This window comes from Carcharodon carcharias, chromosome 14, assembly GCF_017639515.1.
Source record: "Carcharodon carcharias isolate sCarCar2 chromosome 14, sCarCar2.pri, whole genome shotgun sequence".
Taxonomy (NCBI): Eukaryota; Metazoa; Chordata; class Chondrichthyes; order Lamniformes; family Lamnidae; genus Carcharodon; species Carcharodon carcharias.
Window position 1 is genome coordinate 148,236,740 of NC_054480.1, and position 62,955 is coordinate 148,299,694.

The 62,955-nt window shown below is 54.0% G+C and overlaps 1 protein-coding gene across 2 annotated transcripts; it reads right to left on the reverse strand.

Moving 5' to 3' along the window:
- Window positions 1–15,846: 15,846 nt before the first annotated feature.
- mob3a (MOB kinase activator 3A) lies at window positions 15,847–60,625 on the reverse strand. 2 transcript variants are annotated; one of them, XM_041205342.1, is made up of 5 exons: window positions 60,546–60,625; window positions 26,612–26,733; window positions 22,680–23,241; window positions 21,376–21,578; window positions 15,847–16,957 (listed from the first exon to the last, which is right to left on the reverse strand). In XM_041205342.1, the coding sequence occupies exons 3-5, from the start codon at window positions 23,095–23,097 to the stop codon at window positions 16,928–16,930; spliced, it is 651 nt and encodes a 216-aa protein (XP_041061276.1). In that variant the 5' UTR covers window positions 23,098–23,241; window positions 26,612–26,733; window positions 60,546–60,625; the 3' UTR covers window positions 15,847–16,927. The 2 variants fall into 2 exon arrangements, with proteins under 2 accessions (XP_041061276.1, XP_041061277.1); XM_041205343.1 differs by lacking the exon at window positions 26,612–26,733 and having other exon boundaries at window positions 60,546–60,619.
- Window positions 60,626–62,955: the final 2,330 nt, after the last annotated feature.

Below are 62,955 nucleotides of genomic sequence, written 5' to 3' on the forward strand. Positions count from 1 at the left end.
ATTGCAGGCTAGGAGCTTGCATTACTCCTCCAGCATTCCTGCAACTACAGCTCGTACTGGAGAAGTTTGCAGATGTGAGCAACCACATCCCAGGACATTTGAGGGCACCTCTGGCATTGCCTTTCACTCATCTCCAGATAGGAGTGATGCCAACGATAAACCCATGGTCAGGCCAATGCTTGCCACATTGCAGTCATCCAAGTTCATCAGCTCTTGACCTTCTAGAGGCCCCGCTGCTTCTCGCTGCTCAGGCCCTTAGAACTCATGGCCCTGTGCCAACTTCTCTTCATCTGGATGAGAGTCATTACCGAGGCAGGGTTGCCTGCAGCCTGCATTGTCGATGCTTCAGTGGATGTGTGAACAAATCGAAGTAATACATTTAGTGATCATGTCCTCCATCTCAAAGCCAGCAGGCAAGTGCTAAGCCCTTCACCTGACCTCTGTCTAGGCTTGGCATCCCAAATCCATGCCTTCCAGCTAAAGGATATCCTGGTGGACCAGGGGGGAGCGCACCCCCTGTTCATGCATGAATGATTATGGAAACATTGCTCTTTGACCAGGGTGCCGAAAGCCATGAGCAAGAAGCCTCACACAGATACTTTTCCACTTGTCCCCAGTAACCTCGAGACTCAATAGAAAGACCATTGCCTTGGCAGCATAGAAGACTAACCACATAATCCCTTGTCAGCCATGACCATTCACCCAGGAGGATAGCGGTCACGATTTGGCGGCCCTCAACCAGCTGTGCCACTTGGAGCTATCAACCTCCCTCCCTCCCTACATCCACCTCCCTCCCCCCCTTCATCCACCTCCCTCCCCCCCTTCATCCACCTCCCTCCCTCCCTACATCCACCTCCCTCCCCCACTTCATCCACCTCCCTCCCTCCCTACATCCACCTCCCTCCCTCCCTACATCCACCTCCCTCCATCCACCTCCCTCCCTCCCTTCATCCACCTCCCTCCCTCCCTACATCCACCTCCCTCCCTACATCCACCTCCCTCCCTACATCCACCTCCCTCCCTCCCTTCATCCACCTCCCTCCATCCACCTCCCTCCCTCCCTCCATCCACCTCCCTCCCTCCCTTCATCCACCTCCCTTCCTCCCCTCCTACATCCACCTCCCTCCCTACATCCACCTCCCTCCCTCCCTACATCCACCTCCCTCCCTCCCTACATCCACCTCCCTCCCTACATCCACCTCCCTCCCTACATCCACCTCCCTCCCTCCCTTCATCCACCTCCCTCCATCCACCTCCCTCCCTCCCTCCATCCACCTCCCTCCCTCCCTTCATCCACCTCCCTCCCTCCCCTCCTACATCCACCTCCCTCCCTACATCCACCTCCCTCCCTACATCCACCTCCCTCCCTCCCTACATCCACCTCCCTCCCTCCCTTCATCCACCTCCCCCCCTTCATTCCTTTATCCACCTCCCTCCCTCCCTTCATCTACCTCCCTTCATCCACCTCCCTCCCTTTATCCACCTCCCTCCCTCCCTTCATCTACCTCCCTTCATCCACCTCCCTCCCTCCCTTCATCCACCTCCCTCCCTCCCTTTATCCACCTCCCTCCCTCCATCTACCTCCCTTCATCCACCTCCCTCCCTCCCTTTATCCACCTCCCTCCCTTCATCTACCTCCCTTCATCCACCTCCCTCCCTCCCTTCATCCACCTCCCTTCCTCCCTTTATCCACCTCCCTCCCTCCCTTAATCCACCTCCCTCCCTCCCTTCATCTACCTCCCTTCATCCACCTCCCTCCCTCCCTTCATCCCTGCCTCTGACTGCAGCTGATGGCAAATGCCACAGAATGAACGGCAGCTCCACACCACACTGGGATCTCAATGTTATTAGACCCATGAGTCGGGAACAAACCTGCTGCAATGCGGCCTTTACCCTAGAGGAGAACACAAGTGAGCATCTTTGACATCCAGTTATCTCATAATTGTTAGGGTGTCCCTTTAATTGGCCACTTTTGCTGACCTTGAACTCCACCCACCCGAAGAGACCCTCGGCCCACCTTGTGGGATCTCACTGACTAACGGTGTGGGCAAAGACTGTTTGGGAAAATGGCACATGTCACCTTTTAAACTCACCACCACTTTCTACCCTCCCTGTCACCCACCAACATTCCCCCCATCACCATAAACACACCCAATATCACCAATCCTGTCATCCTTAAACCTCCCCGTTACCATGGACCCTACCACAATCCACCTCCACATGCCTTTCCTCCCCTCAGAGCAAGACCCGTTACTTTCCCCATACCCACCCTAATCCTGCCCTCTCCCATCATCCAGGCCACCTGTCATGTACCCTCGAGTGACCCACCCAATGAGACCTTCACCTACTAGACTCTCACTCTGGACCTGTCACCCTACTGCATCCCACTCCCCCCTCTGACTGTGATTGTTCCCTCCTATCACCAGTACCCCGAGTTCTCCCCCAGACCCCCACCATTGACCCCACCAACCCCACCCTCTAAGACATTCCCCCAACCTTCCCTATTCACCCCTCCCTTTGGAAGGAGAGTCATATTGGTCCTGAAATGTTAACTCTGTTTCTCTCTCCACAGATGCTGCCAGACCTGTTGAGTATTTCCAGCATTTCCTATTTTTATTTCAGATTTCCAGTATCTGCAGTATTTTACTTTTATCTTATGCAGTTTACTGATACTGGAGTTCACCATTATTTATGCCTAGATTATACAGCAAGTGCAGGCAAGGATCACCTGCGCAGCTAAATGCGACTATTCAAAAGTTGCTGCCTGCATTGTATCACTCCAAAATTGACAAGAATGGAATTTCACAGGCTACCTCACATTGACACACATTGAATATCCTGAAGTTGCTGAATTTGCACATAGATACTACCTAAACCCACTGCATATTCAGTTCTAGTAATTAAGTTAAACCCACTGCATATTCAGTTCTAGTAATTAAGTTAAACCCTCTACATATTCAGTTCTAGTAATTAAGTTAAACCCACTGCATATTCAGTTCTAGTAATTAAGTTAAACCCACTGCATATTCAGTTCTAGTAATTAAGTTAAACTCTCTGCATATTCAGTTCTAGTAATTAAGTTAAACCCACTGCATATTCAGTTCTAGTAATTAAGTTAAAGCCACTGCATATTCAGTTCTAGTAATTAGTTAAACCCTCTGCATATTCAGTTCTAGTAATTAGTTAAATCCACTGCATATTCAGCTCTAGCAATTAAGTTAAACCCACTGCATATTCAGTTCTAGTAATTAAATTAAACCCACTGCATATTCAGTTCTACTAATTAGTTAAACCCTCTGCATATTCAGTTCTAGTAATTAGTTAAATCCACTGCATATTCAGTTCTAGTAATTAAGTTAAACCCACTGCCTATTCAGTTCTAGTAATTAAGTTAAACCCACTGCATATTCAGTTCTAGTTATGTAAATACATTTTTAAAGATGTATTTAATTGGTAATAACTGTCAAGCAACTTCTCTGGCACTAAAACTTAATTATTACAACGCTGAATTTGAATTCTTCCAGTTTTGAATTTTTTGGGAGTTTTAAAAAAAAAATCAAATGTTATATTTACTTTTCTTACTTCTTCATGATCTTTTTCCCCCTTTCTTAATCCAATTATTTTTCCCTCTCTTTCTGTACCTCATTTGACATTAAAACCCAACCCCCTCCTTAATTTACTTTGTTTCTCAGTCCTTCTGTTGTTCACTTTCCAATCCTTCAATCTCACTGATTAAGGAGATATCCTGTTGGTTGCTCTGTTCATTTTAGTCCCAGATGCCCCATTTGTCTCACTGCACTAATATCAGTTTATGTTTCAAGCAACATTTTAGGCAGAATTATTTGAGCTGAAGGGTAAGGGGCAACTCTATCTAATGGCAGACACCATTAGATGTGCTGCTACAGTAAATTTTCACCAAATATTCCACTGATGCCAAGCTCAAATGGAGACACGGGCAAGAAAGAGGAACTAGACTGCCAACAAATTGAGTGTACCAGGCTGTTGTCCTTGTCGCCCTACCAAATAGATCAGTGTTGTGTGTCTGCTAATGTGTCACATCAAACAAGGCGACCTTTACACTTGGGCTGCCTACAACAAATTGATGGCATCAAAAGGCAAAATAGGATGCCCCCTATCCTTGCAATATTAATAGAACCGAGATCCCATTGTGCAGATCAGGACCCATTACAGAATTTCCAAAATCTGTCTTGTACAAAGCTACAGTCTGGATATAACAGCTGGACAGATTGAAATGTTATAAATTATCAGGAAAGGCCACCTTGAAATTCCTTCCCTACATCTCACCACCTTATTTTCCTCCTTTAAGACACTTCTTAAAACATCTTTGATCAAACTTTTGGCCATGTGACCTAATAGCTTCTAATATAGCTGTGTCATATTTTGTTTTAACATTCCTGTGAAGCACATTGGGGTGTTTTATTAAAAAGTGCTAAATACAGGTTGTTGTTGAAATCTGATATTAACCTGGACATTTGGGAAGACACAGCCACCTATAGGTCACATTTGCTAGGTAGTTTGAATGAATTTGAGGTGACTACCAAATGACTGGCAAACAAAGCAACTCATCCATCTGCCTCACCTGGCTCCCGATTTGATGTATGAGCCATGATTGGACTCTCCTCCCACTAACGTAGCAATCACACAAGATTAATTGTTCAACTTGATAGGAGACACTAGATCTTCGATTTGCATAAATTTGAAATTGGGGATTTCAACGCTAAATGTGCTTTAAAAATTAAGCATTTTGCAATCTTGTAGATATTATAGGGAAAAACAATTAGGTTGGGATTCTGCAATGGGCATTATCTCAAATAACTCCCTCATTTTCCAGCATATTTCATGTGCCACCTGCTGGGAGAATAAGAAACTACAACAGAATGCTGGATTAGTCAGTGCATTCTTTTTAAAGGGAAAGGGAAGAAATTACAAATAGAATCACAAAATGTGGCATCTTTGAACAGAGCCACTTGGCTCACTAAACTGATGTCAGTTTTTTCCTTTGAAAGTCATCTAGTTATCCCATTGGCGGAGAAGAAAAGAGTTGATGTTTCGAGTCCTCATGACCCTTCGACAGAACTTGAGTGAGTCCAAGAAAGAGTTGAAATATAAACTGGTTTAAGGTGTGTGGGGGAGGGGGGGAGAGAGAGAGAGAGAAGTGGAGGGGGTTGGTGTGGTTGTAGGGACAAACAAGCAGTGATAGAAGCAAATCATCAAAAGATGTCACACTTCTCTCTCTCTCTCTCTCCCCCCCCCCCCCCCCCCCCCCCCCCCCCCCCCCCCACCAAACACACCTTAAACCAGCTTATATTTCAACTCTTTCTTGGACTCACTCAAGTTCTGTCGAAGGGTCATGAGGACTCGAAACATCAACTCTTTTCTTCTCCGCCGATGCTGCCAGACCTGCTGAGTTTTTCCAGGTAATTCTGTTTTTGTTTTGGATTTCCAGCATCCGCAGTTTTTTTGTTTTTATTTTAGTTATCCCATTGTCCTGATTGCTTCCATTGTAAGTTGTCCCATTCCATGCCACACAGTAAACACTACATTGATACGTTGCATTTTCTGTTTCTGTTTGTGGATTTGTAGGCCTTTTTCCACTGTCCTGCGTATTAGTTAATCCAACAGTATTGCAAGCAACTAGTGAGACCATGGGTCTAACCTTTATCTTCGGCGCCTGGTGAAAATAGAACAGTAGAGCAATGAAAACTGCAACATAACACTTAACACCTCATTTCTATCCGTCAAGAAGATATAATAATTCTCATGATGCTATTGGAATTTATTGTAAAATAGAGTAATAGTCGGATGTGTCTATGTGTTAAAAACAAAAAACTGCGGATGCTGGAAATCCAAAATAAAAACAGAAATACCTGGAAAAACTCAGCAGGTCTGGCAACATCGGTGGAGAAGAAAAGAGTTGATGTTTCAAGTCCTCATGACCCTTCAACAGAACAGAACAGTTCTGTTGAAGGGTCATGAGGACTCGAAACATCAACTCTTTTCTTCTCCACCGATGTTGCCCGACCTGCTGAGTTTTTCCAGGTAATTCTGTTTTTGTTTTGTGTCTATGTGTGTCAGTGTGTGTGTGTAAGATTTAATTGAATTAGAGGCATTTAGTCTGGCTGCTTTGAATTAAGAAGAGAGGTTAAGTTTGAAATGTTAATTAGGTAAACATGGGGAAGTTTATAAACATGGGCGTCAAACATTTGCATTTTTAAATAAACCAGGCCAGATTGTCTTCGAAGGAGGGGTAAAATGTGTCACCTAGCCTGGTGAAGTTTAGAAACACGTGTTTATTTTTCCCAAAGATTGCTAGTAAAACTTAATGCTCTGAGAGGGTTTTATTATCAAGGAGATAAAGTCCAAAGACATAGTGAAACAATGGGTATTTGCATTCAAAGAGGAAAATATGTATAAAGAAGAAGCAAGGGTTTTCTGTAAGGGAAGGCATTTTTAAGATCTTACAAGTGTGTGAAAAAGCCTTCAGCATCTATGCCTCAAGTTGTTGTCTTCAAAGGACTGAAGTTAAGAAAACACACTTGGAAAGTCACCTGTTTAGGGTATCATGTTTCTTTGCCTGAGTTTTTCAAAATCTGTGTGTCTTACTGTTGCCTTAATGGAAGTGTAGCCGGGAGTTAGATTGATTAGAGGATTTAGAAGTTATCATAGTAGTAATTTGTAGACCTATGTTTGCATTTAAAATCATTCCTCTTATTAATAAATGTTTAATCTAGTTTTATAAAAACCTGGTCTAATTGTTACTGAATTCAAGACACGCACCTCGAAATTTATACAAATTGAAAATGAGTTGTGACAGTTGTTTCAAGTTTCCCTCTGGGATTTGAACGGCTCAACATTTACCATTGGCTGTGTCATAACAGAGTTGGGGGCTCTTTGTAGGATATAATTGAAATTCCTCGATTGGGTTGGACTTGGTGAATCTTAAGGTTATGAGTACGAGAAGAATTTTGAATTCAGGAGTTGGGGTGAGGTTTTTTCTCGTGGTGAAACTGCAACATGACTTTGGCAGCTGCACAGACTTGTTTGAGAGTTGAAGTTATAACTTTGGCTGGTTTACAAAGGTAACTAAAGTTAAGTTACTGGGATTAGTGGATAAATTACAATTGGGGTTACCTGCAGGGGCTAAGAAAGCAGATATAATTGAAGGTATAGCACAGCATTTAAAGTCGGAAGTGATACCTGACACTAGTGAATCGCAGCTGGAGGTGGTGAGACTTCAGTTAGAAATAAAGAATAAGCAAAAGAAAGGAAAAAACATGAGCTAGAGGCAATAGAAAAAGAAAGGGTGTTTCAAAGGGAGCAAGCTGAAAGGCAGGAGAAAGAAAGGAAGCTGGAACTGCAATTTCAGGCAAGAGAAAAGGATAAAGAAAGAGTGGAAAGGGAAAGGGAGAAGGGAAGGGAAAAGGCATACTAGTTTAAAAGGCATGGAAGTTAAAAAAGAGACCTTGGATTCTGAGGAAAGTTCTGATGATGAAAAAACCTTTACATTTGTGCAAGCTCTTGAGGAAAAAGATGTTGAAACATTCTTTACTTAATTTGAAAAAATAGCAAAACAGATGAAATGGCCACATTAAATCTGGACATTGTTGTTCCAATTCCGGTTGGTGGGTAGAGCGCATGAGGTATATGCTTCATTGTCTGAAGAGGTGCCAGTGAACTACGGTGTGGGAAAAAAGGCTATTTTGAGTGCATATGAGTTGGTTCCTGAAGCATACAGGCAGAAATTTAGGAATATGAGAAAGCAGCCTGGGCAAACTTATATTGAGTTTGAAAGAGTAAAACAAAGTAATTTTGACCGGTGGATACGGACATTAAAAATAGAGACAACATTAGCTGGGTTAGTCATAGTGTGACAGGTTTAGAGGGAGCAGACTTCTTAAAATGCATCCAGGAGAGCTTTTTAAGTCAGTACGTAGAAGGTCCTACAAGAGAGGGGGTGGTCCTGCACTTAATTTTAGGGAATGAAGCCAGGCAAGTGGTAGAGGTATCAGTGGTATCAGCAGATAGTGATCATAACTCCATTAGATTCAAGGTTGTTATGGAAAAGGACAAGGATGGGCCACATATCAGAGTTCTAAATTGGGGGAAGGCTGATTTTAATAAGCTCAGATATGATTTGGCCAGAGTGGACTGGGAGCAGCTACTTTTAGGTAAATCTGTGTCAGAGCAGTGGGACTCATTCAAGAAGGAAATAGGGAGAGTACAGGGCCAACATATTCCAGTAAAGACAAAGGGTGGGACCAACAAATCCTGGGAACCCTGGATGTCGAGGGATATACAGGATTGGATAAAGAGAAAAGGGGAGGCTTATGACAAATACCGAGGGCCCAAAACAGCGGAAGCCCTAGAGGAGTATAGAATATGTAAGGGGGAACTTAAAAAGCAAATTAGGAGCACAAAAAGGGGTCATGAAAAAACATTGGCAGGTAAAATAAAGGAAAATCCAACGTTATTTTACAAGTACATTAAGAATAAGAGGATAATTAGGGAAAGAGAAAGGCCCATTAAGGGCCATAGTGGTAATTTGTGTGTGGAGCTGGAAGACTTAGGTAGGGTTCTAAATGAATACTTTGTGTCGGTGTTCACAAGTGAGAGGGGTGATGTGGGTATGGGCAATCAGGCAGAAGGACTGTGATATAATTTTAAAAATTAACATAGAAAGGGAGGAGGTTCTAAGTGGTCTGGCAGGCTTAAAAGCAGATAAATCTACAGGCCCAGATGAAATGTATCGCAGGCTGTTGAGTGAGGCAAGGGAGGGGATAGCAGGGGCGCTGGCAATAATTTTCAATACCTCTCTGGCCACAGGAGAGGTGCCAGAGGACTGGAGGACAGCCAATGTGGTAGTTATTCAAGAAGGGAGGAAGGGATAAACCAGGGAACTACAGGCCAGTCAGTCTAACCTTAGTGGTGGGGGAACTATCGGAAGCAATTCCAAGGGACAGAATTAATCTACACTTCGAGAGGCAGGGATTAATCAAGGACAGTCAGCATGGTTTTGTTAAGGGGGGGGGGGTCATGTCTGACCAATTTGATTGAATTTTTTGAAGAGGTGACCAGGTGTGTAGATGAGGGCAATGCATTTGACATAGTCTACTTGGACTTCAGCAAGGCTTTTAATAAGGTCCTGCATGGGAGACTGATAACGAAGGTAAGAGCTCATGGGATCCAAGGCAATTTGGCAAATTGGATCTAGAATTGGCTGAGTGGCAGGAAGCAGAGGCTTATGGTCGAGAGGTGTTTTTGTGACTGGATGCGTGTCCAATGGGGTTCCACAGGGATCGGGGTTGGGTCCCTTGCTGTTTGTGGTATATATAAATGATTTAGACTTGAATGTAATAGGGTTGATCAGTAAGATCGCGGATGATACGAAAATTGGTGGGGTGGTAAATAGTGAGGATAGCCTTAATACAGGAGGATATAGGTGGGCTGGTCAGATGGGCTGATCAGTGGCAAATGGAATTTAACCTGGATAAGTGTGAGGTGACGCACTTGGGCAGGACAGACAAGGCACAAGAGTACATGATGAATGGTAGGACCCTGGGAAATACCAAGGATCACAGGGACCTTGGTGTGCAAGTCCACTGGTCCCTTAAGGTAGCGGGGCAGGTAGATAAGGTGGTTAAGAAGGCATACGGGGTACTTGCCTTGATTAGCCGAGGCATATAAGAGCAGGGAGGTTATGCTGGAACTGGATAAAATGCTGGTTAGGCCACAGCTAGAGTATTGCGTGCAGTTCTGGAATCAGCATTATAGGAAGGATGTGATTGCACTAGAGAGGGTGCAGAGGAGATTTACCAGGATGTTGCCTGGGCTGGAGAGTTTTAGTTATGAGGAGAGATTGGATAGACTGGGGTTATTTTCCCTGGAGCAGAGGAGATTGAGAGGGGACATGACTGAGGTGTATAAAATTATGAGGGGCATGGATAGGGTAGACAGGAAGGAACTTTTCTCCTTGGTGGAGGGATCAATAACCATGGGGCATAGATTTTAGGTAAGGGGCTGGAGGTTTAGAGGGGATGTGAGGAAGAATTTTTTCACCCAGAGGGTGGTGGGACTCTGGAACTCACTGCCTGAAAGAGTGATAGAGGCAGAAGCCCTCATAACATTTAAGATATATTTGGATGTGCACGTGATGCCATGGCGTACAGGGCTATGGGCCTAGTGCTGGGAAATGGGATTAGAATAGTTAGGAAGTTGTTTGACCAGCGCAGACTCGATGGGCCGAAGGGCCTTTTTCTGTGCCGTAGACCTCTATGACTCTACATGCAGTTCTCAGAGAACTAATTCTTTTGGAAGAATTTAAAGATTCAAATCCTTCAGTGGTGAGAACTCATGTGGAGGAACGGGGGTACAAACAATAAGACGAGCAGTAGAGATAGCCGATGATATGAGTTAGTTAATAGAGATTAACCTTTCTTTCATCGCCCTTTCAAATTGAAAAATGATAGAAAGTGAGAAGGTGAAAGGAAGGTGGGTAATCGGGGAAGAGGAGGAGTAGCTGGAAATTCCCAGGAAGTGTTTTCTCAGAATAAAAAGGAAGGTGTGAGGGTAGAAGTGACATTCAAAAAATGAGATGTTTTCATTGTAATAAATTTGGACACATGAAGTCGGTGTGCTGGAAATTGCAGGGAAAACCTGTTGGAATTACAGGGAGGCAGAAAAGTTCTGGAATTATAAGTACTGTGGGTTCTGAGGTTCAGACACAGGAAAAGCCAGTGGTTTGTGTACAGGTAAAACAGGAAGAATCAGTGATAGGTAAAGAAGTGTGAATTTGTTCACGATTTACCCAAGAGAATTCGGAGGAGCAGGTTGCAGAAATGTTCAGAAATTTTGTGTGTGAAGGGAAAATCTTTCCATGCGTTCAGGGTAGTAAAGATGTTAAAATTTTAAAAGACACAGGGGCTAGTCAATCCTTAATGTTGTGGGATAGTGACATTTGTTGTTCAGAGGGAGTATTGCAGGAACAGGTGAGATTAGTGAGATTCATAGAGATGCTAAACCTATTCCATTATGGAAGGTAAATTTAAAGCGCAAGTGGAAAACTGGTGGTAACTGTTGGGATGGTGGAAAAATTACCCGTTGCAGGGGTTCAATTTATTCTGGGTAATGATATAGCTGGATCACAGATGTGGGTGATGCCTATGGTAGTTGAGCAGCCTGTAGAGGTGTCTTCAACAAAAGTGCTACAGAGAGAGCATCCTGGATTGTTTCCAGATTGTGTGTCAATGAGATCACAGGCTCATAGGTTGAAACAAGAAAAACAGGAAGGGCAGGCAGTTCAAAGTCAGGAAGGAGGTGTTGAAATCCAATTAACTGACTGTGTTTGATAACATTGTTCAGGAAGACAGAGCTGAGTCCAATTCAGCTGAAGTGTTTAACTAAAGAGTTCGTGGAGTTACAGAAAAATGATTTGCAATTTCAACATTTATCTCAGACAGCTTACTCAGAAACAGAGACAAAATGTATTCCAGAATGTTATTACCTTAAGGGTAATATTTTAATGAGAAAATGGAGGCCGTATAATGTTTCAGCAAATGAAGACTGGAGGGAGGTACATCAGATTGTTATCCCATTTGGGTATAGAAATGAGATTCGGAGGATAGCTCCTGAAGTTCCAACAGGGGGACATTTAGGAATTAGAAAGACACAGGCAAAGATACAGAAACATTTTTGCTGGCCTGAATTGCTTAGGGATGTAGTCAAATTCTGTAGAACATGTCACACATGTCTGGAAACTACAAGCAGTGATTAAGCTGGAACCTTTAATTCCAATTCTAACATTTGAAGAGCCTTTTACAAGGGTCATGATTGATTGTGTAGGACCCCTCCCTAAGACTAAAAGTGGAAATCAGTACTGACTGACAATAATGGATGTGTCTAATAGATTTCCTGAAGGAATACCTTTGAGAAACATTACAACAAAGAAGGTTATGGAAGAGTTAACTAAATATTTTACAAGATATGGTTTACCTAAGGAAATACAATCAGATTAGGGTTCAAGTTTTATGCCACAGCTGTTTAAGGAAGTAATGAACAGTTTGGGGTAAAACAATCAACAGCTTATCATCCTGAGTCACAAGGGGCTTTGGAAAGATAGCATCAAATTCTAAAAACTATGATGAGAGTCTACAGCCAGGATTATCCACAGGATTGAATAGAGGAACTCCATTCCTGTTATTTGCTATTAGGGACACTCCTAATGCATTGATTGGTTTTAGTCCTTTCATGCTAGTCTATGGTCATGAGGTAAGGGGACCACTGAAATTAATTTATGAGAAATTGGTGGGTCAACATTCAGAAACTGCTTTCCTGGATTACATCTCAAACTTCAGAGGGAGAATAAACAGGGCATGTGAGTTGGCTAGGGAACATTTAAAGATATCACAGCAAGTGATGAAAATGAAGGTGGGGAGGAAAGCTACAGCTCAGAATTTTTTGGCTGGGGAGAAAGTGCTAGTTCTGTTATTAGTACTGGGTGATTCATTAAAGGCAAGGTTTAGTGGGCCTTGCAGGATTGATAAGAAATTGAGTGAAGTAAATTATTTAATAAATACTTCAGATAGAAGAAAGAAGCAGAGGGTGTGTCATGTAAATATGCTTTTAAGTACTTTGACAGGGAACATGACCAAAAGGAGGTGTTAGTGACAGTAGATAAGGAGAAAAAAGTTGAAATGCAGGATTTGGAAATTGATTTTCCTCTAATAAAATCGGATAATGAGGGAGAATTGGAAATTTAAATGTAATATTGAGTTACCTTCCAGACAAGCGTCAAAGTGATTTGGAAAAGCCATTACAGCCACACAAAGCTATTTGTGGAAATAAGTTGGGAAGGACAGATTTAGCTAAACATGGTGTGTGTCTGTAGAAGTTGCATTTTCAGTAAGGCAAAATCCTTACAGATTAAATCTGGCAAAGTTATCACAAGTACAGAAACAAATTGACTTCATGTTTCAAAATGATATAATTAAGTGTAGTTGGACTGGAGTTCGCCTATTCTCCTGGTACCAAAACCAAATTATTAAATAATTTACTTCACTCAATTTCTTTTCAATCCTGCAGGCTGGGAGCCATGGTGGGCATTGGGAAAAGCATGAAACCTCATCCACGGGCAGGATGAGGTTTCATGTAGGTTTTTTAAAATTTAATATAAGTGTATTTAAAAATGATGGACATGTCCCAACTCATGTGACAGTGTCACGAGGGGACATGTCAGGGAATTATTTTTTTCTGTTTTTAAGATTTTTATTGCGGAGCCGATCTCCCTGAGGCAGCACTTAGCCTCAGGGAGATGAGTGCGCACCTGCCCTCGCATGCGCGAAAGAGCACACTCTCGGCTCAGGGAATACACCCCCCACCCCACCCACACAGGGAGCACATAGCGCTTCCTTGCAGATGTCACGCTGGATGGACCTTAATTGGCCCGCCCATGCAAAATGGCAGCGTGCCCCCGATTGGGGGCGCTGATCAGAGGTGCACCCGCTCCTGAACTTACCCCCCAACGGGGGGGAAATTCTGCCTAAGAGAATAAAAATTTAATAAAATGTCCCCTTGTGTGATTCTGTCACATGAGCTGGGCCATGTTTTTAATTCAAAAATAATTGTTTTATTTAATGTTTGCTTTAGGAAACCTCATCCTGCTTGTGGATGAGGTTTCCGAAGAAATGCAATGGCTGCTTGGTCTTTTCATCAGCCCGAGCGTTAGGTTGGACGGGCAGCGTAACTTTGAATTTAATTAGATTGTTAATGGCCTATACAGGCCTTTTAATTATGGGCAGGCGCGTAGCTGATTCCAGCGCCTGCCCGCTGAAGGAAATATCACAAGACTGCGCGATGATTTTGGGGCACATGCCCCGTGTCATCCTGTCATTTTACACTTGGGCGTGTCAGGCACACACCCATATACCAAGCATAATATTCTGCCCTCTGTGTCTTACTGTTGCCTTAATGAAAGTGTAACTGGGAATTAGTTTGATTAGGAGATTTAGAAGTTATCACAGTAGCAATTTGTAGAGCTATGGCTAGGATTTTCCAGTCGGCAAGCGGAGGGCGAGGCCCGCTCGCCTACACATGATGAACTCCCGATGTCACCCCATCCCATTTCAACTTTCAGGTTGGCGGGGGCTCAGCAGAATCAGCTGTAGTTAGTGGACCTGCTCGTCCGACCATAAGGTTGGTGGGTGGGCCGGGAGTCCTGGCGGGCATTGGGAAAAGCATGAAACCTCATCCACGGGCAGGATGAGATTTCATGTAGGTTTTAAAAATATGTAATAGAAGTGTGTTTGAAAGTGATGGACATGTCCCAACTAATGCGACAGTGTCACATGAGGGGACATGTCAGGGAATTTTGTTTTCCTTATTTTTAAGATTTTTTATTGTGGAGCTGATCTCCCTGAGGCAGCACCTAGCCTCAGGGGGATGGGTGCGCTCTTTCGGTCGCATGCACGGAAGAGCGCACTCTTGGCTCAGGGAATACCCCCTCCTCCTCCGCCCGCACAGGGAGTGCATTAGCACTTCCTGGCAGATGTCACACTGGGCGGTAATTAATTGGCCCGCCCTCGTGAAATAGCGGCGTGCCCCCAATTGGAGGCGCCGATCAGAGGCACGCCTCCACGTGCCCGCTCCTGAACTTCCCCCTGTCAGGGAGGAAAATTCTGCCCTATGTATGCACTTAAAATCATTTCTCTTATTGATAATTGTTTAATCTAGTTTTATAAAAACCTATAACACTTGGTGGTCTTATTGCTACTGAATTCAAGACACGCATCTCGAAATTTATACAAATTGAAAATGAGTTGTGACAGTTGGTTCAAGTTTCCCTCTGGGATTTGAACAGCTCAGCATTTACCATTGGCTGAGTCATAACATACCACAAATCTTGCCATGTCCATTTAGTGGGAGCCTTGAAATGGATGTCCCTTATCAGTCCATGAAAATCAAGTTCCCGCAATGTTGACATAACTATGTTGCAATTTTTTACTACCAGTGGGAGGAGTATATGTCAAGCTAGCTCTGCTGACTGGTATTTGGTATTGAGCAGTCTAGCCAGCGATTCCTAAAGGGATCATTAGAAGCTGTTCAGCATCAAAGTACCATTAGTTGGGCTCTGTAGAAGAGTAATATGGACTCTAAACGTTAACTCTGTCTTTCTCTCCACAGATGCTGTTAGATCTGCTGAGTTTTTCCAGCATTTTTTGGTTTTTTTCAAAGTACCAGTAGTGTTCCTCCACATCCCACAGAAATTGCACTCCCCCTCCAATGTCTGACTTTCTTACAGATTCCCCCTTCCCTCCATCTTTTACTTAGCCTCTGCAGAGGAAGTGCAGATGTTCTATGCTTCTGATTGGTGAGTAATCATTTAGCTCTGGCAGCTCAACCATTGTATTTAAATAATGCCAAACTATGTAAACGGTTCAGGGGTTCCTACTGCTTCGTAAGGAGTAAATCTATCGCAAGACACAGCAATATTGGGACTATAATAAGAATTGTTGTGAAGGGATACCAACACAGAAATGGCTTAAATGATAACAGATGTTGCATCCCTACAAATGTATATAGCAAAAGTTCATGATCTTATAATTCGGTATGGAAGGAACGCAGTTCATTGGGAGTGGTCCCTGGCAATTAACAAAAAGGTAATAGTTAGTGAAAGTCCGGAGATTCTAAAAGGTCTGAATCATCATCTTATGATGTATATTCTATTTCACACTCATTCTCACAAAAGCAGTGCGTATTTTCAAGTTCCCTTAAGAACAATTGCAAAAAACACCCCTTGAGAGAACATGCAACAATAAGAATGAGGAGGAAAAATTTAAGATGTGAATGTTTTAATAACATAACACATTAATCTTATAAGCAAACACCCTCAAAGAATTAAGTGCAAAGAAAATGATACAAATAATCCAGACAGTAAGAAATTAAAGCACATCAAGTAATGTCCAAAACTAAATAGATAAAAAAGATATAAAATATAACAAGTTTAAAGAGAATTTCTTTATACCACAGATTTCCCCAAAAATTATGAAAAATTGTATCATATTATAGCATTCATGAACACTAAAGCTTTAAACAAGAAATACCAGTAAAAAAGTATATCATTCATTTTTAAATAGTTTTTAAAAAATCCACAAGCTTCTCTGTTCAGTTGAATATTCTATGTACCGTATCAGGACTAAATTTACAGATTTTATTGTCTGCGAGCTAGCACTGTTGATTGTACTGTGATATTGTACCGAGATAAGTCATTTCTTTTATAAAGAACTTTTAATATTCCTGATTTGTTCAGGAAACCCAAAACAGCAAAATCTGTGAGGAATATTGCAAATTGATTTTGCAAAACATTTCTGGCACCAGCCAGACACTGTTATCATATCAGCAATATTCACTGTGCGAGTAACGTAAACATATTGAAATATTCATTTCTGAAGGTATGGACAAAAAAAAACTTGCATTATCTTGTCTTATATAGTGCCTTATCATCTCTCAAACATTCAAATGTGCTTTACTCATAATTAACTGCAAAAAATATCAATAAATCTTTATATCAAGCAAAATAATTATTGTACAAAAGCTATAATTCTCTCTTCATTTTGTGCACCATATATAGCTACAGAATCATCTAATTTAGAGTAGTTATGAAATTTAAACAATTAACTGCCCTACAGGTAGGTGCTTCAGTGCCATTTGGAATTTTCTGCAAACATTACAGTTCTGCGCGTCAATAGAAAATTCCATGCTAGGCATTGTTATCTTTCACATTTCAACATCAGTAAATAATTATTTGGAACAGGACAGAGTTTCTCTTTCAAGTGGATGTTTTTGTATAACAGAAACCATTTCATTAACAAAATGGATGACACAGCTTCTTCTATAACTGGTCAGGAGTTCCTTTTCAATGGCACATTTTCATAGTCATCTCCTTCTGTTAAAAGAACAGACAAAATAGTATTTTAGTGGGCGATGATGGTCTGGAAACATTTACGCAGACTTGTTGAAACACAGAACACTTTCCAGAGAGAGGAGTTGAGTCAAAGATTGCATCTTTTGAGGGAATATTATCTAAAACCAAAGGAAGAAACCGGGCTATGGGGAGAGACCAAAACATTCCAATTAGTTTTGGATTGCTCTAGCAAACAGCTGGCACAGGCATAATGGGACGAATGGTCTATCCATGGTTCTTTTGTAAAACAAAAATAAGATTTAGATATCCTAATTTATTTGAGAACAGTACGAAATGCTTTTTCTGAATTGTGCTTTGAAACTACAAATCACAACAAAGACAAACAATATGCAAATGGGAAATTCCAGAGTTATTGTTGACGTTAATGGAAAGTACCAACATAGCTACACCCAATAATTCTAGCATTTCTTTTTTGCCACATGATTTACTATATGAAATAATAGGAACTGCAACAAATGCAGCCAATCTCACTAAACTGAATAGATAACAACTGCCTCAGCGTGCAAAACACCTGTTAAGAGGAAGTAGCAAAAGAGAAGTAAAATCAATCAGAATGTTTTCATGACAAAAATCTTTTCCCAGGATTGCAAGGCTAAAGTGTAATTTATTTTTATAACACTAGTAATTGCCACTTCAAATATATCCTGTGGCCCCAGAATAATAAATCACAATGTAACTGAATGGTTTGCATTAATGTTTCTTCTCTTGCCCTACAAGCCAATCATACATTTAATGAAATAAAAGCAAAAAACTGAGGATCCTGGAAATCCAAAACAAAAATAAAAATACTTGGAAAAACTCAGCGTCTGAGGAGAGGAATACAGTTAATGTTTCGACTCCGTATGACTCTTCAACAGAACTAAGGAAAAATAGAGTAAACTATTTTTCCTTAGTTCTGTTGAAGAGTCATACGGACTCAAAATGTTAACTGTGTTCCTCTCCGCAGATGCTGTCAGACCTGCTGAGTTTTTCCAGGTATTTTTATCTTTGTTTTTGTTATACATTTAATTAAGCCTTCTTGGGGGCTTAACTTGACTTTTGGAATACATGGTGATTAAAATATTTGTTAATTTGCTGAAGCAGAACAGGTCAGCTCAATTGGCTAGAGCATGATGCTTAATAATATTGATGGCACGGGTTCCATCCCCATACTGGCTGAGGTAGTTCTTGAAGCCTGGCTCTTCTCCTAGCCACACTATAATATCATGGCACAGAGATTTGTGGAGAGTCATGATAATCGGCCCTTGGACAACAAGGGTGCCAAGTGAAGAGACAGAAAATATAATGAAAAAAGGTAGCTTTTTTGCAGAATGTAAACACATTTCATAGACCTATCAACTATCAAAGAACCAGCAAAAGTTCTTCAAGGACAGTACGAGAGTTCATCCTTTCCTGAAGCGAAACTTTCAAACTCCAGAAGATGTCTGACCTGGTAGTTTGGCTAGCAAATTGTAATTGCACTTAATAACTGGTTAATTGATTTGAAAGCTCTAGAGTTATAATCACGTTAACAATAATATATTGTCACATAAACACAAAGGTAGGAGTTTTAACAACCAGAAATTGTCTTGGTAATATAATTATTATATGGTAAGATCACCACAAAAATATCCACAGTACTTTCTGGTTGGTAAGGCTGTTGCTAAAATGTCAGTCAAAGAAGGAGGCAGGATCAGAATTACAAAGGTAGAGAAACTCAAAGAAAGTGATACAAAGACGAATGCAGATATAATTAAAAGAAACCAGGTAGCAAAAAAAGAAACACTACCTGGTGCACTTTGTATCTTCTTCAGGCCATCAAGCAGTACACAAGAAAGGGAATTGATGGTGTTAGGTGATAGGACAATAAGGGGCATAACTTAACTAACATACTCAAATAACAGCATTTAACAAAGGTTGGAATTACTTTAATCCACAGATTTAATGCTGAGAGGCCATCTCACTGTTGGAATTTTAATTAACAATTCTCTCATTGGCCAGGATTTTCCCCTTGGCGATTTGGGGACAGGGCCCGCTCGCTGAGGGGAAAATGACGTGGGATGACATTGGGAGGAATCCCCGACGTCATCCTGTTCCCTTCAAATTTTCAGGAAGGCAGGCAGACAGCGAAATCAGCTGTCCGCCTGCCGACCTGTCAATGGCCAATTAAGGCTATTAGCAGGCCCATTAAGATAGTTAAATGCCCTGCCCAGCCAACTTAAGGCTGGTGGGCAGGCCAGGAGCCCCAGCGGCCTGTAGATTATTAATGAAACTTCATCCAGGATGAAGTTTCATTACCGTTTTGTAAAAATTTAATAAATGTTATGAGTTTGTTATCATGTCCCATCTCGTGTGACATTGTCACATGAGGGGGACATGTTAATAACTTTAAAATGTCTCTATTTTTTTGACTTTACTTACCTTTCACTAAACTCCCTGAGTCAGGACTTTGCCTCAGGGAGCAGTGTGCACTTTGACAGTTGAGGGATTCCTCCACCCCCTGCACAGGAAGCACACAGAGTTTCCTGTCGGGCAGACCACTGGGCGGGCCATAATTAGCCCGCCCACTCAAAATGGCGGCTGGCCCCATTTCAGCGGCAGGGGTCAGCTGTCCACCCGCCAGCCAAGGGCTAAATTCTACCCATTATTTGGTATATGAAACCTTCCCAGTGAGAAACAGGGAATAAGGCCTAGCCATCAATTTACCATTAACAAAATTTATAATTAGCTGATTAGATAAACTAGAAAATCTGTCATTTGGGATCTGGACAAAGAATTTAAGGAGTAAATTTATGCACTAATAACTTAATCAATTCCATTGTTAATTCAGCTCCTGTAGAATTGTCATTTGCTATCGCACAGCAGTAGAGCCTCTAATACAAAATACTAATCGTAAATTGTGGCAAGGCAGATCTTTACCAGGAAGCATCATTTCTAAAATGAAAGTATTAAGTTGTAACTTGATGCTATCCTTTTCTTTCAGGTGCTGATCCATCTGCTGCTCATTCCAAGCATGTTCTTAATTTAAAATAAAATTATTGTAGTTGCTAATATAATTGTTGAAGGCTTCACATATTGGATTCATGGTCATTAAAAGTATTTTTCCAATCATTAGGAGGCCCAATTAAAGTCACACATCGGACATGTCTATTTCATCTGGTTTTATGTAACATCAACTTACTGCTTCAAAGTAATTTAGTAAACAGGCTTGCAAGCCCTTTTTTATATAAAGAGGTGCTTACTCAGCATTGGGAGAAAGTAAATATCCTCAATACATCTATACAACAACTGCACCTCTGCTGAATTATGGTTTCACTGTCATCCAGGATATTAATCAATAAATTCAACTTTATTAGTTTATAAGAAATGCTTCTTCTGACTGTTCATGTGTTTATACAGAATCTCAGGGCAGAAACAGGCTATTCCGCCCCAATGGTCCATCATGGTGTTTATACTCCACATGATCCTCCTCCCAACCCTACTTCAATTAATCTTATCAACCTATCCTCCTATTTCTTTCTCCCTCATGTGTTCATCAGGCTTCCCCTTAAATGCATCTACCTCAACTACTCCTTGTAGTAAGTAGCGAGTTCCAATTTCTCTTGACCCTATAGGTAAAACTTTTCTTCTGACTTCCCTCCTAGATTTATTAGTGACTATCTAATATTTATGGTTCCATGAATATGATGAGATTCTGTTCAGCTGACTGGTATGTTGTTGGGTTGCAGTGAGACTGGAAGCTGTTGCAATAACTTGTATATCCAATTGGTAGAACCATCAGTGAAGTACAATATTCACCAATGTTGTGATCAGGGCGGTGGTAATATATTCACATATTTTATGCCAATTTTTGTTGCTCACCAGGCATTTATGAGCTTTCATTTGCTGTCCGACTAGGAATTCAAGCTTTCTAAGGTATTAACATCAATTTGTACTCAACATAGCACCTTTAACGTAATAAAACAAAGCATTTCGCATGAGCGTTATCAAATAAAATTTGACACTGAGCCACATAAAGAGACATCAGGACAGGTTGTTTTAAAAAGGTATCTGCTTCACTAATGAAACCTCAATTAGTGCAAACAAAAACTCTATCTGTGTAGATACTCAGCAGTTCAAGTACCTGTCTGATCAAAAATGGTTAAACCTGTGATGTATAGAGACATTTCCAAAGCTACAAACATTATATGCAGAGTTCATTAATTCACCTTCAGCTTCCTACCACCCTCCATAATGTAGTCCCATTTTCCACAAGCATCATTTTATTATCCCCTATAAACTGCATTACACTGTGCTTAAAATTTCTAAAAAGAGTGCCTAACAGACCAGAAAGCACTGCTCTGTTAAAAAAAACCTATCAAACAAAGCTTACTGGTAAATTTAGCTGTAAAGGAACATACCAGGGGTACTAATTCTTTGTTGTCTATTAGATTGAACTCCTTAACGAAGTAGTAAAAATGTTTGTAACAAGTATTAACGTGCGCTTCTGCACCCATAAAGCTGATCCGGTCAAAGTGGTGTATGTACACGTGGACAAAAACACGGAAAAGGCGAGAAAGGATCTTCTTGCAAACTTGCTGGAAATTCTTTGGAAAGGGAGTGCCTGAGAGAAAAGAAAGAAATTTAAGTTAATGTTCTTGCTAGTGCTAAATGGTGCCAATAGCCCAACATGTCTATATAGCATAGACAGGAACTTTACAGTACATTTGAAGTTCATGGTGCAGTTTATGTGTACTTAGTGAATAAAGATTGGAAATAAAATATGAAATCCTGCACTTTTTACAGTAAATTTGCTTGAGCTACTGTGAAACTGACCAATCTCTCACCTAGTATTTCATCAAACAGAACAGAGTCTTGCAGGATTCAAACTTTCAGATTTAAGGAGGATTTTCTTTTTAAGTCAATAATAGCACAAATCCAACTTGACAAAGGAATACTGGAAAGCTGGTACTCCCTCCACCAAAAGGTTGTTGACATTAGGTCCATTGAAATTTTCATAACCAGAATTGATAGATTTTTGTCGTGCAAGGTTACAGTGCCAAAGTGGATAAATGAAGTCAAGGTACAGATCAGCCATGATCTAATTGAATGGCGAAAGTGGCTTGAGGCTGAATGGCCTACTCTTGTTTCAATGTTGATGGTTGCTGATAGAGCTACTGGTCAATTTCACTTTTAACATTTTTGGTTTTGTGTGTAGAATTAGTTTATGGTCTATGTACTATTTACAGCAGCAGTAATATTCCAGTCTGACGAACACACAGACGACAAAGTGAATCGTACCAAATTGTCCGTTCACACAGAGCAGTCAACTCGCTTAAAGTTACATAGGATTAAATATAAGGGCACAGCAACCAAGAGATCAATATTGAAATGATAGCGCGTCAACCAACGTCACTGATTTAAAACTTTCTGTCATCAGACATTGTTTCATAAATTCACATGTAGTGTGTATAGGCTTCAATGCAACTGCCCCCTTTTCCATCAATCTATATTTAAATGGAATCAATGATTTTCCTAAGGTGACTGAATCACTTAAATACCTGTCATCTACAAAGTCCATACAAAAAACTGAAGCCATTTCTTTTGGCCTATTGATACAGTTGTGCCTTAGTGAGATGTGCAAAATGACATTTTCTCAGGGAAAATTGATAAAGAATAAACAAAAAGCAAAATCAAATAGCAGTATTTGATTGTTTCAACTCACCAACATTGGTTGGAAATATGTTCTCATTGTTCACTTGGGTTTCAATCCAATCCATAAGGCGACTCATGTATTGTGGTGCTGACAGTGCAGTAGGTTTTTTGTATTTATCCTCATCTTGCCATCTGTATTCATATCGAGGTCCTCCTGACATGATAGGGCATGTGCTATTAGTGCAGAATTCTGATACAGTTCCATAAATCAGATTAATACGGTTAAAAAAATCTACCACATGTACAGCTACCCAGTCATTGAGATCCTCGTTTGAAGGGAGCTGCACTGCCAATTTCAAATCTAGACCGGCATTTAGCGATGCTTGTGCCCTTTTATGCAATTCAAACCTCTGCGTGCCTGGCTCAAATTTGCGTTTGGGGCGAAAAGTCTTGTCTTTATTGAAAACCTGTTTCAAAGCCACAGCCATATTAAAATCTTTGCAATGGTCCGTGAAAAGCTGCAAGAACGATAATCTTCACAATAGAGGGCTGGCACTCAAGGCAATTTATGTTGCTTGCAAACCTAAAATATATGTGTTGTAGAGTTGCTTGCATTCAACAAGTCTTCAATTCTGTGAAAAATGTGGAAAATAGAACATAAGTCATAGTATAATTTAATATCACAGTACAATTTTATGTTGTTATCTGCAAAACCTATCTATTCCAGTCAACAACACTTCACAAATTTAGTTTGTAGTATTTCAAGTTAGTCTTCATTTTTCTAACCCTTTTATGGGCCCCATATGGAAGAACATACAAATCACACTGAAGCACATACCCTTATTAGACAGTCTATAATACAGTCTATAATACATTCAAAAATTATTTACTTTACAATAGTGACAGAGCTGCTTCTAAATACACCAATGTATATAGAGATTAGCACTTGTTTCATTTTCAACTTCTTAAACTGAACAAAAGCAAACAAGTAGAATACTGCACCTTTAAAGGAATTAAAGGGGATTCACATTCACTGTTGGTACTTCCCTTGTGATTTTTAACTTGGAGCACGTCACTGCATGTCATGCATACATGCATGGCAGATGACTTGAGAATACAGGAAAAATTATGTTACTGCACTGGGCAATTTATTTTTCCTGTCTTTTCTCCCCTTTCACCCCATCTTTTCTGAACACAATGTGTCACTTTGAGCTACAGTTCAGCAAACAAGCTAAACTGAATTTATACAAGATGTTAGGCCACAGTTTGAGTAGTGTGAGCAGTTTAGGACACCTAATTCTCCCTATACTGTGATCTATGGCTTGGTTCTGGAAACAAAAACAAAAATTGCTGGAGAAACTCAGCAGGTCTGACAACATCTGTGGACAGAAAGACAGAGTTAATGTTTCGAGTCCGTATTACTCTTCAGAACTAAAGAGAAGTAGGAATGTGGTGAAATATATACTGTTTGGGGGGGGGGGGGGGGGGGGGGGGGGGAGAGACAGGTGAAGCTGGATAGAAGGCCAGTGATAGGTGGAGGCAAAGGAGAGATCGCAAAAGATGTCATAAAAAAAAGGTCGAAGCCAGTGGTGATACTGGCTAAAGGAGGTGCTAATGGTGACATTAAGAGTAGAAAGCAGGATGAGCAAGTGACAGATGGCCCTGGTGGGGGTGGGGTGGGGGAAGGGGACAATGTGGGAGGAAAGATCAAAATAGGCTAAAAGGTGGGGATAAAACAATGAATGGAAATAAATTTTAAAATAATAATAGAAATAGGTGAGGAAAATGTGTATATATAGAAATTTAAAAATAAATATTTGAAAAAAGGGGATCAAAAAGGGGTGAGGATGGAAGGGACAGTTCATGATCTAATATTGTTGAACTCAATATTCAGTCCGGAAGGCTGTAAAGTGCCTAGTCGGAAGATGAGGTGCTGTTCCTCCAGTTTGCGTTGAGCTTCACTGGAACATTGCAGCAAGCCAAGGACAGACATGTGGGCATGAGAGTGTGTTGAAATGGCAAGTGACAGGGAGGTCTGGGTAATACTTGCGGACAGACCGAAGGTGTTCTGCAAAGTGGTCTCCCAGTCTGCATTTTGATCCACTTTTTTTCAAATTTTTATTTTTAAATTTCTATATATACACTCCTTTTTCCCCCACCTGTTTCTATTATTATTATTTTAAAAATTTATTTCCATTCATTGTTGTATCCCCACCTTTTAGCCTATTTTGATCTTTTCTCCCACATCATCCCCTCCTCCCAACCCACCCCCACCAGGGCCATCTGTCACTTGCTCATCCTGCTTTCTACTCTTAATGTCACCATTTGCACCTCCTTTAGCCAGTATCACCACCATCAACACCCCTTCGACCTTTTGTGTATGACATCTTTTGCAATCTCTCCTTTGCCTCCACCTATCACTGGCCTTCTATCCAGCTTCACCTGTCCCCACCCCCCCCCACCCCCTTAAACAGTATATATTTCACTACATCTCTACTTCTCTTTGGTTCTGAAGAAGTCATACGGACTCAAAATGTTAACTCTGTCTTTCTCTCTACAGATGCTGTCAGACCTGCTGAGTTTTTTCCAGCAATTTTTGTTTTGTTTCAGATTTCCAACGTCAGCAGTATTTTGCTTTTATCTTGGTTCTGGAAACGTTGGGTACTCAGAAAACAAGTATTTTGCTATGTGCAGCAAGGATCTTTCAAAACTTAATTACAAATGAACTTAAAAAAAAAAGCAGCATTTTAGTCATATTCCTGAAGTGGGATGCTCGTTTTCATGCAATTGACTTTAATTTTTATTGCACATTAGCTATTTACTGATAACTATTGAATGCCCAAACATGTAGAAGTTTTTAAAAAATTCATTTAGGTTATGTGGGTGTCGCTGGCTAGGCCAACATTTATTGCCCATCCCCAATTACCCTTGAGAAGGTGGTAGTGAGCTGCCTTCTTGAACCGCTGCAGTCCACGTGGTATAGTCCACAGTGCTGTTAGGAAGGGAGTTCCAGGATTTTGACCCAGCGACAGTGAAGTAACAGTGATATATTTCCAAGTCAGGATGATAAGTGACTTGGAGAGGAACTTCGAGGTGGTGGTGTTCCCATGTATCTGCTGCCCTTGTCCTTCTAGATGGTAGCTGTCATGGGTTTGGAAGGTGCTGCCTAAGGAGCCTTTTTTGAGGTTGCTTTGTCCTGGATGGTGTCAAGCTTCTTGAGTGTTGTGGGAGCTGCACTCATCCAGGCAAGTGGAGAGTATTCTATCACACTCCTGACTTGTGCTTTGTAGATGGCAGACAGGCTTTGGAGAGTCAGGAGTTGAGTTTCTCACCGCAGGATTCCTAACCTCTGACCTGCTCTTGTAGCTACAGTATCTGATCAACAGTAACCCCCAGGATATTGATAGTGGAGGATTCAGCAATGGTAATGCCTTGGAAAACTTGGGATGAAGGTCAGATTCTCTCTTGCTGGAGATGGCCATTGCCTGGCACTTATGTGGCATGAATGTAGCTTGCCAATTGTCAGCCCAAGCTTGGAAATTGTCCAGGTCTTTCTGTATTTGGACATGGACTGCTTCAGTATCTGAAGTAACAATTTTAAAGCTCTTTTTTCTGGCAGATCGCCTGCAACATTCTATTTTTGCAAACATTCTTTTAGTTCAGAGATCTTTCTGAATGTGATTCTTTAAGCAACAATTTGCATGTATTTTGTGCCTTTTATTTTCAGCATATTAATTTTTTAAAAATCTCCGCTAAATCGTAAGTAAACTTTAAAGTGTAACCAGGTTTACGTGGCTTCAAAGCTGAAGCCATCGCGAAGTTCTGATCAGATATTTTAAACTTGCCCCTATCTTATATTAAAACCAGGAGCCAACTTGTTCCTAGCTGTCAATTCCTTTTAACCGGAATATCTAGGTTTTTGACTAACATTGAAGAACTCTATTACAACTTTCTAGAGATGAGAAATAGTATCCCCACCTTAGAAATGATACAAGCACCTACCTTTCTATGCAAATGATTCACTTCCACCACTGCCAGGTTTTGTTCAAACACTCATATTTCATTTGAAAATATCTTCATGCTTATCGCCTTTCTGAAGATTAATATTATACTCCTTTATGTTTCTAAATAAAATTTGTAACAATAAATTGAAATTAAAAAGATCCCAGCAAACAGCTTATACACTGCACGGCTGCTTTTGTTAATAGTGTATGGTTTTCCAGGTTCCTTTATTTATACAGTTCAGATTTTCTTACCCAATTAAATGAGTAATGTATTGTGGAGAGTAAAGGTATGGGGAAACCCACATGTCATTTCAATACATTATTCTAACGAAGTTGGGAAACTCCCAGCTGGAATGTTTCTCAGAAGAGCTTTTTTTCTGTTCAACAGGTTCACACTATGCTCATTTCTTTGTTGCTGGTACAAAATACTCAGTCCAATCGTTGAGAGGAAATAGCATCAGAGTAACTGACCACTTGATTTACTGAATCATTTTAGAGTTGGGCTGCCCTGAAGAATGCTTTAATCTGCAGCTTGCCTAGACAACCAAATATTTCATCTTGATCTACTAGCAAAATTATCAAGAGTCCTGCTGTGCTTAGCCATCTGCTTGGCTGAGGTACGGCTATGGGTTTTAGAGTCATACACAAGCTCATGGAGATACCATCTCAATGGCCTCCCTCAGGGGTCAGTCCTAGCACCAACCCTTTTTAATCTGTATATTAATGATCTAGCTGTGACCAGATTGTGGAAATCACACCCTAGAGACCACATTAATGATAAAAAAAACTTACAGCCGAGTAATGCCTGAAATAGCGTCTTCAACCAAGAACCACAAAGACTGTGCACTATGTTTTTCACTTGTATAATGCTAGTGCCTCTCATGAGCTCAACCTAAATGGTCAACTTCTTAAATATGTTGCTCACCCTATTTACTTGGGTATGACCCTCTACAAAAAACATCTCTTGGAAATTGCTGAGAAAGCTAATTCCAACTTAGAAGCTCCCCTGGGGAGCAAATGCCTCCAATATATGCTCATTCATGCTGATATTCAATATTATGCTCCTCGTACACTAAGATTGTGGATACTCATTAAGGCTGAGTTAGACCAATTCTTTATAAACAAGGGAGTCAAAGGTTATAGAGAGGTAGACAAGAAAATGGAGTTGAGGCCACAATCAGATCAACCATAATCTTATCAATTGGCGGGGACAGGCTTGAGGGGCCAAATGGCCTACTTCTGCTCCTAATTCTTGTGTTCTTGCACCTTACTATGCACCTTGTGTCAGACACACTCTCTGCTCTCATGGTTGCCAGTCTTTGCAGGGGCAAATACAAACCCTGTCATTAATTCAATAATCTGTTGACCTACACAGTTTGCATGTTGGTGCTGACAATGCTTTAAGATGGCTGGGAGGACATGCTGAGTCATTGTGTTAAATAAATAAATCTTGGAAATAAACTCAGCAAGTGTATGGGCACTAGGGTATAGGGATTTTAGTTAAAATACTGAGAAATATTTCATGGATCATAAAAAGAATTAGTGATTCCCCACCCTTCCTAAAAGCATTAAATTGTTAAGGTTTCACTTCACACCCAATACAAAAAGTTTCCAACCTCTGCATAATCACATTGGCAGTATCAAACAGTGGTAAAATACTTTCATTACACGTCAACCAAGGGAGATAAAGAAAAACGAGAAAGGTAATCTTAAACAGATGGTTTTCTTTTTTCTCTATGGTTACAAAGCAGCATTAAGTAAGTCAAAGGTGAATCTATGGCATTTGGGAGGTTACTGTAGCAGGAAGAAAATAAAAGCAAGGGTGTGGGAGGAGGGAAAATGATTTAAGTTGTATAATTATTGTGTATATGCATGCATAAAGCTAGAAATTTATCTCCCTCAGGATATAAAAATGTGTGTGAAGGGTGGAGGGATGCTGGGACAAAGGTCAGCTGATACTTCGGTCATATTTCCCTTCTAATAAAGCAATATCACTAAGGATAGGAGACCCAGCTCTACAGCAATGTATTTCAAACAGAAATTGCACCATTCCTCCAGTGCTGCGATATCGATACTTGGGATTTTAATTCAAATCCCCACTGCTAATTTTAAATTAGAGATAGGCAATAGAAAGAAGGAATTTGCATTTATTTATACAGTGCCTTTCACAACCTCAGCATGTCCCAAATCACTAATCCAAATAAATTGCTTTAAGAGTGTAGTCACTGTTTTAGTTTAGTCAATGCATTCAGGGATGGGCTGTGTAAAATCAGCAATGGGAGCAAGAACTGAAGTCAAGAATGAGAGTTAATACTTAACCATTAGTGCATAAAAAGTGCAGGTAAAAATGTGTTAAATTAATTAACAGAACAATTATTTGTAATGTTAACTGAATGAATGTGAGAGTTTTAGCAGATGTAATGTTGATCTTCATAGTTTTTTTTGGGTTGGGGAGGAGTGATGAGAGAGGGCATCTTAAAGATGGACTGCCTTATGCCTGAATATAAATGCTACATGAACTGGGCCCTGTTGGAGAACTGAGTTAATAATGAACTCTAATAGCCATAATTAACTATCGTAACTGAGCGTGATTGATTCACCAGGACGTTGGGAAACAAAGAAAGGTGAAACTGGAATACAAACAAGGAGTTCTGTTCCACTCTAGATTTCTGGCTATCAAGTGGAATGCAAGGACAGGCTGGCCAGAACAGACATCAATCATGGGTAATTAATGAAGAACTTTAGAGCAAAGTATAGATGCTTTTAAATAATTATAAGACAGGATGTATCCCATAAGGGAGTTATGAGGAATTGACAGTCCAAAGAACTGTCTATACACAAGATATCAGCTGTTGGTAAGCAACCAGTGTTTAAAAAGGGGTGAAGTTGCAGCGTTAAATGAGATACAGAGGAGTGAGAGAAAACTGAATTGCTATCCTTTGTGTTGTATGGACTGATCATCTGTGCAAAACAAATAGTTTGTTCCCTATACTTAACTGTCTTGTGCATATTTGACACATGCTGCTATGATCCACAGAGGGAAGGAGGTGCACTGACCTTCGGTAAAAATATTTTGTTCCAACTCTATGCAACTCCTAATTTGTCCTGCAAGTCATGGGGTAGAAGGACATGGTCCACTCAACAGCTTCAACAAATCAATAGTGAGGAAAAAAAACAAACTTGGGTACTTTACAGTACTTGAACATAAAAAACAATATTCCAACAACTTACTACAGCATTGCTGTAACGCTGCAGTAAAAACGTCACACAGCTGGTCAATAACCTTGTACAGGCATCATGGCTCTAAGGCACACTGGAACCATCCCAATGTAAACTGCAGACAATGTCACTTCCAAGTTTAAAAAAGTATAAACAATATTTAAATGAACCAGAGAATAAAGTCAAGGATAGAAGTTGTCAGTAATCAAAACAAGTTTATAAACCATAATCACCTGATCCGCCAAAGAATATGATTCATGTCCTTACTGTTCTATACAAAATTAGTGTTAGTACCTTAAGGTAGTTGATTTATAAGAGATTCCCCACTTGCAGCCCCATCCGATTTTCTTCCTTACCCTCTGAAAGGCAGCCACTCATGCTGAGGTGTAGACAACTCAAGAACTCTGGTATCTTGACAAAGCGGATGCTCAATGTTTGAGCCAAGATGGAAAGCAAAATCTATTTTTACCCAACATCCACAAATGAATTTTCCAGCCAAAGTCATTGGATAGCAATGTGGAGAGGGAACCCTAACTGTTTTTATTAGCTTTCATGCCCAGGTACTCAGGTACCCAGAAATCAACTGCTTGCTCCTAGCCACCAACTGCTACAGCTTTATTATAAATTATTGCTGAGATTTTGATTTCTGAGCTGACAGCAACATCTGGAATATGCACAAGAACACAAGAGATAGGAACATGAGTAGACCATACAGCTCATGGAGCCTGCTCCGCCATTCAATATGATCATGGCTGACCTTGGATTTCAATTCCACTTTTCCACCCACTCCCCACACTCCTTGGTTCTCTGAGACACCAAAAATCTGTCTGAGTCTTAAATATATTCAACAATGGAGCATCCACAATCCTCTGGGGCAAATAATTCCAAAGATTCACAACCTTTTGAGTGAAGAAATTTCTCCTCATCTAAATCCTAAATGATAGGTCCCTTATCCTGAGACTGAGCTTTGGAGTCCCCACTCAGTGGAAACAACTTCTCAATGTCTACCGTGTCAAACCCCTTCAGTATCTTGTATGCATATGTGCATTTGAATGCAGAAGTCCAGAAGTTTATGTCAGTGACTCTACTCCAGAGGACATGCTGTTGTAGACTGCAATCAATTAGAAATCATTAAATTGAGGAGAACTTCCACTCTTAGTCTCACAGTAAAAACCCTTGAAAAGTTACACCTTGTTGAATGATGTGTAGCTGAGTTTTTAATGGCAAAGTTCATAAATACTGCTAAGGAGTTTCACTGGCCCCGAAAGAGTAATTTTATATTTGCTGAATTTCAAATTTCTCCATTATGATTAAGCAATTCCACATACTTAAAAAAAGTTTGTAGTATTTTAGCTTCTACCTTAATCCCATATGTATGACCCAATCATTTATTTCACTACCTGTAAAATTTAAAAATTATAAACAAAAAGGGATTCAGTGGTTTTCACTTCCTGGTCTGCTGTCCGAGAATACTTTGATGTGATTGGCTGCTCACCCAGCTTGATGATATCACTGCAGACCATGAAATTCAGCCGTTATTTCTGCACCATACTTCAGAAATTCTCATTGACATCAAAGTTCGATACAGGTTGAGAATACAAAACTAAGGCAGGTAATGACCAATGTTTGTTTTAGAGATTCTCAATGAGAACAAATTCAGATGTGATGCTTTTGAAGCTAAGTAATCTTGCTTTCTTAGAACCCTATACACCAGAACTACACAGAACCTGCAGACATGCAATGGTATATTATTTCTCCATTGTCAATTATTAATTTTACCGTGTAAGCCAGGAAAGAAATGCGGGGGGAGGGGGGGGGGGTAGAGAAAACGAGAGTTCACTGTCTGTTTTTCCTATTGTATTATTAAAGAGACATCTCTTCTACTTCGGAAGGTTTAACATTTTGAGTCAAACATTTTAGTTATAATCAGACTATGGTTATGACACCTCCCTCCTTTAACAGAGAACAATGGTCATTATTTATCTATGTTCCTAATTACTCTATTTATCTATTTAATACAAGGAAGTCAGCCTTGCACTAAACCATCAGTTTATTGTGGGGCAGATTAGGCCACATTGGAATACACTGCCTGCGTGACTGACCTAAAATAAAATAGTACATTAGCAACTACTTGGCTTTACTGCTCTTGTATTTGGCTTCTGGCAGTAGGTAAGTCATCCTATTTAAATTAATATCAGTTAAATTATTAATCTTAATATATTACCAGTCCTAAAGCTCAACCAGTTATTGAATTACTTCTATACACACATTGCAAAATCTTCTTCAGCATTTAAGATGTTATGTGACAAAAAAAAGTAAAAACACAGCAGGATTGTATAGTGCAATGGGTTAGACACTAGTCTTTCACTTCTGGGACCCAGGTTTAAATCAAACCCAGACTCCTGGCAGGAAAATATCCTCAACTGGCTGTGTAAATGCATTTAGTTACAATTTAACACTGGAGTGACAAAACAATTAACTTTATTGTAAATGTAAAATATTCTGTTCAAAGTTTATCTTTAAAACATGAAAGTAGGGAGAAAGAGAGCCAATCAGTCAATTCACATAAAATATCCAATTAAACCGTTTTCATTCATTTCTGTCTCATCATCAGCTTGTGCCCTCTGCTTGTTTTAAATCAGAAAACTGTTTTAGACAGTACTTGTTATTTTGGTTCAGTATAAAAAGCTTATCTGTATCTAGTGGTGTTTTAAAAACCAGTATCAGTCCTGTTTCAGCCTTTTTAATAGATTCAGCTTTTGCCTTTCATAGCAGAACATTCATTTATACCCAATGACAACCATTATATTTTCCTTCCAAACTTCCTTATAACATATTATTGTGGATTTTCTGCTGGGTAACTTAGAATAAATCAGAGAGGAGTCCATGAATACACAATCTATTTTCTCCTGCTGCTTAAATAAAAGCCACCAGGTCTAGCTGGCGTAAACAGGGCTGTGATCAGTGAGGGTGTAATTCCTACCACAGACAAACCGTCCTGCTTGAATTCAGGCTATCTGCAGATGACAGCCAGTTCTAAATCTCTGCCTGGTAATTAGAAGAAACAGCAGGAAATAAACTGTTCATTATTTATTTTTAAATAAAGGCTTCCCATCCATAATTAACTGTGACGTCTGCAATGTGACAGAGGCTGTGTTGCTGTGGCCCTGGCATTGCTGACAGGTTGATGGGGGGTGGGGTTTGGTGCCTCCCACAGGGAGGGAGGGAGTTGCTGACAGGTTGATGTTGGGGGGGGGGGGGTGGGTTTAGTGTCTCCCACAGGGAGGGAGGGAGTTGATGGCCGGATGGAGGGGTAGCGTCTCTCACAGGGAGGGGGGGGGGAGGGTAGTTGATGGCTGGATTGGGGCGGGGGGGTGGTCAGTGTCTCTCACAGGGAAGGGGGGGGGGAGGGTAGTTGATGGCCGGATGGAGGGGGGGGGGTCAGTGTCTCTCACAGGGAGGGGGGGGGAGGGTAGTTGATGGCCGGATTGGGGCGAGGGGGTCAGTGTCTCTCACAGGGACGGGGGGGAGGGGGAGGGGGGTCAATGTCTCTCACAGGGAGGAGGGGGGGGTCAGTGTCTCTCACAGGGAGGAGGGGGGGTCAGTGTCTCTCACAGGGAGGAGGGGGGGTCAGTGTCTCTCACAGGGAGGAGGGGGGGGTCAGTGTCTCTCACAGGGAGGAGGGGGAGTCAGTGTCTCTCACAGGGAGGAGGGGGGGGTCAGTGTCTCTCACAGGGAGGAGGGGGGAGTCAGTGTCTCTCACAGGGAGGGTAGTTGATGGCCGGATTGGGGCGGGGGGGGGGGGGGTCAGTGTCTCTCACAGGGAGGTGGGGGGGGAAGGTAGTTGATGGCCGGATTGGGGCGGGGGGGTCAGTGTCTCTCACAGGGAGGGGGGGTGTTAGTGTCTCTCACAGGGAGGGGGGGTCAGTGTCTCTCACAGGGGGGGAAAGGGGGGTCAGTGTCTCTCACAGGGGGGGAAGGGGGGTCAGTGTCTCTCAAAAGGGGGGGGGAGGGGGGTCAGTGTCTCACGGGGGGGGGGGGGGTCAGTGTCTCTCACGGGAGGGAGGGGGGGTCAGTGTCTCTCACAGGGGGGAGGGGGGCGTTAGTGTCTCTCACGGGGGGGGGGGTGGTCAGTGACTCTCACAGGGAGGGGGGGTGTTAGTGTCTCTCACAGGGAGGGAGGGGGGGGGGTCAGTGTCTCTCACAGGGACGGGGGGGTGTTAGTGTCTCTCACAGGGAGGGGGGGGGGTCAGTGTCTCTCACAGGGAGGGGTGTTAGTGTCTCTCACAGGGAGGGAGGGGGGGGCAGTGTCTCTCACAGGGAGGGGGGGGTCAGTGTCTCTCACGGGGGGAGGGGGGTCAGTGTCTCTCACGGGTGGGGGGGGGTATTAGTGTCTCTCACAGGGAGGGGGGGGTCAGTGTCTCTCACGGGGGGGAGGGGGTGTTAGTGTCTCTCAGTGGGGGAGGGGGGTCAGTGTCTCTCACGGGGGGGGGGTATTAGTGTCTCTCACAGGGAGGGGGGGGGTCAGTGTCTCTCACAGGGAGGGGTGTTAGTGTCTCTCACAGGGAGGGAGGGGGGGGCAGTGTCTCTCACAGGGAGGGGGGGTCAGTGTCTCTCACGGGGGGAGGGGTATTAGTGTCTCTCACAGGGAGGGGGGGGGTCAGTGTCTCTCACAGGGAGGGGTGTTAGTGTCTCTCACAGGGAGGGAGGGGGGGGGCAGTGTCTCTCACAGGGAGGGGGGGTCAGTGTCTCTCACGGGGGGAGGGGGGTCAGTGTCTCTCACGGGTGGGGGGGGTATTAGTGTCTCTCACAGGGAGGGGGGGGTCAGTGTCTCTCACGGGGGGGAGGGGGTGTTAGTGTCTCTCAGTGGGGGAGGGGGGTCAGTGTCTCTCACAGGGACGGGGGGGAGGGGGAGGGGGGTCAATGTCTCTCACAGGGAGGAGGGGGGGGTCAGTGTCTCTCACAGGGAGGAGGGGGGGTCAGTGTCTCTCACAGGGAGGAGGGGGGGTCAGTGTCTCTCACAGGGAGGAGGGGGGGGTCAGTGTCTCTCACAGGGAGGAGGGGGAGTCAGTGTCTCTCACAGGGAGGAGGGGGGGTCAGTGTCTCTCACAGGGAGGAGGGGGGAGTCAGTGTCTCTCACAGGGAGGGTAGTTGATGGCCGGATTGGGGCGGGGGGGGGGGGGTCAGTGTCTCTCACAGGGAGGTGGGGGGGGAAGGTAGTTGATGGCCGGATTGGGACGGGGGGGTCAGTGTCTCTCACAGGGAGGGGGGGTGTTAGTGTCTCTCACAGGGAGGGGGGGTCAGTGTCTCTCACAGGGGGGGAAAGGGGGGTCAGTGTCTCTCACAGGGGGGGAAGGGGGGTCAGTGTCTCTCAAAAGGGGGGGGAGGGGGGTCAGTGTCTCACGGGGGGGGGGGGGGGGTCAGTGTCTCTCACGGGAGGGAGGGGGGGTCAGTGTCTCTCACAGGGGGGAGGGGGGCGTTAGTGTCTCTCACGGGGGGGGGGGTGGTCAGTGACTCTCACAGGGAGGGGGGGTGTTAGTGTCTCTCACAGGGAGGGAGGGGGGGGTCAGTGTCTCTCACAGGGACGGGGGGGGTGTTAGTGTCTCTCACAGGGAGGGGGGGGGTCAGTGTCTCTCACAGGGAGGGGTGTTAGTGTCTCTCACAGGGAGGGAGGGGGGGGCAGTGTCTCTCACAGGGAGGGGGGGTCAGTGTCTCTCACGGGGGGAGGGGGGTCAGTGTCTCTCACGGGTGGGGGGGGGGTATTAGTGTCTCTCACAGGGAGGGGGGGGGTCAGTGTCTCTCACGGGGGGGAGGGGGTGTTAGTGTCTCTCAGTGGGGGAGGGGGGTCAGTGTCTCTCACGGGGGGGGGGTATTAGTGTCTCTCACAGGGAGGGGGGGTCAGTGTCTCTCACGGGGGGGGGGGGTCAGTGACTCTCACAGGGAGGGGGGGTTGTTAGTGTCTCTCACGGGGGGTGAGGGGGGTCAGTGTCTCTCACAGGGAGGGGGGGGGTCAGTGTCTCTCACGGAGGGGGGGAAGGGGGGGGTCAGTGTCTCTCACGGGGGGGAGGGGAGTCAGTGTCTCTCACGGGGGAGGGGAGTCAGTGTCTCTCACGGGGGGGGGGGGGGAGGGGAGTCAGTGTCTCTCACGGGGGGGGGGAGGGGAGTCAGTGTCTCTCACGGGGGGGAGGGGGTCAGTGTCTCTCACGGGGGGGGAGGGGGGGGTCACTGTCTCTCACGGGGAGGGAGGGGGGTCAGTGTCTCTCACAGGGAGGGGGGGTCAGTGTCTCTCACGGGGGAGGGGGGTCAGTATCTCTCACGGGGGGGGGAGGGGGGTCAGTGTCTCTCACGGGGGGGGGGAGGGGGGTCAGTGTCTCTCACAGGGGGGGGGTCAGTGACTCTCACAGGGAGGGGGGGTTGTTAGTGTCTCTCACGGGGGGGGAGGGGGGTCAGTGTCTCTCACAGGGAGGGGGGGTCAGTGTCTCTCACGGAGGGGGGGAAGGGGGGGTCAGTGTCTCTCACGGGGGGGAGGGGAGTCAGTGTCTCTCACGGGGGAGGGGAGTCAGTGTCTCTCACGGGGGGGAGGAGAGTCAGTGTCTCTCACGGGGGGGGAGGGGAGTAAGTGTCTCTCACGGGGGGGGAGGGGAGTAAGTGTCTCTCACGGGGGGGAGGGGGTCAGTGTCTCTCACGGGGGGGGAGGGGGGGTCACTGTCTCTCACGGGGAGGGAGGGGGGTCAGTGTCTCTCACAGGGAGGGGGGGTCAGTGTCTCTCACGGGGGAGGGGGGTCAGTATCGCTCACGGGGGGGGAGGGGGGTCAGTGTCTCTCACGGGGGGGTGGGGGAGGGGGTCAGTGTCTCTCACGGGGGGGGAGGGGGGTCAGTGACTCTCACGGGGGGGGGGAGGGGGTCACTGTCTCTCACGGGGGGGGAAGGGGGGTCAGTGTCTCTCACGGGAGGGGGGAGGGGGGTCAGTGTCTCTCACGGGGGGGGGGCAGTGTCTCTCACGGGGGGGGGGAGGGGGTCAGTGTCTCTCACGGGGGGGGGGGGGGTCAGTGTCTCTCACGGGGGGGGGGGTCAGTGTCTCTCACGGGGGGGGGGGGGAGTGGGGTCAGTGTCTCTCACGGGGGAGGGGGGTCAGTGTCTCTCACGGGGAGGGGGAGGGGGAGGGGGGTCAGTGTCTCTCACGGGGGGGGGGGAGGGGGGTCAGTGTCTCTCACGGGGGGGGGGAGGGGGGTCAGTGTCTCTCACGGGGGAGGGGGAGGGGAGGGGGGTCAGTCTCTCACGGGGGGGGGAGGGGAGGGGGGGTCAGTGTCTCTCACGGGAGGGGGGGGGGTCAGTGTCTCTCACGGGGGGGGGAGGGGGGTCAGTGTCTCTCACGGGGGGGGGGGGGAGGGGGGTCAGTGTCTCTCACGGGGGAGGGGGAGGGGAGGGGGGTCAGTCTCTCACGTGGGGGAGGGGAGGGGGGTCAGTGTCTCTCACGGGGGGGGGAGGGGGGTCAGTGTCTCTCACGGGGGAGGGGGGTCAGTGTCTCTCACGGGGGGGAGGGGGAGGGGGGGTCAGTCTCTCACGGGGGGGGGGGAGGGGGAGGGGGGGTCAGTCTCTCACGGGGGAGGGGGAGGGGAGGGGGGGGTCAGTCTCTCACGGGGGGAGGGGGAGGGGGGGGTCAGTCTCTCACGGGTGGGAGGGGGAGGGGGGTCAGTGTCTCTCACGGGGGGGAGGGGGAGGGGGGGTCAGTGTCTCTCACGGGGGGGGAGGGGGAGGGGGGGTCAGTGTCTCTCACGGGGGGGGGAGGGGGGTCAGTGTCTCTCACGGGGTGGGGGGGGGAGGGGGGTCAGTGTCTCTCACGGGGGGGGGGGGAGGGGGGTCAGTGTCTCTCACGGGGGGGGAGGGGGAGGGGGGTCAGTGTCTCTCACGGGGGGGGAGGGGGAGGGGGGGTCAGTGTCTCTCACGGGGGGGAGGGGGAGGGGGGGTCAGTGTCTCTCACGGGGGGGGAGGGGGGAGGGGGGTCAGTGTCTCACACAGGGAGGGGGAGGGGGGGTCAGTGTCTCTCACGGGGGGGGAGGGGGGGTCAGTGTCTCTCACGGGGGGGGGGGGAGGGGGGGTCAGTGTCTCTCACGGGAGGGGGAGGGGGGGTCAGTGTCTCTCACGGGGGGGGGAGGGGGGGTCAGTGTCTCTCACGGGGGGGAGGGGGGGTCAGTGTCTCTCACGGGGGGGGAGGGGGGGTCAGTGTCTCTCACGGGGGGGAGGGGGAGGGGGGGTCAGTGTCTCTCACGGGGGGGGGAGGGGGGTCAGTGTCTCTCACGGGGGGGGGGGGGGGAGGGGGGTCAGTGTCTCTCACGGGGGGGGAGGGGGAGGGGGGTCAGTGTCTCTCACGGGGGGGGAGGGGGAGGGGGGGTCAGTGTCTCTCACGGGGGGGAGGGGAGGGGGGGTCAGTGTCTCTCACGGGGGGGGAGGGGGAGGGGGGTCAGTGTCTCACACAGGGAGGGGGAGGGGGGGTCAGTGTCTCTCACGGGGGGGGGAGGGGGGGTCAGTGTCTCTCACGGGGGGGGGGGGAGGGGGGGTCAGTGTCTCTCACGGGGGGGGGAGGGGGGGTCAGTGTCTCTCACGGGGGGGGAGGGGGAGGGGGGGTCAGTGTCTCTCACGGGGGGGGAGGGGGGTCAGTGTCTCACACGGGGGGGGGAGGGGAGGGGGGTCAGTCTCTCACGGGGGGGAGGGGAAGGGGGGTCAGTGTCTCACACAGGGAGGGGGAGGGGGGGTCAGTGTCTCTCACGGGGGGGGAGGGGGGGTCAGTGTCTCTCACGGGGGGGAGGGGGGGTCAGTGTCTCTCACGGGGGGGGAGGGGGGGTCAGTGTCTCTCACGGGGGGGGGGGGAGGGGGAGGGGGGGTCAGTGTCTCTCACGGGGGGGGGGGAGGGGGGTCAGTGTCTCTCACGGGGGGGAGGGGGAGGGGGGTCAGTGTCTCTCACGGGGGGGGAGGGGGAGGGGGGGTCAGTGTCTCTCACGGGGGGGGGAGGGGGGTCAGTGTCTCTCACAGGAGGGGGAGGGGGGTCAGTGTCTCTCACGGGGGGGGAGGGGGAGGGGGGTCAGTGTCTCACACAGGGAGGGGGAGGGGGGGTCAGTGTCTCTCACGGGGGGGGGGGAGGGGGGGGTCAGTGTCTCTCACGGGGGGGGAGGGGGGGTCAGTGTCTCTCACGGGGGGGGGGGGAGGGGGGGTCAGTGTCTCTCACGGGGGGGGAGGGGGGGTCAGTGTCTCTCACGGGGGGGAGGGGGAGGGGGGGTCAGTGTCTCTCACGGGGGGGGGAGGGGGGGTCAGTGTCTCTCACGGGGGGGGGGAGGGGGGGTCAGTGTCTCTCACCGGGGGGGGAGGGGGAGGGGGGGTGAGTGTCTCTCACGGGGGGGGGGAGGGGGGGTCAGTGTCTCTCACGGGGGGGGAGGGGGGGTCAGTGTCTCTCACGGGGGGGGGAGGGGGAGGGGGGGGTCAGTGTCTCTCACGGGGGGGGAGGGGGGGTCAGTGTCTCTCACGGGGGGGAGGGGGAGGGGGGGGTCAGTGTCTCTCACGGGGTGGGGAGGGGGGTCAGTGTCTCTCACAGGAGGGGGAGGGGGGTCAGTCTCACACAGGGAGGGGGAGGGGGGGTCAGTGTCTCTCACGGGGGGGGGGGGGGGAGGGGGGTCAGTGTCTCACACAGGGAGGGGGAGGGGGGGTCAGTGTCTCTCATGGGGGCGGAGGGGGAGGGGGGTCAGTGTCTCACACAGGGAGGGGGAGGGGGGGTCAGTGTCTCTCACGGGGGGGGAGGGGGAGGGGGGGTCAGTGTCTCTCACGGGGGGGGGAGGGGGGGTCAGTGTCTCTCACGGGGGGGGGAGGGGGGGTCAGTGTCTCTCACGGGGTGGGGAGGGGGGTCAGTGTCTCTCACGGGGTGGGGAGGGGGGTCAGTGTCTCTCACAGGAGGGGGAGGGGGGTCAGTGTCTCACACGGGGGGGAGGGGGAGGGGGGTCAGTGTCTCTCACAGGGGGGGGGAGGGGGGTCAGTGTCTCTCACGGGGGGGGGGGAGGGGGGTCAGTGTCTCTCACGGGGGGGGAGGGGGGGGTCAGTGTCTCTCACGGGGGGGAGGGGGTCAGTGTCTCTCACGGGGGGGGGGGGGAGGGGGGGTCAGTGTCTCTCACGGGGTGGGGGGGGGGTCAGTGTCTCACACAGGGAGGGGGAGGGGGGGTCAGTGTCTCTCACGGGGGGGGGGGAGGGGGGTCAGTGTCTCTCACGGGGAGGGGGAGGGGGGGTCAGTGTCTCTCACGGGGTGGGGGGGGGTCAGTGTCTCTCACGGGGGGGGGGGGTCAGTGTCTCTCACGGGGGGGGGGAGGGGGGGTCAGTGTCTCTCACGGGGTGGGGGGGGGGGGTCAGTGTCTCACACAGGGAGGGGGAGGGGGGGTCAGTGTCTCTCACGGGGGGGGGAGGGGGGTCAGTGTCTCTCACGGGGAGGGGGAGGGGGGGTCAGTGTCTCTCACGGGGTGGGGGGGGGGTCAGTGTCTCTCACGGGGAGGGGGAGGGGGGGTCAGTGTCTCTCACGGGGGGGAGGGGGAGGGGGGGTCAGTGTCTCTCACGGGGTGGGGGGGGGGGTCAGTGTCTCACACAGGGAGGGGGAGGGGGGTCAGTGTCTCTCACGGGGGGGAGGGGGAGGGGGGGTCAGTGTCTCTCACGGGGGGGGGGAGGGGGGGTCAGTGTCTCACACAGGGAGGGGGAGGGGGGGTCAGTGTCTCTCACGGGGTGGGAGGGGGGTCAGTGTCTCATACAGGGAGGGGGAGGGGGGGGTCAGTGTCTCACACAGGGAGGGGGAGGGGGGGTCAGTGTCTCACACAGGGAGGGGGAGGGGGGGGTCAGTGTCTCTCACGGGGGGGGGAGGGGGAGGGGGGGTCAGTGTCTCACACAGGGAGGGGGAGGGGGGGTCAGTGTCTCTCACTGTGGGGGGGGGGGGTCAGTGTCTCTCACGGGGGGGAGGGGGAGGGGGTCAGTGTCTCTCACGGGGGGGAGGGGGAGGGGGGTCAGTGTCTCTCACGGGGGGGAGGGGGAGGGGGTCAGTGTCTCTCACGGGGGGGAGGGGGAGGGGGGTCAGTGTCTCTCACGGGGGGGAGGGGGAGGGGGTCAGTGTCTCTCACGGGGGGGGGGGGTCAGTGTCTCTCACGGGGGGGGGGGAGGGGGGGTCAGTGTCTCTCACGGGGTGGGGGGGGGGGGGGTCAGTGTCTCACACAGGGAGGGGGAGGGGGGGTCAGTGTCTCTCACGGGGGGGGGAGGGGGGTCAGTGTCTCTCACGGGGAGGGGGAGGGGGGGTCAGTGTCTCTCACGGGGTGGGGGGGGGGTCAGTGTCTCTCACGGGGAGGGGGAGGGGGGGTCAGTGTCTCTCACGGGGGGGAGGGGGAGGGGGGGTCAGTGTCTCTCACGGGGTGGGGGGGGGGTCAGTGTCTCACACAGGGAGGGGGAGGGGGGGTCAGTGTCTCTCACGGGGGGGAGGGGGAGGGGGGGTCAGTGTCTCTCACGGGGGGGGGGAGGGGGGGTCAGTGTCTCACACAGGGAGGGGGAGGGGGGGGTCAGTGTCTCTCACGGGGTGGGAGGGGGGTCAGTGTCTCATACAGGGAGGGGGAGGGGGGGGTCAGTGTCTCACACAGGGAGGGGGAGGGGGGGTCAGTGTCTCACACAGGGAGGGGGAGGGGGGGTCAGTGTCTCTCACGGGGGGGGGGAGGGGGAGGGGGGGTCAGTGTCTCACACAGGGAGGGGGAGGGGGGGTCAGTGTCTCTCACTGTGGGGGGGGGGGTCAGTGTCTCTCACGGGGGGGAGGGGGAGGGGGTCAGTGTCTCTCACGGGGGGGAGGGGGAGGGGGGTCAGTGTCTCTCACGGGGGGGAGGGGGAGGGGGTCAGTGTCTCTCACGGGGGGGAGGGGGAGGGGGGTCAGTGTCTCTCACGGGGGGGAGGGGGAGGGGGTCAGTGTCTCTCACGGGGGGGAGGGGGAGGGGGGTCAGTGTCTCTCACGGGGGGGAGGGGGAGGGGGTCAGTGTCTCTCACGGGGGGGAGGGGGGAGGGGGGTCAGTGTCTCTCACGGGGGGGAGGGGGAGGGGGTCAGTGTCTCTCACGGGGGGGAGGGGGAGGGGGGTCAGTGTCTCTCACGGGGGGGGGGGGGGGGAGGGGGGTCAGTGTCTCTCACGGGGGGGAGGGGGAGGGGGGTCAGTGTCTCTCACGGGGGGGAGGGGGAGGGGGGTCAGTGTCTCTCACGGGGGGGATGGGGAGGGGGGTCAGTGTCTCTCACGGGGTGGGGGGGGAGGGGGGGTCAGTGTCTCTCACGGGGGGGAGGGGGAGGGGGGTCAGTGTCTCTCACGGGGGGGAGGGGGAGGGGGGTCAGTGTCTCTCACGGGGGGGAGGGGGAGGGGGGTCAGTGTCTCTCGGGGGGGAGGGGGAGGGGGGTCAGTGTCTCTCGGGGGGGAGGGGGAGGGGGGTCAGTGTCTCTCACGGGGGGGGAGGGGGAGGGGGGGTCAGTGTCTCTCACGGGGGGTGGGGGGGGGGTCAGTGTCTCTCACGGGGGGGAGGGGGAGGGGGGTCAGTGTCTCTCACTGTGGGGGGGGGTCAGTGTCTCTCACGGGGGGTGGGGGGGGGTCAGTGTCTCTCACGGGGGGGAGGGGGAGGGGGGTCAGTGTCTCTCACGGGGGGGGAGGGGGAGGGGGGTCAGTGTCTCTCACGGGGGGGAGGGGGAGGGGGGTCAGTGTCTCTCACGGGGGGGAGGGGGAGGGGGGTCAGTGTCTCTCACGGGGGGGAGGGGGAGGGGGGTCAGTGTCTCTCACGGGGGGGAGGGGGAGGGGGGTCAGTGTCTCTCACGGGGGGGAGGGGGAGGGGGGTCAGTGTCTCTCACGGGGGGGAGGGGGAGGGGGGTCAGTGTCTCTCACGGGGGGGAGGGGGAGGGGGGTCAGTGTCTCTCACGGGGGGAGGGGGGGGGGTCAGTGTCTCTCACGGGGGGGGGGGGGGGGGGGGGGTCAGTGTCTCTCACGGGGGGGGGGGGAGGGGGGTCAGTGTCTCTCACTGTGGGAGGGGGAGGGGGTCAGTGTCTCTCACGGGGGGGGGGGAGGGGGGTCAGTGTCTCTCACGGGGGGGAGGGGGAGGGGGGTCAGTGTCTCTCACTGTGGGGGGGGGTCAGTGTCTCTCACGGGGGGGAGGGGGAGGGGGGTCAGTGTCTCTCACGGGGGGGAGGGGGAGGGGGGTCAGTGTCTCTCACGGGGGGGGGGAGGGGGGTCAGTGTCTCTCACGGGGGGGAGGGGGAGGGGGGTCAGTGTCTCTCACGGGGGGGAGGGGGAGGGGGGTCAGTGTCTCTCACTGTGGGGGGGGGTCAGTGTCTCTCACGGGGGGGAGGGGGGGGGTCAGTGTCTCTCACGGGGGGGAGGGGGAGGGGGGTCAGTGTCTCTCACGGGGGGGGGAGGGGGGGTCAGTGTCTCATACGGGGGGGGGAGGGGGGGTCAGTGTCTCACACAGGGAGGGGGAGGGGGGGTCAGTGTCTCTCACGGGGGGAGGGGGAGGGGGGGTCAGTGTCTCACACGGGGGGGAGGGGGGGTCAGTGTCTCTCACGGGGGGGGGGAGGGGGGTCAGTGTCTCTCACGGGGGGGAGGGGGAGGGGGGGGTCAGTGTCTCTCACGGGGGGGGAGGGGGAGGGGGGGTCAGTGTCTCACACAGGGGGGGGGAGGGGGGGTCAGTGTCTCACACAGGGAGGGGGAGGGGGGTCAGTGTCTCACACAGGGAGGGGGAGGGGGGTCAGTGTCTCACACAGGGGGGGGAGGGGGAGGGGGGGTCAGTGTCTCTCACGGTGGGGGGAGGGGGAGGGGGGGTCAGTGTCTCTCACGGGGGGGGAGGGGGAGGGGGGGTCAGTGTCTCTCACGGGGGGGGGAGGTGGGGTCAGTGTCTCACACAGGGGGGGGGAGGGGGGGTCAGTGTCTCACACAGGGGGGGGGAGGGGGGGTCAGTGTCTCACACGGGGGGGGGAGGGGGAGGGGGGGTCAGTGTCTCACACAGGGGGGGGGGAGGGGGGGTCAGTGTCTCTCACGGGGGGGGGAGGGGGGGTCAGTGTCTCACACAGGGGGGGGGAGGGGGGGGTCAGTGTCTCACACAGGGGGGGGGAGGGGGGGTCAGTGTCTCTCACGGGGGGGGGGAGGGGGGTCAGTGTCTCACACAGGGAGGGGGAGGGGGGGTCAGTGTCTCACACAGGGAGGGGGAGGGGGAGGGGGGGTCAGTGTCTCTCACGGGGGGGGGGAGGGGGGGTCAGTGTCTCACACAGGGGGGGGGGAGGGGGGGTCAGTGTCTCACACAGGGGGGGGGGGAGGGGGGGTCAGTGTCTCACACAGGGGGGGGGAGGGGGGGTCAGTGTCTCACACAGGGGGGGGGAGGGGGGGTCAGTGTCTCACACAGGGGGGGGGGAGGGGGGGTCAGTGTCTCACACAGGGGGGGGGAGGGGGGGTCAGTGTCTCACACAGGGGGGGGGAGGGGGGGTCAGTGTCTCACACAGGGGGGGGGGGAGGGGGGGGTCAGTGTCTCACACAGGGGGGGGGAGGGGGGGTCAGTGTCTCACACAGGGGGGGGGAGGGGGGGTCAGTGTCTCACACAGGGAGGGGGAGGGGGGGTCAGTGTCTCTCACGGGGGGAGGGGGAGGGGGGGTCAGTGTCTCTCACGGGGGGGGGGGGGGAGGGGGGGTCAGTGTCTCTCACGGGGGGGGAGGGGGAGGGGGAGGGGGGGGGTCAGTGTCTCACACAGGGGGGGGGAGGGGGGTCAGTGTCTCTCACGGGGGGGGAGGGGGAGGGGGGGGTCAGTGTCTCTCACGGGGGGGGGAGGGGGGGTCAGTGTCTCACACAGGGAGGGGGAGGGGGGTCAGTGTCTCTCACGGGGAGGGGTGTTAGTGTCTCTCACAGGGAGGGAGGGGGGGGCAGTGTCTCTCACAGGGAGGGGGGGTCAGTGTCTCTCACGGGGGGAGGGGTATTAGTGTCTCTCACAGGGAGGGGGGGGTCAGTGTCTCTCACAGGGAGGGGTGTTAGTGTCTCTCACAGGGAGGGAGGGGGGGGCAGTGTCTCTCACAGGGAGGGGGGGTCAGTGTCTCTCACGGGGGGAGGGGGGTCAGTGTCTCTCACGGGTGGGGGGGGTATTAGTGTCTCTCACAGGGAGGGGGGGGTCAGTGTCTCTCACGGGGGGGAGGGGGTGTTAGTGTCTCTCAGTGGGGGAGGGGGGTCAGTGTCTCTCACAGGGACGGGGGGGAGGGGGAGGGGGGTCAATGTCTCTCACAGGGAGGAGGGGGGGGTCAGTGTCTCTCACAGGGAGGAGGGGGGGTCAGTGTCTCTCACAGGGAGGAGGGGGGGTCAGTGTCTCTCACAGGGAGGAGGGGGGGGTCAGTGTCTCTCACAGGGAGGAGGGGGAGTCAGTGTCTCTCACAGGGAGGAGGGGGGGTCAGTGTCTCTCACAGGGAGGAGGGGGGAGTCAGTGTCTCTCACAGGGAGGGTAGTTGATGGCCGGATTGGGGCGGGGGGGGGGGGGTCAGTGTCTCTCACAGGGAGGTGGGGGGGGAAGGTAGTTGATGGCCGGATTGGGACGGGGGGGTCAGTGTCTCTCACAGGGAGGGGGGGTGTTAGTGTCTCTCACAGGGAGGGGGGGTCAGTGTCTCTCACAGGGGGGGAAAGGGGGGTCAGTGTCTCTCACAGGGGGGGAAGGGGGGTCAGTGTCTCTCAAAAGGGGGGGGAGGGGGGTCAGTGTCTCACGGGGGGGGGGGGGGGGTCAGTGTCTCTCACGGGAGGGAGGGGGGGTCAGTGTCTCTCACAGGGGGGAGGGGGGCGTTAGTGTCTCTCACGGGGGGGGGGTGGTCAGTGACTCTCACAGGGAGGGGGGGTGTTAGTGTCTCTCACAGGGAGGGAGGGGGGGGTCAGTGTCTCTCACAGGGACGGGGGGGTGTTAGTGTCTCTCACAGGGAGGGGGGGGGGTCAGTGTCTCTCACAGGGAGGGGTGTTAGTGTCTCTCACAGGGAGGGAGGGGGGGGCAGTGTCTCTCACAGGGAGGGGGGGTCAGTGTCTCTCACGGGGGGAGGGGGGTCAGTGTCTCTCACGGGTGGGGGGGGGTATTAGTGTCTCTCACAGGGAGGGGGGGGGTCAGTGTCTCTCACGGGGGGGAGGGGGTGTTAGTGTCTCTCAGTGGGGGAGGGGGGTCAGTGTCTCTCACGGGGGGGGGGTATTAGTGTCTCTCACAGGGAGGGGGGGTCAGTGTCTCTCACGGGGGGGGGGGGTCAGTGACTCTCACAGGGAGGGGGGGTTGTTAGTGTCTCTCACGGGGGGTGAGGGGGGTCAGTGTCTCTCACAGGGAGGGGGGGGGTCAGTGTCTCTCACGGAGGGGGGGAAGGGGGGGGTCAGTGTCTCTCACGGGGGGGAGGGGAGTCAGTGTCTCTCACGGGGGAGGGGAGTCAGTGTCTCTCACGGGGGGGGGGGGGGAGGGGAGTCAGTGTCTCTCACGGGGGGGGGGAGGGGAGTCAGTGTCTCTCACGGGGGGGAGGGGGTCAGTGTCTCTCACGGGGGGGGAGGGGGGGTCACTGTCTCTCACGGGGAGGGAGGGGGGTCAGTGTCTCTCACAGGGAGGGGGGGGTCAGTGTCTCTCACGGGGGAGGGGGGTCAGTATCTCTCACGGGGGGGGGAGGGGGGTCAGTGTCTCTCACGGGGGGGGGGAGGGGGTCAGTGTCTCTCACGGGGGGGGAGGGGGGTCAGTGTCTCTCACGGGGGGGGGAGGGGGTCACTGTCTCTCACGGGGGGGGGAAGGGGGGGTCAGTGTCTCTCACGGGAGGGGGGAGGGGGGTCAGTGTCTCTCACGGTGGGGGGGGGCAGTGTCTCTCACGGGGGGGGAGGGGGTCAGTGTCTCTCACGGGGGGGGGGGTCAGTGTCTCTCACGGGGGGGGGGGTCAGTGTCTCACGGGGGGGGGGAGGGGGTCAGTGTCTCTCACGGGGGGGGGGGAGGGGGTCAGTGTCTCTCACAGGGGGGGGGTCAGTGACTCTCACAGGGAGGGGGGGTTGTTAGTGTCTCTCACGGGGGGGGAGGGGGGTCAGTGTCTCTCACAGGGAGGGGGGGTCAGTGTCTCTCACGGAGGGGGGGAAGGGGGGGTCAGTGTCTCTCACGGGGGGGAGGGGAGTCAGTGTCTCTCACGGGGGAGGGGAGTCAGTGTCTCTCACGGGGGGGAGGAGAGTCAGTGTCTCTCACGGGGGGGGAGGGGAGTAAGTGTCTCTCACGGGGGGGGAGGGGAGTAAGTGTCTCTCACGGGGGGGAGGGGGTCAGTGTCTCTCACGGGGGGGGAGGGGGGGTCACTGTCTCTCACGGGGAGGGAGGGGGGTCAGTGTCTCTCACAGGGAGGGGGGGTCAGTGTCTCTCACGGGGGAGGGGGGTCAGTATCGCTCACGGGGGGGGAGGGGGGTCAGTGTCTCTCACGGGGGGGTGGGGGAGGGGGTCAGTGTCTCTCACGGGGGGGGAGGGGGGTCAGTGACTCTCACGGGGGGGGGAGGGGGTCACTGTCTCTCACGGGGGGGGAAGGGGGGTCAGTGTCTCTCACGGGAGGGGGGAGGGGGGTCAGTGTCTCTCACGGGGGGGGGGCAGTGTCTCTCACGGGGGGGGGGGAGGGGGTCAGTGTCTCTCACGGGGGGGGGGGGGTCAGTGTCTCTCACGGGGGGGGGGGTCAGTGTCTCTCACGGGGGGGGGGGGGAGTGGGGTCAGTGTCTCTCACGGGGGAGGGGGGTCAGTGTCTCTCACGGGGAGGGGGAGGGGGAGGGGGGTCAGTGTCTCTCACGGGGGGGGGGGAGGGGGGTCAGTGTCTCTCACGGGGGGGGGAGGGGGGTCAGTGTCTCTCACGGGGGAGGGGGAGGGGAGGGGGGTCAGTCTCTCACGGGGGGGGGAGGGGAGGGGGGGTCAGTGTCTCTCACGGGAGGGGGGGGGGTCAGTGTCTCTCACGGGGGGGGGAGGGGGGTCAGTGTCTCTCACGGGGGGGGGGGGGGAGGGGGGTCAGTGTCTCTCACGGGGGAGGGGGAGGGGAGGGGGGTCAGTCTCTCACGTGGGGGAGGGGAGGGGGGTCAGTGTCTCTCACGGGGGGGGGAGGGGGGTCAGTGTCTCTCACGGGGGAGGGGGGTCAGTGTCTCTCACGGGGGGGAGGGGGAGGGGGGGTCAGTCTCTCACGGGGGGGGGGAGGGGGAGGGGGGGTCAGTCTCTCACGGGGGAGGGGGAGGGGAGGGGGGGGGTCAGTCTCTCACGGGGGGAGGGGGAGGGGGGGGTCAGTCTCTCACGGGTGGGAGGGGGAGGGGGGTCAGTGTCTCTCACGGGGGGGAGGGGGAGGGGGGGTCAGTGTCTCTCACGGGGGGGGAGGGGGAGGGGGGGTCAGTGTCTCTCACGGGGGGGGGAGGGGGGTCAGTGTCTCTCACGGGGTGGGGGGGGGAGGGGGGTCAGTGTCTCTCACGGGGGGGGGGAGGGGGGTCAGTGTCTCTCACGGGGGGGGAGGGGGAGGGGGGTCAGTGTCTCTCACGGGGGGGGAGGGGGAGGGGGGGTCAGTGTCTCTCACGGGGGGGAGGGGAGGGGGGGTCAGTGTCTCTCACGGGGGGGGAGGGGGAGGGGGGTCAGTGTCTCACACAGGGAGGGGGAGGGGGGGTCAGTGTCTCTCACGGGGGGGGAGGGGGGGTCAGTGTCTCTCACGGGGGGGGGGGGAGGGGGGGTCAGTGTCTCTCACGGGAGGGGGAGGGGGGGTCAGTGTCTCTCACGGGGGGGGAGGGGGGGTCAGTGTCTCTCACGGGGGGGAGGGGGAGGGGGGGGTCAGTGTCTCTCACGGGGGGGGGAGGGGGGTCAGTGTCTCTCACGGGGGGGAGGGGGGGTCAGTGTCTCTCACGGGGGGGGAGGGGGGGTCAGTGTCTCTCACGGGGGGGGAGGGGGGGTCAGTGTCTCTCACGGGGGGGAGGGGGAGGGGGGGTCAGTGTCTCTCACGGGGGGGGGAGGGGGGTCAGTGTCTCTCACGGGGGGGGGGGGGAGGGGGGTCAGTGTCTCTCACGGGGGGGGAGGGGGAGGGGGGTCAGTGTCTCTCACGGGGGGGGAGGGGGAGGGGGGGTCAGTGTCTCTCACGGGGGGGAGGGGAGGGGGGGTCAGTGTCTCTCACGGGGGGGGAGGGGGAGGGGGGTCAGTGTCTCACACAGGGAGGGGGAGGGGGGGTCAGTGTCTCTCACGGGGGGGGGAGGGGGGGTCAGTGTCTCTCACGGGGGGGGGGGGGAGGGGGGGGTCAGTGTCTCTCACGGGGGGGGGAGGGGGGGTCAGTGTCTCTCACGGGGGGGGAGGGGGAGGGGGGGTCAGTGTCTCTCACGGGGGGGGAGGGGGGTCAGTGTCTCACACGGGGGGGGGAGGGGAGGGGGGTCAGTCTCTCACGGGGGGGAGGGGAAGGGGGGTCAGTGTCTCACACAGGGAGGGGGAGGGGGGGTCAGTGTCTCTCACGGGGGGGGAGGGGGGGTCAGTGTCTCTCACGGGGGGGAGGGGGGGTCAGTGTCTCTCACGGGGGGGGAGGGGGGGTCAGTGTCTCTCACGGGGGGGGGGGAGGGGGAGGGGGGGTCAGTGTCTCTCACGGGGGGGGGGAGGGGGGTCAGTGTCTCTCACGGGGGGGAGGGGGAGGGGGGTCAGTGTCTCTCACGGGGGGGGAGGGGGAGGGGGGGTCAGTGTCTCTCACGGGGGGGGGAGGGGGGTCAGTGTCTCTCACAGGAGGGGGAGGGGGGTCAGTGTCTCTCACGGGGGGGGAGGGGGAGGGGGGTCAGTGTCTCACACAGGGAGGGGGAGGGGGGGTCAGTGTCTCTCACGGGGGGGGGGGAGGGGGGGGTCAGTGTCTCTCACGGGGGGGGAGGGGGGGTCAGTGTCTCTCACGGGGGGGGGGGGAGGGGGGGTCAGTGTCTCTCACGGGGGGGGAGGGGGGGTCAGTGTCTCTCACGGGGGGGAGGGGGAGGGGGGGTCAGTGTCTCTCACGGGGGGGGGAGGGGGGGTCAGTGTCTCTCACGGGGGGGGGGAGGGGGGGTCAGTGTCTCTCACCGGGGGGGGAGGGGGAGGGGGGGTGAGTGTCTCTCACGGGGGGGGGGAGGGGGGGTCAGTGTCTCTCACGGGGGGGGAGGGGGGGTCAGTGTCTCTCACGGGGGGGGGAGGGGGAGGGGGGGGTCAGTGTCTCTCACGGGGGGGGAGGGGGGGTCAGTGTCTCTCACGGGGGGGGAGGGGGAGGGGGGGTCAGTGTCTCTCACGGGGTGGGGAGGGGGGTCAGTGTCTCTCACAGGAGGGGGAGGGGGGTCAGTCTCACACAGGGAGGGGGAGGGGGGGTCAGTGTCTCTCACGGGGGGGGGGGGGGAGGGGGGTCAGTGTCTCACACAGGGAGGGGGAGGGGGGGTCAGTGTCTCTCATGGGGGCGGAGGGGGAGGGGGGTCAGTGTCTCACACAGGGAGGGGGAGGGGGGGTCAGTGTCTCTCACGGGGGGGGAGGGGGAGGGGGGGTCAGTGTCTCTCACGGGGGGGGGAGGGGGGGTCAGTGTCTCTCACGGGGGGGGGAGGGGGGGTCAGTGTCTCTCACGGGGTGGGGAGGGGGGTCAGTGTCTCTCACAGGAGGGGGAGGGGGGTCAGTGTCTCACACGGGGGGGAGGGGGAGGGGGGTCAGTGTCTCTCACAGGGGGGGGGAGGGGGGTCAGTGTCTCTCACGGGGGGGGGGAGGGGGGTCAGTGTCTCTCACGGGGGGGGAGGGGGGGGTCAGTGTCTCTCACGGGGGGGAGGGGGTCAGTGTCTCTCACGGGGGGGGGGGGAGGGGGGGTCAGTGTCTCTCACGGGGTGGGGGGGGGGTCAGTGTCTCACACAGGGAGGGGGAGGGGGGGTCAGTGTCTCTCACGGGGGGGGGGAGGGGGGTCAGTGTCTCTCACGGGGAGGGGGAGGGGGGGTCAGTGTCTCTCACGGGGTGGGGGGGGGTCAGTGTCTCTCACGGGGGGGGGGGGGTCAGTGTCTCTCACGGGGGGGGGGAGGGGGGGTCAGTGTCTCTCACGGGGTGGGGGGGGGGGGTCAGTGTCTCACACAGGGAGGGGGAGGGGGGGTCAGTGTCTCTCACGGGGGGGGGAGGGGGGTCAGTGTCTCTCACGGGGAGGGGGAGGGGGGGGTCAGTGTCTCTCACGGGGTGGGGGGGGGGTCAGTGTCTCTCACGGGGAGGGGGAGGGGGGGTCAGTGTCTCTCACGGGGGGGAGGGGGAGGGGGGGTCAGTGTCTCTCACGGGGTGGGGGGGGGGTCAGTGTCTCACACAGGGAGGGGGAGGGGGGGTCAGTGTCTCTCACGGGGGGGAGGGGGAGGGGGGGTCAGTGTCTCTCACGGGGGGGGGGAGGGGGGGTCAGTGTCTCACACAGGGAGGGGGAGGGGGGGTCAGTGTCTCTCACGGGGTGGGAGGGGGGTCAGTGTCTCATACAGGGAGGGGGAGGGGGGGGTCAGTGTCTCACACAGGGAGGGGGAGGGGGGGGTCAGTGTCTCACACAGGGAGGGGGAGGGGGGGTCAGTGTCTCTCACGGGGGGGGGAGGGGGAGGGGGGGGTCAGTGTCTCACACAGGGAGGGGGAGGGGGGGGTCAGTGTCTCTCACTGTGGGGGGGGGGGTCAGTGTCTCTCACGGGGGGGAGGGGGAGGGGGTCAGTGTCTCTCACGGGGGGGAGGGGGAGGGGGGTCAGTGTCTCTCACGGGGGGGAGGGGGAGGGGGTCAGTGTCTCTCACGGGGGGGAGGGGGAGGGGGGTCAGTGTCTCTCACGGGGGGGAGGGGGAGGGGGTCAGTGTCTCTCACGGGGGGGGGGGGGTCAGTGTCTCTCACGGGGGGGGGGAGGGGGGGTCAGTGTCTCTCACGGGGTGGGGGGGGGGGGTCAGTGTCTCACACAGGGAGGGGGAGGGGGGGTCAGTGTCTCTCACGGGGGGGGGAGGGGGGTCAGTGTCTCTCACGGGGAGGGGGAGGGGGGGTCAGTGTCTCTCACGGGGTGGGGGGGGGGGTCAGTGTCTCTCACGGGGAGGGGGAGGGGGGGTCAGTGTCTCTCACGGGGGGGAGGGGGAGGGGGGGTCAGTGTCTCTCACGGGGTGGGGGGGGGGGTCAGTGTCTCACACAGGGAGGGGGAGGGGGGGTCAGTGTCTCTCACGGGGGGGAGGGGGAGGGGGGGTCAGTGTCTCTCACGGGGGGGGGGAGGGGGGGTCAGTGTCTCACACAGGGAGGGGGAGGGGGGGTCAGTGTCTCTCACGGGGTGGGAGGGGGGTCAGTGTCTCATACAGGGAGGGGGAGGGGGGGGTCAGTGTCTCACACAGGGAGGGGGAGGGGGGGTCAGTGTCTCACACAGGGAGGGGGAGGGGGGGTCAGTGTCTCTCACGGGGGGGGGAGGGGGAGGGGGGGTCAGTGTCTCACACAGGGAGGGGGAGGGGGGGTCAGTGTCTCTCACTGTGGGGGGGGGGGTCAGTGTCTCTCACGGGGGGGAGGGGGAGGGGGTCAGTGTCTCTCACGGGGGGGAGGGGGAGGGGGGTCAGTGTCTCTCACGGGGGGGAGGGGGAGGGGGTCAGTGTCTCTCACGGGGGGGAGGGGGAGGGGGGTCAGTGTCTCTCACGGGGGGGAGGGGGAGGGGGTCAGTGTCTCTCACGGGGGGGAGGGGGAGGGGGGTCAGTGTCTCTCACGGGGGGGAGGGGGAGGGGGTCAGTGTCTCTCACGGGGGGGAGGGGGAGGGGGGTCAGTGTCTCTCACGGGGGGGAGGGGGAGGGGGTCAGTGTCTCTCACGGGGGGGAGGGGGAGGGGGGTCAGTGTCTCTCACGGGGGGGGGGGGGGGGGGAGGGGGGTCAGTGTCTCTCACGGGGGGGAGGGGGAGGGGGGTCAGTGTCTCTCACGGGGGGGAGGGGGAGGGGGGTCAGTGTCTCTCACGGGGGGGATGGGGAGGGGGGTCAGTGTCTCTCACGGGGTGGGGGGGGAGGGGGGGTCAGTGTCTCTCACGGGGGGGAGGGGGAGGGGGGTCAGTGTCTCTCACGGGGGGGAGGGGGAGGGGGGTCAGTGTCTCTCACGGGGGGGAGGGGGAGGGGGGTCAGTGTCTCTCGGGGGGGAGGGGGAGGGGGGTCAGTGTCTCTCGGGGGGGAGGGGGAGGGGGGTCAGTGTCTCTCACGGGGGGGGAGGGGGAGGGGGGGTCAGTGTCTCTCACGGGGGGTGGGGGGGGGGTCAGTGTCTCTCACGGGGGGGAGGGGGAGGGGGGTCAGTGTCTCTCACTGTGGGGGGGGGTCAGTGTCTCTCACGGGGGGTGGGGGGGGGTCAGTGTCTCTCACGGGGGGGAGGGGGAGGGGGGTCAGTGTCTCTCACGGGGGGGGAGGGGGAGGGGGGTCAGTGTCTCTCACGGGGGGGAGGGGGAGGGGGGTCAGTGTCTCTCACGGGGGGGAGGGGGAGGGGGGTCAGTGTCTCTCACGGGGGGGAGGGGGAGGGGGGTCAGTGTCTCTCACGGGGGGGAGGGGGAGGGGGGTCAGTGTCTCTCACGGGGGGGGGGGGGGTCAGTGTCTCTCACGGGGGGGGGGGGGGGTCAGTGTCTCTCACGGGGGGGGGGGGGAGGGGGGTCAGTGTCTCTCACTGTGGGAGGGGGAGGGGGTCAGTGTCTCTCACGGGGGGGGGGGAGGGGGGTCAGTGTCTCTCACGGGGGGGAGGGGGAGGGGGGTCAGTGTCTCTCACTGTGGGGGGGGGTCAGTGTCTCTCACGGGGGGGAGGGGGAGGGGGGTCAGTGTCTCTCACGGGGGGGAGGGGGAGGGGGGTCAGTGTCTCTCACGGGGGGGGGGAGGGGGGTCAGTGTCTCTCACGGGGGGGAGGGGGAGGGGGGTCAGTGTCTCTCACGGGGGGGAGGGGGAGGGGGGTCAGTGTCTCTCACTGTGGGGGGGGGTCAGTGTCTCTCACGGGGGGGAGGGGGGGGGTCAGTGTCTCTCACGGGGGGGAGGGGGAGGGGGGTCAGTGTCTCTCACGGGGGGGGGAGGGGGGGGTCAGTGTCTCATACGGGGGGGGGAGGGGGGGTCAGTGTCTCACACAGGGAGGGGGAGGGGGGGTCAGTGTCTCTCACGGGGGGAGGGGGAGGGGGGGTCAGTGTCTCACACGGGGGGGAGGGGGGGTCAGTGTCTCTCACGGGGGGGGGGAGGGGGGTCAGTGTCTCTCACGGGGGGGAGGGGGAGGGGGGGTCAGTGTCTCTCACGGGGGGGGAGGGGGAGGGGGGGTCAGTGTCTCACACAGGGGGGGGGAGGGGGGGTCAGTGTCTCACACAGGGAGGGGGAGGGGGGTCAGTGTCTCACACAGGGAGGGGGAGGGGGGTCAGTGTCTCACACAGGGGGGGGAGGGGGAGGGGGGGTCAGTGTCTCTCACGGTGGGGGGAGGGGGAGGGGGGGTCAGTGTCTCTCACGGGGGGGAGGGGGAGGGGGGGTCAGTGTCTCTCACGGGGGGGGGAGGTGGGGTCAGTGTCTCACACAGGGGGGGGGAGGGGGGGTCAGTGTCTCACACAGGGGGGGGGAGGGGGGGTCAGTGTCTCACACGGGGGGGGGAGGGGGAGGGGGGGTCAGTGTCTCACACAGGGGGGGGGAGGGGGGGTCAGTGTCTCTCACGGGGGGGGGGAGGGGGGGTCAGTGTCTCACACAGGGGGGGGGAGGGGGGGTCAGTGTCTCACACAGGGGGGGGGAGGGGGGGTCAGTGTCTCTCACGGGGGGGGGGGAGGGGGGTCAGTGTCTCACACAGGGAGGGGGAGGGGGGGTCAGTGTCTCACACAGGGAGGGGGAGGGGGAGGGGGGGTCAGTGTCTCTCACGGGGGGGGGGAGGGGGGGTCAGTGTCTCACACAGGGGGGGGGAGGGGGGGTCAGTGTCTCACACAGGGGTGGGGAGGGGGGGTCAGTGTCTCACACAGGGGGGGGGAGGGGGGGTCAGTGTCTCACACAGGGGGGGGGAGGGGGGGTCAGTGTCTCACACAGGGGGGGGGAGGGGGGGTCAGTGTCTCACACAGGGGGGGGGAGGGGGGGTCAGTGTCTCACACAGGGAGGGGGAGGGGGGGTCAGTGTCTCTCACGGGGGGAGGGGGAGGGGGGGTCAGTGTCTCTCACGGGGGGGGGGGGGAGGGGGGGTCAGTGTCTCTCACGGGGGGGGAGGGGGAGGGGGAGGGGGGGGTCAGTGTCTCACACAGGGGGGGGGAGGGGGGTCAGTGTCTCTCACGGGGGGGGAGGGGGAGGGGGGGGTCAGTGTCTCTCACGGGGGGGGGAGGGGGGGTCAGTGTCTCACACAGGGAGGGGGAGGGGGGTCAGTGTCTCTCACGGGGTGGGAGGGGGGTCAGTGTCTCATACAGGGAGGGGGAGGGGGGGTCAGTGTCTCACACAGGGAGGGGGAGGGGGGGTCAGTGTCTCTCACGGGGGGGGGGAGGGGGAGGGGGGGTCAGTGTCTCACACAGGGAGGGGGAGGGGGGGGTCAGTGTCTCTCACTGTGGGGGGGGGGTCAGTGTCTCTCACGGGGGGGAGGGGGAGGGGGTCAGTGTCTCTCACGGGGGGGAGGGGGAGGGGGGTCAGTGTCTCTCACGGGGGGGAGGGGGAGGGGGTCAGTGTCTCTCACGGGGGGGAGGGGGAGGGGGGTCAGTGTCTCTCACGGGGGGGAGGGGGAGGGGGTCAGTGTCTCTCACGGGGGGGAGGGGGAGGGGGGTCAGTGTCTCTCACGGGGGGGAGGGGGAGGGGGTCAGTGTCTCTCACGGGGGGGAGGGGGAGGGGGGTCAGTGTCTCTCACGGGGGGGAGGGGGAGGGGGTCAGTGTCTCTCACGGGGGGGAGGGGGAGGGGGGTCAGTGTCTCTCACGGGGGGGGGGGGGGGAGGGGGATCAGTGTCTCTCACGGGGGGGAGGGGGAGGGGGGTCAGTGTCTCTCACGGGGGGGAGGGGGAGCGGGGGTCAGTGTCTCTCACGGGGGGGATGGGGAGGGGGGTCAGTGTCTCTCACGGGGTGGGGGGGGAGGGGGGGTCAGTGTCTCTCACGGGGGGGAGGGGGAGGGGGGTCAGTGTCTCTCACGGGGGGGAGGGGGAGGGGGGTCAGTGTCTCTCACGGGGGGGAGGGGGAGGGGGGTCAGTGTCTCTCGGGGGGGAGGGGGAGGGGGGTCAGTGTCTCTCGGGGGGGAGGGGGAGGGGGGTCAGTGTCTCTCACGGGGGGGGAGGGGGAGGGGGGGTCAGTGTCTCTCACGGGGGGTGGGGGGGGGGGTCAGTGTCTCTCACGGGGGGGAGGGGGAGGGGGGTCAGTGTCTCTCACTGTGGGGGGGGGGTCAGTGTCTCTCACGGGGGGGGGGGAGGGGGGGTCAGTGTCTCTCACGGGGGGTGGGGGGGGTCAGTGTCTCTCACGGGGGGGAGGGGGAGGGGGGTCAGTGTCTCTCACGGGGGGGGAGGGGGAGGGGGGTCAGTGTCTCTCACGGGGGGGAGGGGGAGGGGGGTCAGTGTCTCTCACGGGGGGGAGGGGGAGGGGGGTCAGTGTCTCTCACGGGGGGGAGGGGGAGGGGGGTCAGTGTCTCTCACGGGGGGGGAGGGGGAGGGGGGGTCAGTGTCTCTCACGGGGGGGGGGGGGTCAGTGTCTCTCACGGGGGGGGGGGGGAGGGGGGTCAGTGTCTCTCACTGTGGGGGGGGGAGGGGGTCAGTGTCTCTCACGGGGGGGGGGAGGGGGGTCAGTGTCTCTCACGGGGGGAGGGGAGGGGGGTCAGTGTCTCTCACTGTGGGGGGGGGTCAGTGTCTCTCACGGGGGGGAGGGGGAGGGGGGTCAGTGTCTCTCACGGGGGGGAGGGGGAGGGGGGTCAGTGTCTCTCACGGGGGGGGGGAGGGGGGTCAGTGTCTCTCACGGGGGGGAGGGGGAGGGGGGTCAGTGTCTCTCACGGGGGGGAGGGGGAGGGGGGTCAGTGTCTCTCATTGTGGGGGGGGGTCAGTGTCTCTCACGGGGGGGAGGGGGGGTCAGTGTCTCTCACGGGGGGGAGGGGGAGGGGGGGTCAGTGTCTCACACAGGGAGGGGGAGGGGGGGTCAGTGTCTCTCACGGGGGGGGGAGGGGGGGTCAGTGTCTCATACAGGGGGGGGGAGGGGGGGTCAGTGTCTCACACAGGGAGGGGGAGGGGGGGTCAGTGTCTCTCACGGGGGGAGGGGGAGGGGGGGTCAGTGTCTCACACGGGGGGGAGGGGGGGTCAGTGTCTCTCACAGGGGGGGGAGGGGGGTCAGTGTCTCTCACGGGGGGGAGGGGGAGGGGGGGTCAGTGTCTCTCACGGGGGGGGAGGGGGAGGGGGGGTCAGTGTCTCACACAGGGGGGGGGAGGGGGGGTCAGTGTCTCACACAGGGAGGGGGAGGGGGGTCAGTGTCTCACACAGGGAGGGGGAGGGGGGTCAGTGTCTCACACAGGGGGGGGAGGGGGAGGGGGGGTCAGTGTCTCTCACGGGGGGGAGGGGGAGGGGGGGTCAGTGTCTCTCACGGGGGGAAGGGGGAGGGGGGGTCAGTGTCTCTCACGGTGGGGGGGAGGGGGGTCAGTGTCTCTCACGGGGGGGGAGGGGGAGGGGGGGTCAGTGTCTCTCACGGGGGGGGAGGGGGGGTCAGTGTCTCACACAGGGGGGGGAGGGGGGGTCAGTGTCTCTCACGGGGGGGGGAGGGGGGGTCAGTGTCTCACACGGGGGGGGGAGGGGGGGTCAGTGTCTCACACAGGGAGGGGGAGGGGGAGGGGGGGTCAGTGTCTCTCACGGGGGGGGGAGGGGGGGGTCAGTGTCTCACACAGGGGTGGGGAGGGGGGGTCAGTGTCTCTCACGGGGGGGGGAGGGGGGGTCAGTGTCTCACACAGGGGGGGGGAGGGGGGTCAGTGTCTCTCACGGGGGGGAGGGGGAGGGGGGTCAGTGTCTCTCACTGTGGGGGGGGGTCAGTGTCTCTCACGGGGGGGAGGGGGAGGGGGGTCAGTGTCTCTCACGGGGGGGAGGGGGAGGGGGGTCAGTGTCTCTCACGGGGGGGGGGAGGGGGGTCAGTGTCTCTCACGGGGGGGAGGGGGAGGGGGGTCAGTGTCTCTCACGGGGGGGAGGGGGAGGGGGGTCAGTGTCTCTCATTGTGGGGGGGGGTCAGTGTCTCTCACGGGGGGGAGGGGGGGGTCAGTGTCTCTCACGGGGGGGAGGGGGAGGGGGGGTCAGTGTCTCACACAGGGAGGGGGAGGGGGGGTCAGTGGCTCTCACGGGGGGGGAGGGGGGGTCAGTGTCTCATACAGGGGGGGGGAGGGGGGGTCAGTGTCTCACACAGGGAGGGGGAGGGGGGGTCAGTGTCTCTCACGGGGGGAGGGGGAGGGGGGGTCAGTGTCTCACACGGGGGGGAGGGGGGGTCAGTGTCTCTCACGGGGGGGGGGGAGGGGGGTCAGTGTCTCTCACGGGGGGGAGGGGGAGGGGGGGTCAGTGTCTCTCACGGGGGGGGAGGGGGAGGGGGGGTCAGTGTCTCACACAGGGGGGGGGAGGGGGGGTCAGTGTCTCACACAGGGAGGGGGAGGGGGGTCAGTGTCTCACACAGGGAGGGGGAGGGGGGTCAGTGTCTCACACAGGGGGGGGAGGGGGAGGGGGGGTCAGTGTCTCTCACGGGGGGGAGGGGGAGGGGGGGTCAGTGTCTCTCACGGGGGGAAGGGGGAGGGGGGGTCAGTGTCTCTCACGGTGGGGGGGAGGGGGGTCAGTGTCTCTCACGGGGGGGGGAGGGGGAGGGGGGGTCAGTGTCTCTCACGGGGGGGGGAGGGGGGGTCAGTGTCTCACACAGGGGGGGGAGGGGGGGTCAGTGTCTCTCACGGGGGGGGGAGGGGGGGTCAGTGTCTCACACAGGGGGGGGGAGGGGGGGTCAGTGTCTCACACAGGGGGGGGGAGGGGGGGTCAGTGTCTCACACGGGGGGGGGGGGGGAGGGGGGGTCAGTGTCTCACACAGGGGGGGGGAGGGGGGGGTCAGTGTCTCACACAGGGGGGGGAGGGGGGGTCAGTGTCTCACACAGGGAGGGGGAGGGGGGTCAGTGTCTCACACAGGGGGGGGGAGGGGGGGTCAGTGTCTCTCACGGGGGGGGGAGGGGGGGTCAGTGTCTCACACAGGGGGGGGGAGGGGGGGTCAGTGTCTCTCACGGGGGGGGGGAGGGGGGGTCAGTGTCTCACACAGGAGGGGGAGGGGGAGGGGGGGTCAGTGTCTCACACAGGGGGGGGGAGGGGGGGTCAGTGTCTCTCACGGGGGGGGGGGGAGGGGGGGTCAGTGTCTCACACGGGGGGGGGAGGGGGGGTCAGTGTCTCTCACGGGGGGGGGGGGAGGGGGTCAGTGTCTCTCACGGGGGGGGAGGGGGAGGGGGGTCAGTGTCTCACACAGGGAGGGGGAGGGGGGGTCAGTGTCTCTCACGGGGGGGGAGGGGGAGGGGGGGGTCAGTGTCTCTCACGGGGGGGGAGGGGGAGGGGGGGGGTCAGTGTCTCTCACGGGGGGGGGAGGGGGAGGGGGGGGTCAGTGTCTCACACAGGGGGGGGGAGGGGGGGGTCAGTGTCTCACACAGGGGGGGGGAGGGGGGGTCAGTGTCTCTCACGGGGGGGGGAGGGGGGGTCAGTGTCTCTCACGGGGGGGGGAGGGGGGGTCAGTGTCTCACACGGGGGGGGGAGGGGGGGTCAGTGTCTCTCACGGGGGGGGGAGGGGGGTCAGTGTCTCTCACGGGGGGGAGGGGGAGGGGGGTCAGTGTCTCTCACGGGGGGGAGGGGGAGGGGGGTCAGTGTCTCTCACGGGGGGGAGGGGGAGGGGGGTCAGTGTCTCTCACGGGGGGGAGGGGGGGTCAGTGTCTCTCACGGGGGGGGGGGGAGGGGGGGTCAGTGTCTCTCACGGGGGGAGGGGGAGGGGGGGGTCAGTGTCTCTCACGGGGGGAGGGGGGGTCAGTGTCTCTCACGGGGTGGGGGGGGGGAGGGGGGGTCAGTGTCTCTCACGGGGGGGGGGAGGGGGGTCAGTGTCTCTCACGGGGGGGAGGGGGAGGGGGGTCAGTGTCTCTCACGGGGGGGAGGGGAGGGGGGTCAGTGTCTCTCACAGGGAGGGGGAGGGGGAGGGGGGTCAGTGTCTCTCACGGGGGGGGGAGGGGGAGGGGGGTCAGTGTCTCTCACGGGGGGGGGAGGGGGAGGGGGGTCAGTGTCTCTCACGGGGGGGGGAGGGGGAGGGGGGTCAGTGTCTCTCACAGGGAGGGGGAGGGGGAGGGGGGTCAGTGTCTCTCACAGGGAGGGGGAGGGGGAGGGGGGTCAGTGTCTCACACAGGGAGGGGGAGGGGGGTCAGTGTCTCTCACGGGGGGGGGAGGGGGAGGGGAGTTGATGGCCGGATGGACGAGTTGTCCTGTCAGCCGAGGGTGGGGCGCTGCAGGTAGACGGAGCGGGGCCGTTAGTGCCTCATGACATCCTCCCGCCCATTAGATGCTGCAAATCCTTAGTTAGTTACAGATGAATTAATTATACCGAGAGCACCACCCCCGCCCCCCCATTCCTAACCCCCCATCCCCACCCCCACCCCCACCCCACCCCCCCCCAGCCTGACCCTCCCGCCCGTCACCCTCACCAACTCCCCACGTCCTTCCATTAGATATAAAGCTCCTACTGCCCTCCCTCCCGATAACACTCCCCCCTGACTCTGACCTCCCGCCCGCCCCCCCCCCCCCCCCCCCCCCCCCCCCAATATTCACTCACCCGCGGCCTCTCGGATGCTTCTGCCGCCCCGAGCTCCGCCGTCCTCCGCACCGCGCATGCGCCCTGCTCCCGGCCGCGATGGCCGCCGGGAGTTGTAGTCACTGGTGCTGGAGATCAGCCCCAGGGCAATGCGCCCAGGGAGAGAGGCAGAGCATCTTCAACAGGCAAACAACATGCTTGGGCCATGGACTCTGCATCGCCCTGTCTTCTGCAAGGGCGGCTGTGGAATGCATGACCGGCGCAAGTAATTGAAGCAAAGATATTTTCAAGATTTGAATGGGTTGGATAAGCAATTCGAGGGAAAAGGGAATGATTCTTTTTTAAAATTGCATTTATATTGCGTCATTCACCATCACAGGATATCCCAAAGCACTTTACAGCCAATGATGTATTTTTTGAAGTGGAGTCACTGTTGTAATGTTGGAACACAACAAGCAAATTGCACATAGCAAGCTCCCACAAACAGCAAAATGATAAAAACAAAAAAACTGCGGATGCTGGAAATCCAAAACAAAAACAGAATTACCTGGAAAAACTCAGGTCTAGCAGCATCAGCAGAGAAGAAAAGAGTTGACGTTTCGAGTCCTCATGACCCTTCGACAGAACTCCAAGACTCAGGTTCTGTCGAAGGGTCATGAGGACTCGAAACGTCAACTCTTTTCTTCTCCGCCGATGCTGCCAGACCTGCTGAGTTTTTCCAGGTAATTCTGTTTTTGAACAGCAAAATGATACTGAACATTGATTAAAGGATAAATATTAGCCAAGATGCCAGGGATAACTCTCCTGCTCTTGTCCAAACAATACAGTGGGATCTTTTATTTCCACCTGAGAAGGCAGATGGTTTATCCATCTCATCAAAAAGACAGCACCTCCAACAGTGCTGCACTTTCTCAGTATTGCACTGGAGTGTCAGCCTGTATTTTTGTACTCGAGTCCTGAAGTGTGATTTTAAGCCCACAACCTTCTGACTCAGAACAAACATGGGAATAGGTCCCCTTTTCTGAATAATAAATATGTCAGGTTGAATTGTTTGTCTTATTGTAAATTCTAGTCACAAGTCACCTATTCTAATTACACTTTCCAGCTTGCTTTTTAAGCAATCAATTCTCCTTTGAACTGAAACAAAAATCACTAATTCAACAGTTTGTGATGGAGAAGTGTACAAGGAGCAGTGTTTATCTTGCAGGGGCCCCGTGGAAAAGTTCAGTTTGGACACACCAAATTTGATTATACGACGACTCTAAATACCAGCTACTTAAATCTGGTTTCAAATTGCACACATACGATCATGAAAAGACATGTTTGCAACAGGCAATATGAAAATAGTTGGCAGGATTATCAGATCAGCCACTATCATTGCGTAAGTATCCTTCCAGTGAAGCTGCTCAGGCTATTCTTGAATTGTACATTTTAACTACCTATGTAAAGATGTTTTTCTAGCTTCCACTTGATATGAGCTCATTTCTTTGTCATTAAGGTAAAGACAATTTGCTTGTTTAACCTTGTCACCAATGCCATACCTCCAGCATCCTTTCCACTTATCTCTATGTCTCCTTTAAATCTTTCATTTCTTCCCATCTTCTACATCCAATCTCATCTGGTCTCTAAGACTTACCTCTGGCTTCATCAACTTGCTTATTACTAAATATCTGCTGAATGTTCAGGCATTTAATTGTACAGTACCACTGGCACAAATCAATTGCTAATTACTCAATACTGAATCACAACAAAGACCTGAAGAACAAGTAGAGATTGAAGGAATCATGTTCAAATTTTGTCAGGCCAGAGATTCAATGTTTAGGATTGGCCAGTTGGTGATGCTAAACCAGACGCTGCAGTCCGGAACAGTCTGAAAACTCTGGTAAGGGAGTCAGATGCAGCAGTCCTCCCCGCAATCTTAGTTACAATAAGTTTGAGAAATTACTAAAAAACGTTATCTTTATGTATTTTTTTTAATGTTACCATGGATGTTGCAAAACAAGTTGAAATTCTCAGTAACTATTACTGTTCATTTATGTACCTGTATATAAAACTCAATTTGATTTATAACTGATCTCATTAGTATTAATTAGCCCCTTCAGTAAAACTCTCCAGACAACCTGGCAAGTCAGTATTGATGAGAGTGAAGAACGTTGAATGCTGCTGGAACCTGGAGCAGGGCCTTCAAGTGCAAGTTGCTGAGCTGCTATTGCAGAGACAACATAAAGCTTACCAATGCTGGCGGTAACCTACATAGTTTCACTAGTTAAATTCCGGCCTTTAATCTGATTTATGATTTGGTTTGAAAACGGAACTATAATGAATTTCATCTTGAACAGAAAATTAATAAATGGCCAGATAACCCGGTTGATGTTGGTTGAAGAAACTCCATGCTCTTTGTTAAACAGTGCCAGGAGATCTTTTACATTCA

Coding starts and splice junctions, on each gene's coding strand:
- mob3a (XM_041205342.1), bottom strand. CDS start 23,097: ATGGCTGTGGCTTTGAAACAGGTTTTCAATAAAGACAAGACTTTTCGC. Junction 21,579..22,679: donor CATATTTCCAACCAATGTTG/GTGAGTTGAAAC, acceptor CTTTTCTCTCAG/GCACTCCCTTTCCAAAGAAT. Junction 16,958..21,375: donor ACAAAGAATTAGTACCCCTG/GTATGTTCCTTT, acceptor TTCTTTTAACAG/AAGGAGATGACTATGAAAAT.